At 51.4% G+C, this 63,268-nt stretch overlaps 1 protein-coding gene and 1 non-coding gene across 12 annotated transcripts; both read left to right on the top strand.

Annotated features, from left to right (window-relative positions):
- Positions 1-3,355: 3,355 nt before the first annotated feature.
- BRD1 (bromodomain containing 1) lies at positions 3,356-59,392 on the top strand. Of its 11 annotated transcripts, none has more exons than XM_070253563.1 (14): positions 3,356-3,614; positions 4,063-4,385; positions 6,518-7,898; positions 22,904-23,060; positions 30,211-30,342; positions 30,880-31,008; positions 31,476-31,788; positions 33,824-34,084; positions 40,124-40,621; positions 47,880-48,015; positions 48,467-48,594; positions 49,802-49,911; positions 50,234-50,388; positions 58,181-59,392. In XM_070253563.1, the coding sequence occupies exons 2-14, from the start codon at positions 4,307-4,309 to the stop codon at positions 58,362-58,364; spliced, it is 3,663 nt and encodes a 1,220-aa protein (XP_070109664.1). In that variant the 5' UTR covers positions 3,356-3,614; positions 4,063-4,306; the 3' UTR covers positions 58,365-59,392.
- Positions 19,886-19,998, top strand: MIR9021 (microRNA mir-9021). The gene has a single exon (NR_128034.1). It is a non-coding gene; the product is annotated as a microRNA mir-9021 (primary transcript).
- Positions 59,393-63,268: the final 3,876 nt, after the last annotated feature.

Genomic DNA, 63,268 nt, shown 5'->3' with positions numbered 1-63,268 from the left:
GCACTCATGTCTCACTCTTGAATTCACTTTTCATTTTGCTAGGGTATATCTCTTAGTAACTTTGTTGTTGTTGTTGAGGGAGATTCACCCAGAGCTAACATCTCTTGCCAATCTTCCTCTTTTTTTGCTGAGGAAGATTAGCCCTGAGCTAACATCTGTGCCAGTCTTCCTCTATTTTGTATGTGGGTTGCTGCCACAGCATGGCTGTGTGGTGTAGGTCCGCACCCGGGATCCAAACCTGTGAACCCCAGGCCGCTGAAGTGGAGCGTGCCGAATTTACTTACTATACCACAGGTCCCCTTTTGTTAACTTTTTAGAGACTGTGTCTGTGGTAAACTTGGATGTTTCTAGGCTGTGAAGATACTTTATTTTGCTGCCTCACTCCAATGCTAGTTTCACTGTGTATGGAATTCTAGGTTCAGCCCTTTTAGAGTTTTGACAACCACTCCTTTGCCAAGTGACACTCAGGTTCAGTCTGGTTAAAGATCCTTCCCCTCTGCAGGCTTTGAGCTAGTCTCTTTATCCTCGGAATTCCAGTGTCTCTCTGACTGCGTGTGTGGGTCTTTTCCCCTCACCCCTCCTGGGCATCACTTCCATCCTTTGAGAAGCCACTCTCCTTTTCTGCGAAGGGTTTCATGTCTTCCACCTTCTCTTCCACGAGGCTGTCTCTCACCTTTGCTCTGCGTTGTAGGAGATCCTCCAGCTCACTGGTTTGCATCTGGCTTGCCCAGGGTGCTGGCGAGAAAGGTGCGGGCCCGCTCTCTTGCCCTCCACTGCCGGCCGCTCAGCACATGTGGACTCGGTTAAGCAGACAGGAGTGGAGGAGACACTTGCAGCCCCTGGGACTGGTGCAGATGTGGTCGGGGCGCCCCTCCTTGGCCCAAGAATGTGTCTGGAGGGGGCACTAGCTTCGAGGTGGGACCTTGCTCAGGACGGAACACTGGGTGACCTTGGCTGCAGTCCTAACCTGCTCTCCAAGCCTTCACTTCCCAACCCGTATACTGGGTGCAGAGGGGGACAAGTACTGGTCAGCAAAAGGCCTGGGGCTCCAGCCCCTACCTAGGACACTTGGGTGGACAGGGCCAGCCCACTCCCAGTGAGGCGGTTGGTGGAGGGTCCTAGGCAGTGGACCCTGTCCCGCCTGCCCCTGTGGGGGAAGGTCTCCTGGCTCAGAAAGACTCAGCCTCTGCCCTGGGGGTGCCCCTCCTCTTCCTGAGGGGCTTCCCCTGCTGCCACAGCGGGGGGCCACCTGCCACCTCCTTTCCCTTGGGGCTGGGCTCCCCACACAGTTGGGGCTCCTTCATGGCCACCGCACTAAGCACAAATCCTCGAAAGAAACCAAGGAACCATCTAGGCTTCTCCCTTAAAACATTTTGGGATTTAATGTATGAATGAGAGTGTCATGAAATGACTGAATTTGAGTTTAAACAAAGGCCAAAGTGAAAGCAGCTAGTGGGAGAGTGGGACTCAGGTCCCTGAACCAGGCCCAGGGGCCCCTTCTTCTCCCCTCCGTGCCCCCTCCCAGCCCCACACACGCTGGGCGCCTCCTCCAGGCTACACGCTCCCCAGTGCCCTCTGCCACGGCCGCATCCCCTGCCAGTGCCCCCTTCCTCTCCACCACCAGCCCTGTCCAGTGACCCCCCTCCTGACCTCCCCTCAGGTCCCCTCTCAGTCCCCACCCGTCAGGCTCCCCCCAACCTCCTGACTGGCCCAGCCTGTCCCCCTCTGGTTCTCCTCACTCCATCTCTGGGGGTTCCCTTTCCCCCTAGCCCAGCGCTCCCCGAATGCCGCCTGGCCCGCCCCTGTCCAGTGTTCCCCTACGTCTCTCCAGCCCCCCGTGCATTATGTGCCCTCCCTGCCGGCCTCCCAACCGGCACACCTTCTGCCCTGCACCCCCTCAGGTCTGATGTCCACTCAGCCTGCCCACCCCTGTCTGGCCCCCCCTGTCAGGGATCCCATCAGCACCCCCCATAAATCCAGTGCCCCCTCAGGTCGCTCCCACTTAGTCGGGTCACCTCCCATCCCCTGAATCCAAGCCTCCCTTCAGGACCCCAGCCGCAGGGTCTGGTCCACCCCTCAGGTTCTCCTGTTCCCCTGCCCGACGCTCCCTCAGGCCCCCTGGGTCCCTGAGTCGGTCTTTTCCTCAGGCCCCTTCGGCCCCCCGGCCCACTCGCCCCTCAGGCGCCCTCGGCCCCCGGCCCGCTCGCCCCTCAGGCCCCCTCGGCCCCGGGGTCCGGTCTGCCCCTCAGGCCCCCTCGGCCCCTCAAGCCCGCTCGCCCCTCAGGTGCCCTCGGCCCCCGGCCCGCTCGCCCCTCAGGCCCCCTCGGCCCCGGGGTCCGGTCTGCCCCTCAGGCCCCCTCGGCCCCTCAAGCCCGCTCGCCCCTCAGGTGCCCTCGGCCCCCGGCCCGCTCGCCCCTCAGGCTCCCTCGGCCCCGGGGTCCGGTCTGCCCCTCAGGCCCCCTCGGCCCCTCAAGCCCGCTCGCCCCTCAGGTGCCCTCGGCCCCCGGCCCGCTCGCCCCTCAGGCGCCCTCGGCCCCAGGGTCCGGTCTGCCCCTCAGGCCCCGTCGTCCCCTCAAGCCCGCTCGCCCCTCAGGCCCCCTCGGCCCCGGGGTCCGGTCTGCCCCTCAGGCCCCCTCGGCCCCTCAAGCCCGCTCGCCCCTCAGGCGCCCTCGGCCCCCGGCCCGCTCGCCCCTCAGGCGCCCTCGGCCCCTCAAGCCCGCTCGCCCCTCAGGCCCCCTCGGCCCCAGGGTCCGGTCTGCCCCTCAGGCCCCGTCGTCCCCTCAAGCCCGCTCGCCCCTCAGGCGCCCTCGGCCCCCGGCCCGCTCGCCCCTCAGGCCCCCTCGGCCCCGGGGTCCGGTCTGCCCCTCAGGCCCCCTCGGCCCCTCAAGCCCGCTCGCCCCTCAGGGCCCCTCGGCCCCTCAAGCCCGCTCGCCCCTCAGGGCCCCTCGGCCCCGGGGTCCGGTCTGCCCCTCAGGCCCCCTCAGGCCCCCTCGTCCCCTCAAGCCCGCTCGCCCCTCAGGTGCCCTCGGCCCCCGGCCCGCTCGCCCCTCAGGCGCCCTCGGCCCCCGGCCCGCTCGCCCCTCAGGCCCGCTCGGCCCCTCGGCCCCGGGGTCCGGTCTGCCCCTCAGACCCCCTCGGCCCCCGGCCCGCTCGCCCCTCAGGCCCCCTCCCCCCGGCCGGCGGCGGCCCGCGCGTCATGGCGGCGGCGGGCGGGGCGCGTCTCGCACGCAGCGCGCCGGGCGGAGCGCTCGCCGCATTGTTTGCTTCGCTGGGGAGCGAGCGAGCGAGCCGGCCCGGGCGTCCGCGCCAGCCCCGCGCCCCGCGCTCCGCGCCCCGCGCTCGCTCCGCCGCCCGCCGGCCGGGCTCCGCGCCGGGCCTCCCCGCTGGGCCCCCGCCGCCCGCCGCCCGCTCGCCCGCCGCCCGCCGCGCGAGTCGCCGCCCGAGAGCCCGCGGCCGCCGAGCCGGGCCGGGCCGCCGCCGACAGGAGCCCGCGCCCGAGCGGCGGGCCGGGCCTGCGCGGCCGTTGGCGGAGGAGCCTGGGCGCCATTAGCGCCGCCTCGGCCGCGCCGGCCCCCGCGCCCGCCCGCCGGGCTCCCGCGGCCGCGGCCCCGAAGGTGAGTGGGCGGGGGCCGGGCCGGGGTCGCCGCCGCCGCCGCCGCCTCGCGGGCCGCCCGCCGCCGCCCGCCGGCCTCTCGGGTGGTGGTGCCGACGCCATGTTTGGCGGCCGCGGCGGCGGGCGCATTGTCCGCGGGCGGCGAGCGGCGCAGGGAGGCCGGGTGTCGGCGGGCGGGCGGGGGAGTCCGGGCGGGCGTGGGGCCGCGAGGGCGGCCGGGCTGTCGGGGAGGCGGGACGGGGAAGCCGGGAGGCCGGGGTTCGGGGCGGCCGGGCGGGGAGGCCGGGAGGCGGGACCGGGGAGCGGAGGAGGCCGGGCTGTCGGGCGGCCGGGCTCGTCTGGCGCCGTCCCCGCCCGGCCTGCGCGTGGGGTCGCGGCGGCCCCGGACGCGCTGCCTGTGGCGGCGCGGCGCGTTATGTAACAGACACGCTCGGGGTTTGGCCCGACAGGAAACTCCCGCGAGTGGGGCCGCGCCGGGAGCGCTCCCGACCGAGCCCGGGCGGCCCCGCGCGCCCTCGGCGGTTGGGGACAGGGACGGCGGGATCGCGCTGCCGGCTTCCGGGCGGGTTTGCAGTGAGCCCCCGAAGTGGACTTGCGCCCGGCTGCCCCGGGCCCGGCTGCGAGAAGCAACTTTGCCGAGGTGTAACTTGCGGACAGTACCGCTCCCGCGAGCGCGCAGTCGGGTCCTGGCCAATGTATACGCGCCCAGGAGGCCGCCCCCGTCGGAAGCATCCCCGCCGCCCCACAGAGTTCGCCCCGGCCCGGTCTCCAGGTAAAGCATGGTCTCCGGGAGGGGGGCTCGGTGCCGCGCGCGCGCAGGGGCGCAGGTGGGGCGGCGGCGGCCCGCCGCGCGAGTGGAGACCGGGAGCCGGCCGCCCGCTGCAGTCTCCCCTCGCGCCACCCAGCTTTCCGGGGTGCGTCCAGCAGGCTTGTTGTCCTTGTGATGCCCGCCCTGTGGACGCGCTTGTCCTGCACGGCGGCGCGAGCGGGGATGGAGCCGGGGGGCCGCGTGCGGAGCCCGTGGGGCGGCGGGTGGTCGCTCTGCTCGGCAGTGCTGCCGGAGGCCGCCGCGCCCGCACGGCCGCGTTCGGGTGGCGGAGCCACCGCGCCGTCGTGTCAGGCGGCGGCGTCCTCGGGAGGCTGGTGGTGAGGAGCCCCAGCGCCCGGGGCGCGGCCTCCGAGGGGCTGCTTGGCGCCTGGCTGGAGGGGGGAAAATTACACGTTTGGTGTCCGTCGGTGAGGAGCCCGCTGTTGCTGCCCCGCCTCCGTCGTGACGCGTGAAGCTGGCCGCGGGTCCCCTCCCCGGGCGCCGGTGCCGACACCCTGGGGCCGCCCAGGTCCCCTCAGAGGGCTGGCAGGCCGGGGCCCCCGCTGGGCCGGGAGTTGGGGTTCGGCTGCCGTGTTCCTGTGCTGCTCTGGGTAGGGAATTCCTGTCAAATTTCAACATGAAACGTGGGTTTCTACTTAACAGAAGGAAAGAAAACCGCATCCTGAGGGCCTTGTCTTAGAGAGTCCGTGAAGGTTTGCGGGGATTGCCTTTAGGGACTTGGAGAGCAAAGCCTGCTCTTTGAGGGCTTTTCCTGAAGACGGACTAGGCCTCGGTGCAGCTGCTGCGGGCTCCCGTGGGCGCCCTGACCGGCGGGCCACGTGCTGCACGGGCCCTGGGCTCCAGCTTGGGACGTTTGTTTGTGAGCCCATCTCTTGGAAATGGCTCTGCTTCCTGTCAGTAAGGTGGTGGTTGGAGGGAGGTGTCTGAGAGGTGTTGGGAAGTCTCCGCCGTCAGTTCCTAAGGTGACACCTGCTTGGCAGGCGGTGGTCCAGAGTCGGGAGTCTTCAGGAGAGGCGAATTGTGGAAGTAGACTCCGTGGAGTGTCGGGGACATGCGCGCAGAGAGTGGAGGTTAGAGGGGAGCGAATTCTCCTAGATCTCTCTGGCCAAGGTTTCCGGCATCTGAGCTAGTGCTGGTGATCCCATAGTCGGGGGCTCTGCAGGCAGTGTGGGGTTCTCAAGCGTGGCCCTTGCTGTGGGACAAGAGCCAAGGTGCCGTCTGTGGGCGTCTCTGGGGTGTACTTGAGAACGAGGAGGGCATGGCCCATCTCTGTGGTCAAGCCAAGAGGAGAGAAGTGCCCCTGAGGGGAAGGGGCAGGCTGACTGGCCCATAAGGGGTTTCTGTGGTGGTCACTGCTGAGGCTCTGCGGAAGCTGGGTTGCGTGCTCCCTTCTTGGGTCCTTGTGTGGCTAGTGGGCCTCCGCCTTAACACAGGTGTGAAGGGTGTGTTCATGGAGAGCACCCACTGGCCGTGATTGGACTGCTGAGGCTTTTGGCCCTCAGCAGGGTTGCTGCCAGGACCAGTGCACTGGGCTCCGGGGGGATCTTTCCAGGGCAGCAGCAGGGGAGGGGAAGAACGGGTCAGGGGCAGCGTTGGTCAGGAGCAGGGAGCCACTGAGCATGCCTGCTTTGCCGTCACAGCCTCTGTGCCTGCTGGAGTCCAGCTCTGTGCATGGGCTTCCCTGGGCTTCCCTACTCCTGAGGGATGCTGCAGTCGTCTTGGTGACCTGTTGGCTTTGTGTAAGAACGTGACTGGTGAGCAGTGGTAATCACTGAGAGACCTAGAGGAACTTGTTTGCTGTGCATGCCTCTCAAGGGCCACTCCTCACCGCCTGCCCTCTCTGGTCCTAGGAGTCCCTGGGGAGGGGTGGCCTGGTGGGGATGGGCTGTTGAAGGTTGCTGAAATATGATCATGAGTCCTGGGATGAGTGATTTTGGAAACCTCAGATACGTTAGCTTGGAGTTTCGTTTTGATTTAGCGTGAGTTGCTTAGTTAGCTCTGCCCAAGTATACTTGATGGTTTTCTCATCTTGTGTTCTCTGTATGGAGTTAACTTTATCTCTGCCTCTGTTTTAGGGAGTCAGTACCAAATGAGGAGGAAAGGACGATGTCATCGAGGCGCTGCAGCAAGGCACCCTTCCTCCCCGTGCAGTACTAAACACTCCCCCACGCGGGAGACCCTGACCTACGCACAAGCCCAGAGGATGGTTGAGATAGAGATTGAGGGTCGCTTGCATAGGATCAGTATTTTTGATCCGTTGGAGATCATATTAGAAGATGACCTCACTGCTCAAGAAATGAGTGAATGCAACAGCAATAAAGAAAATAGTGAGAGGCCCCCTGTGTGCCTAAGAACTAAGCGTCACAAAAACAACAGAGTGAAAAAGAAAAATGAAGCCCTTCCCAGTGCCCACGGTATGCCAGCCTCAGCCAGTGCGCTTCCTGAGCCCAAGGTGCGGATCGTGGAGTACAGCCCTCCCTCTGCCCCCAGGAGACCCCCTGTCTACTACAAGTTTATTGAGAAGTCGGCTGAGGAGTTGGACAACGAAGTGGAGTATGACATGGATGAGGAGGACTATGCTTGGCTGGAGATCGTCAATGAGAAGCGGAAGGGCGACTGTGTTTCAGCCGTGTCACAGAGTGTGTTTGAGTTCCTGATGGACCGCTTCGAGAAGGAGTCGTACTGTGAGAACCAGAAGCAGGGGGAGCAGCAGTCCCTAATCGACGAGGATGCTGTGTGCTGCATCTGCATGGACGGCGAGTGCCAGAACAGCAATGTGATTCTGTTTTGCGACATGTGCAACCTGGCCGTGCACCAGGAGTGTTATGGGGTGCCCTACATCCCCGAGGGCCAGTGGCTCTGCCGACACTGCCTGCAGTCCCGGGCCCGGCCTGCCGACTGTGTGCTGTGCCCAAATAAGGGAGGTGCCTTCAAAAAGACGGACGACGACCGCTGGGGCCACGTGGTGTGTGCCCTGTGGATCCCGGAGGTCGGCTTTGCCAACACGGTATTCATAGAGCCTATCGATGGCGTGAGGAACATCCCTCCAGCCCGGTGGAAACTGACGTGCTACCTCTGTAAGCAGAAGGGTGTGGGTGCCTGCATCCAGTGCCACAAGGCAAACTGCTACACAGCATTCCATGTGACATGTGCCCAGAAGGCTGGCCTCTACATGAAAATGGAGCCCGTGAAAGAACTGACTGGCGGTGCGACGACCTTCTCTGTTAGAAAGACCGCTTACTGTGATGTCCACACACCCCCGGGCTGCACCCGGAGGCCTCTGAACATTTATGGGGATGTCGAAATGAAAAATGGTGTTTGTCGAAAAGAGAGCTCAGTCAAAACGGTCAGGTCCGCTTCCAAGGTCAGGAAGAAAGCAAAGAAAGCGAAGAAGACAATGAGCGAGCCCTGTGCGGTGCTGCCGCCTGTGTGCGCTCCGTATATTCCCCCTCAGAGGTAAGTGTAAGCATGGTCGAGGGTGAGCTTAGAATGAGGGACACCAGGGAAGGGCACAGCAGGGCTGTGTTAGAGGATCATTGCGCTGTTTACCTAGCTCCCTAAAGGTCCTCTAAAACTTGGTCACGTTCATTCGCTATGTTGTGGGAGCATGCATGTTGCAAAAGACTTGAATCTGTGAGACCTGGAAAAATGTATAGATTCCTTAATGCACACAGGCCTACGGGGTAAGCCAGACACTGTCAGGCTGACTGCAGCTACACTGACTGCAGGGACCGGAGTCTGGGACCCCGTGGTACTCCACGTGTTGTCACCGTCTTTGACACAATAAAATACTATTCCTCGCCTTGCTCCCCCACTAAAATTTGGGAACCTTGTAGGATTTTTAAGAGAATTTGTTGGAAAGTGAAGCAGCATGGCTAAGACAGACACTGGAGTGGAGATGAGAGTGGAGCCGACGAGAGCCTCGTGGAGGGAGGTGCTGGCCTCCTTCCTGTCATGTGATAGCCTTTCTGGTTTTCCTGACTGTTTCCTTCATGGTGTGAACATTGCCTGGTCTGTGTAGGGCTCTCTAACCTAGAGCAGTCCACAGTGGTGAGGGTTGGGGCTCTGCTGGTGCCTGTTGCGGGCAAGCCCTGTCTTGCTCTTGCAAGGTGTCCTGGGGCCGATCCCCATCCACCTGTGTGCACTCCTGTCCCTGAACTTGTTTCCTCCTCTTTGCCTGCTCATCTTGTTACTGACTTGGTCTTTTTATTCTGTTATCTTTAAAAATGCTCTTTTTCAGAATACGAGGTAAGTGACTTGGTGAGTTTCACACCAGAGCCTGTGAGTGCCGTGTGAGTTTGGGAGAGCAGAAACCCCACTCGAACACTTCCTTGAGCTTTGAGGAAGTAACACGGTTTATAATAGGGCATGGGGCTTTAAAACGTTTGGTTAAGGAAGTAAAGCATCCAGATGATGAAGTAAGGATGCCAATGAACGTCTGCTCCAGAGAACAGTTTATGTGATATCTCTTGTTACCTGGACTGTCTTTTTATTTGGAAGTGAGTCACATATACATAAAATTATATTCATCTTCAAATTAAATGAATGACAAACTTTTAGGATATTTTTGTTATTAAAGAGTAAAAGTTATCTTCAACATACTGCATATTAGCTCCTTGTATTATTTTTCTGTATATCTGTGATATAAAATAATTCATGCCTACCAACACATTGTAATTAAATGATATAGTTTGATTTTCACGTGTCATGAATTTCATTAAGCTCACTAGTTACCTTCCAAGATGTAATGGGATCTGCCGCTTAGAATATTGGTTTTATCCTAAGAGGAGCAAACACCTTGTATTAAGAATTAGGAGTATGGCGTTTTTCCTTGAAATGAAATCTTTTTTCTTTTTACAGAGCAGTACATACTCATTATGGAATCAGTGAATAAGTGCTCGTATTCTCTCTCAACCACAGAAAACCACTGTCAAAACCAAGGTGTCTCTTTGTAAATCAGTCAACCTTTTAAAAGACAGTTTGACTTGGATTTCTACCTGTAAGTCAAAAAGTGTAGGATTTGTATCAAGAGTCCTAAAAATTTCAGCTTTACTGAAAATGAAGTAAAAAAACCAAAAAATATGATCTAACAAAGTGAAAAACGAGTAAAGTGCTTCCTTCTCTGCGTCCAGCACCATGTGATTACCTGCTCCAGGTGAGGGGTGCTGAACACCGGGCCTGTCCTGTGGGGCTGCAGGGGAAAGCACTCCTTTGAAAAATTTGAAAATTCAGGCACTTGAGGGTCTAAGATGACCAGTTCTGATCGAGAACAAAACTTGTGCTTTGGACCTAAATATTTCGAAGCAGGTGATGTAGCTAAACCATGTCCTATGTAGTCTGGCCCATGTTTATTTTTTTCTTCTCTTAATTTAGGAATAAACTGTTAGTTCAGTTTGGAGTAGAGACAAAGATGTGTCTGTATTAGTGTTCCAGGCCTCAGGCCTTGCCCTCTGCGTTGCTTAGAGTCTGTGAGAGACCCTGGTGTTTTGGGCTACCTTACCACCTGAGGAAGATCTCCCAGTTGCCCTTGGTCCATTGGTAACCTTATGTGGGACTACCCCATGGGTCATCAGGGTAGGTGCTGGAGGTGAAGGGAGGCCCAGGCTGGCCAGCAGCTGCTCTTATCCTGAAGCTGTGGCCTGAGGTGCGGCTGATCTGGCGGCCACATTCTTAGGACCGTGGTGTTAACCTTTGGTGTGTGCAGGAGGCCCCTGCAGAATGTAGATTGGGGTGAAGCCAGGCATGCCTTGTGCAGGGGGAAGCTGGGCAGTCTCTGCGGCCTTTGGTGCAGGACCTGTTGAGAGCTTCTGCTACAACAGTGTTCTGAGGCAAGCTTGGGAGCAGACCTGTGGTGCTGGAAGAGGGATATGGGATCCATCCACCCAGTTTCTTTGGAGATCTCAGCAGAAGAGGATCTGCCTTATTACCTGCAGAGAGAAGAGTCAGCTGCTATAAGGCTGGAGGGGGAGAAACAGGGACTGTAACTGCTTTTGTAATTTGGTTTAAAAATTAAGTTTTCAGATAAAAAAGATAACTGAGACCAACTAATTCTAAGTTACAGTCTGTTCTAAATGAGAGGAGGAGGATATGTTTGATTTTTTAAATATTTAGTATTTTTAAGCCACCAAGATTGCTTTTTACTTCTCTAAGTAAATAAGTTGTTACTTGATGATGATGCTCTGAAATAAAGACGGGGGTATTCTGAGACTTTGCTTACCCATTTAAGAACTAAGACAGTGGAATCAGGCTGCGGGGTCTAGGGTTGACCAGCCTGCCTGGCACGTTGGTGGAATGCCGTGCTCTGCCCTGGTGGGGCAGATCGGGTCTGGTTTGGTCATTGGCAGCCTTGGTCCTTCTGCCTGTGAGGGTCCCAGCCTTTAGTGTGGCCTGAAGCTGCAGAGATACTTTAAGTGACTCTTGAGGAGTTGTCCTAATGTCTTGGGGTTATGTGGGGTTGGTGTCTGTGTCTTCTCTCCCTCACCTACCTTCATTAAAGTAAAAATGGTTTTCCAGCAGAGAAACAACATGTTTAAGACTGGGGAAAATACAAAAAGTCAAGTCTAAAGAGAGGAAATTCCTCTTTCTCCCCCTTTTTTGCCTTCTCCTCCAAGAAAAATCAGCATTTTAGCAGGTGCTGTTACAGCTCTTTTTGTGTCCCGAGCAGTATCTTTTCCTGGTGTAGTCACTCTTCTAATTGGATTCTTCTCTGGTTCTTTATTCATCTCCTGCTGCTTTGCGGGAGGGAAGGGGTCAGTCGAGGAGGGCACTGGGGAAGGGGACAGGTCAGACAGAGGGACTGGAGTTGGAGCCTCCTGGTTCCCTTGGAGTAATTAACTGAGCTCCCTCAGAGCACCAGATGTAGTGACTCTCCTCTCTTTGGCTGCGCTTGGATGTCACTCCTCATCTGTGGGGAGGATGACCTGTAATGAACCAATAGGCTGAAGTGCTGTGTTGGTCTGGTCTCTGGCCTGGTCCTTTTGGCCACTCGGACCATTTACATGTATGTTATCCAGTGCAGATGTCTATGAGGTAAGTTGTTACTTGATGATGAGGATGAGGATCGGGTGCACAGCTCTCTTTTCTTGAGGGTGCTGCTGGTGGGTGCCCTCTTGCTGTCCAGATGCCAGATGAGGACAGAAATGGGAGGGTGGAGCCAGCCCTGTGGCCGGGTGGTTAAGTTCGCACGCTCCGCTTCAGCGGCCTGGAGTTTCGCCGGTTCAGATCCTGGGCGCGGACATGGCACCGCTCGTCAGGCCATGCTGAGGTGGCGTCCCACATGCCACAACTAGAAGGACCCACAACTAAAAATATACAACTATGTACCGGGGGGCTTTGGGGAGAAAAAGGAAAAATAAAGTCTTAAAAAAAAAAAGAAATGGGAGGATGAGCACTTAGTAGCCATTGGACAGAGGAATTTTATGCTTATTGGGTGTAATAGTAAAAAGTTAGGACTTGAGTTTTGTATGTCTTTTTTTTTTTTCATGTTTCTGGCAGTTAATTTTATTATATTTTATCAAAGTTCCAGTGTGCTGTGGATTGGAGAAATGAGAGAAGTGCTGGCTCGGCCCTTCCAGGTGGAAGCCCTACTCTGATCCCCACAGTGGCCAGCATGGGCCTGCGTGTTGAATCCTGAGGATGTGCTGCTGGAGGCAGGTCACAGAGCCCATGCTGGGCAAGCGTGGCAGCTCTCCCCGGGGTCCTCAGTGGAATGGCCTGTGTAGTGTCTAAAGCAGCAGCTACTCTGGAAAGGACTAAAAACCAAACCAAAAAGTGGAAACTGCAGGTTGTGAAATGCATGTTATGTGGAGAAGCAGGGCTGTGTTTACCTTGCTGCCAGATCTCTCCTTGTGGTCACTTAGCAGTGTGCCACGACTGAGTCGCCTCTACAGCTCTTGCCGTCTGAGGGGAGAATCCCTTGTGGTAGAGTATTTCCCTAGAGCTATTTTAAATATTCTAATTGTCGCCCTACTTAGACTTCATTGCTTTCCTTGGTTTTTTAATTCAGATGAGGGGTGGCTGGGTGTCTCATTGTGCAAGTCTGTCCTGGTCCAGGCTGTCAGCTTTTCCCTCTGTCTCCAGGCTCCCCAGCCTGCAAGGGTGTTCCTCCGGTGAGGCGGGATATGGTACATCTGGTGAGCAGATTTGTTTTGATCAAAAGAGCTGAAGTGAGTAAAAATAGTGCTGGGACAAAAATCTGCATGCTTAAAGGATGTGTCTTTCACCACTGTCAGGATGCTCTTCGGATGCATTGGACTCTTTCAGGAGATGCCTGTATTTATTGAACTAAAATTACTATCTCTGAGTGCAGTGCTGTGGGCCACACACCATGGTCACTGGAGCATTTAGACACCTCGGCTCACGCCCTGCCTCTCCCAAGCCACCATTGGGCCCCTCCTGGGGGCTCTGCTTGGTGGCCTCCTCTGCTGGGACTGCTCTGGTGTTGCCCACTCTCTGCCGGTTTGCTCTGCTCACTGCTCCAGCATCCTCACCATCCCACTGGGCCTGGGTCTCTTCCCCAGGCATCTGAGGTGTGCAGAGCAGGCTCTCAGTTCACGGGAAGAACCTGCCAGAGTACCGAAATTTTGCCATTTCTGTTCACGTTCACTGTATTTGCTTACTTTTGGGAGACAGAGAGTTGAAGATTTGACGTTTTCTTTAATACTGGTATTGGATAATTGCCACACACAATCTCACCATCATTCCAGCCTCAGGGTTACTTGGGCTGACACGTGGGAAATGTCATTTTTGATTGACAATTTGAGTCAGTACCCTTAGTCAGCAGTGGGATAGACAGACTAATAGTGTTTTGAATGTTACTGGAGACTTCCTCCATAGGCACACGCAGAGACTGGTATTGGGTCTTGGATAGTATCTTTATTTCAGTTTTTTATTTGGAAAAAACTCCAAATTTACAAAATATTGCAAAAATAAGGAGAACAAGGAACACTCAAATCCCCTTTCCCTGGAGTCTTCTCTTGTTAATGTTTTATCCCATTTGCCCTACACATGGAGCAGGCACACGTGTCCTTGCACCCTTCCGAAGGTGATTCCATGCGCCCCTCTGCTACAGTGCACATCACCTAAGACCAGGGCTGACCGTTGGGTGGGCACAGTGCGGGGTTCCTGTCATCTGACTGCAGTGAGGCGGGAAGGATCGAGCTGCCCTTGTAGCCGCCTCCACCTCCAGTCAGGACCAGTCCTGGTCAGGCTCCTTTGTTCTGGACATTTCCAAAGCATCTCAGGGTCTGCTGAGATGTACTGTTTGTGAAGACGACGCCTCTTCCCCCTTTAATAGAGTATTCTGGGTTCATACTCGACCCAAATGTTGTGCCTGTTGGTCATCTTCCCTGTGAGGGCTGGAAATGAGTGTCTACCTCAGTCCTCCCTCCAGTTTTCCCTTCTCATGTCACTGTGGTGCTGGTTTTCAGAGAGGTCCACCCCCGCAGGACCCGGCACTGATGTGGGCTCATGGGTGTGGCTGGCAAGATCAGGGCAGCTTTTCGGGGGCAAGCATCTGGTGGGATTTCTAATAAAATTGGGCTCTGCCCATCTGGCTGTCACTGTCGACCTGACCCCATGAATCTTGGCTCCTGGTGAGTTAGCCCAGAGGAGACCTCTGCTGCAGGCAGCCTCCTTGCAATGACCGTGGGTGGTGGCAAGGCCTGGCTGGAATGTGTGAGCGTGTGCACCCCGATGATCTCAGGGCTCTGTGACTGTCATCCATGCGTCTCGAGCCCCAGGGAGGGTGTAGATGGTCCTGACCGTTGCTACGCTGGGCAGGGGGTTCTCCCAGGAGCCATTGTGCACAGAACCACTTCCTTCCTGAGGCAAATTCTGGGTTTTTAAGGTCTAGAGGGTCAGATTTTACCTCTGTCTGACTTCTGAGCTGTTCTAAAAGTGAGTTGTGCCCATTATAAAGATGCAGAGAATTCAGAAAATATTAAAAAGGGAGGGCAGATCCCACTCTCCAGAGATGACTCCTGAGAACATCACAAGGGCCTTCTTCCAGTGTCTATGCACATTTGCAGGTAGGAATAATTTTTTAATGGCGTTTTTCCCTGTTCATGATTTTTGTATACAAAGTTTAAAAACAAAGAATAAACTAGAGACTAACATACTCATTTATCAAATGTAACAGGTTTTTTAAAGAATTTTTTTATTGAGTTAATGATAGGCTACAATTTTGTGAAATTTCAGTTGTACATTATTGTCTGTCAGTCGTGTTGTAGGTGCAACCCTTCACCCTTTTTGCCCACCCACCCCCCCCCCCCCCCTTTCCCCTGGTAGCCACTAATCTGATCTCTGTCCACATGTGTAAATTCCTCATACGAGTGGAGTCATACAGAGATTGTCCTTCTCTGTCTGGCTTATTTCACTTAACATAATTCCCTCAAGGTCCATCCATGTTGTTGCAAATGGGATGATTTTGTTCTTTTTTACGGCTGAGTGGTATTCCATTGTATATATATACCACATTTTTTTATCCAGATATCTGTTGATGGGCACTTTGGTTGCCTCCACGTCTTGGCTATTGTAAATAATGCTGCAATGAACTTTGGGGTGCATAGGACTTTTGGAATTGCTGACTTCAAGGTCTTTGGATAGATACCCCGTAGTGGGATAGCTGGATTGTATGGTAGTCCTATTTTTAATTTTTTGAGGAATCTCCATACTGTTTTCCATAGTGGCTGCACCAGTTTGCATTCCCACCAGCAGTGTATGAGGGCTCCTTTTTCTCCACAACCTCTCCAACATTTGTTACTATTTGTTTTAGTTAATTTTTGTCATTCTAATGGGTGTAAGGTGATATCTTAGTGTAGTTTTGATTTGCATTTCCCTGATGATCAGCAATGATGAACATCTTTTCATGTGCCTATTGGCCATCCGTGTGTCTTCTTTGGAGAAATGTCTGTTCATGTCTCCTGCCCATTTTTTGATCGGGTTGTTTGATTTTTTGTTGTTGAGTTGTGTGTTTGTAGCAGTTTTTTTAAAGAAACAACATTAAATGAACACTCCAAGTCCCTTTGGGATCTCTCCAGTCCTGTTAGCCTGCCCCTCCTCACAGCAGCCACTCACTGTAAATTGGTGGTGGGTTCCTCTAATCCATATTTTTCTGGCTTTTCTACACTTGTGTGCATGCAGTCTGGTGTAGGTTTACACATTGACATTGAACAGTGTTGTCACGTGTACATGTCATTTGGCGTTGCAGTGGGTCTGGTTCATTCTGACTCAAGTTTGTTAGTTCCCAATGCCCACTCCTTGCTAGTGGGCGGTGGTGTCACAGCCATCCATGCTGCTGATGCCAGAGCTTTCCCGCTTCACAGCGCAGTGTTTTTTGGTATTGGCATGATGCCCCCAGCATGACCTGGTGTGTGTCTTCCTTTTCATTGGACTGCGGGTTTTGTGTGTGTCCCTGGGGCCAGGTAGGCCTCTGCCTCAAGCCTGTGTGGTTAGTTGGTTAGGTTGTATTCTTTACGGATGTCTTCCCCTTGGCTTATCTCCTCATTTTTAATGATGTCTTTAAAAAAATCTTTCGAAATTTGAAAATCTAAGTGGGGAGAGCCTGCCTGTCTTGTGACCCAGCTTCAACAGTTGATGCACCTGCCCAGTCTCCCTTACCTGCTCCTTCCTTTCCATCATTTTGAGGCAGATCCCAGTCACATCATTTCATCCATAAATATGTCAGTGTAGATAGCGTTAGGATTCTTAAAAACATAACCATAATCTTACACTGTCTTGAACTGAAGTTTGTTAATTTCAGTGCCTTTTCCAGTGTATTGTTTGTGTCCTAAGAACTCTGTCCCTGCTGTGTTTCCTCCAGGAGTCTCTAGTCTTCCTGCAACCAATTGTCAGATGCAACAGGAGGGGTCTACTGTATGTCTTCCTGCACACACAGCCAGTCCTTCCTGGCTGGACCTGCTGGCTTCCAGCACTCATGGCCCTGTCCTTGCACCTCTGGCCCCCCTGTCTCAGAACCATACAGTGGCCTCGCCGAGCCCTGATCTGCGTAGGGCCAGCCCCCTCGTTCTTCCTCATCCTCTCAGCTTCTGGTTAGAGTCCCTGTGATGTTCGTGTTCCTTCAGGAAGCCCTAGCTCTGCGCCACTGGTTTTACTTGAATACGAAAGCGTGGCCTAGCCTCGATGCTCACTAGAACTTCTTTAATGTCTTCAAGAGAGTTCATAGTTTTCTCCATAAGAAATTTAATATTATAGTGTTTTTTAAAATTAGCATTTTTTGCTGATTGTATAGATTCAGGTTTTTTTAGATTGATGTAGTACATTGTAGTTTCTCTTAGATTATCTTTGGGGACAATATCTATGAAAATGACAGTTTGGGCTGGCTTTTCCCTCCTTCACTTTTTTGTCTTTATCCAAACTCAGCCCCGACCAGGACTGCCAGCCCAGAGCTGATTTGTCAGAGTGAGAGCAGACATCCTTGCCTTGGTTCTGGTGCTTTCCAAGGGATTGCCTTTTATTATTTTTTATATATTTTGACGTATTTTATTTTATGGCTAATGCTTATCATATCTTGTTTAAATAACCCTTCATTTCTCTGAGGGCCTCAAGATTTTCTTCTGAAAGCTTTCAAATGGCCTTTCCTGTCCCTTGTTGCCCTCCTCTGACTTTAGCGTGACCAGTTTTGCTCAAATGCCTTGATTTGTTGGGTGTGTCTTTGCTGCAGTGGTCAGCCTCCCTGTAGCATGACAGCCCCCAGAATGGGTCTTTGCTTTGCTCCCTGAAGTGTCCCGGGGCATCTATCCCTTGGAAGTGCTGGGTCACTTGTGGAATCAGCGCTTTCTTATGAGGTGAAAGTATGGTTTTATTTTTCAGTGTGGATGACCATTTGTTCTCTCATCACTTCCTGAGTCATTTCTCCTTTCCCTAGAGATCCGTCTGCACTTCCAGCTACTGGCCAGTGTCCCTGGGTGGGCGGGTCTGCTTCCATGGCTGCCTGCAGCTCTGGGAGGCGTCTCTGTCTCTGCTGGGGCAAGTTCATCAGACATGTGTGGTTCTTGTTCACCCGTGGGTCTTTCATGTAAGTTTTGGAGTCATCTTGTCAGCTTTCTTGACAGTTTAAACCCTCTTGGGAACTTGGAAATTCCATGGCATCTACAGACCAATTTGGAGAGGATTTGTTTATTTATGATATTTTTCTCTCTCGCTAGCGTCGTTTGTCATTGAGTGTCTCCACTTGTTTAGAGCATTTTTATTGTCATTCAGTTATGTTTTATATTTCTCCCTTTATAAAGATTGTGCACATCGGGTCCTTAAACCATTAAGTTTCCTCTCCTTCATGTTGGTGAGAATATCCCCTTTGGTTCTCGTAGGAGCAGGAGGGATGGTAGGCATCTTGGTCTTGGCCCCAATTTCGAGGAGCAGCTCCCAGTCTTCCCTGAGATAAGGCTCGCTCAGGTCTCAGGATGAACGTCTCCCAGCCATGCTCACAGGACCCTTGCTGCTTGGCACGTGTTGGGTGTTGCAGGTCAAGGTTGATTCATTGCTTTTCCAGATCTTTTAAGATGATCACGGTCTGCTCCCTTATCTGATGATATGCAAGTTGTTTGTAGGACTGCTAATTTCAAGACCACCCTTACCTTCCTGGGACAAACCCTCTTGTCCTTGCTTATGGTGTGAAGTGTTTTTTATACTCAAGTGGATTCGGTTTGGGTATTCTGTTTCAGTTTTTTTTTTTTGAGGAAGATTAGCCCTGAGCTAACATCTGCTGCCATTCCTCCTCTTTTTGCTGAGGAACACTGGCCCTGAGCTAACATCTTTGCCCATCCTCCTCTACTTTATCTGTGGCACGCCTACCACAGCATGGCTTTCCAAGTGGTGCCATGTCCGCACCCGGGATCCAAACTGGTGAACCCTGGGCCGCTGAAGCAGAAAGTGCGAACTTAACCTCTGCATCACCAGGCCGGCCGCTGTTTCAGTTTTGCATGCATGTTTGCAAGTGAGTTTGGCCTCTGACCTCTTTCCCCCAAGGCCCTTGTTTTGTACACTTACCTGGTCTGAGTTGGATGCCTCTCTTCTCTTTCTGGTTGGTGGGACAAGATTGGGCTGATCTGATCTTCTAATGATAAACCTCTTCTGGAAAATCATCTTTTCCTTTTCCTTTTCTTTTGGGAGTAGGAGGAACATTTAAAACTATTGATTCAGTTTCTAAAATAATTGTTATATGAATGTATTTAGGTTTTCTTTTTTTCACAAGTCCGTTTTGGGAGGTTACCTTTTCTTACAGGTTTGTTTTACATCTCGGTTTTCATGATACTCATTTTCAGTTGGATGTGTTTCCTTTGTCCTTATCCACTGCTAACATTGTTTTTGTCCTCTGTCTTTCGGTGGTTCAGTGGTTACGAAAGTTTGTTTAGTCTTTTCAAAGAACAGAGTTTTGGTTTTCATGAGACTTTCTCATGTGTTCTTGTTTCCTGTTCATTAATTTTTGCTCATTTGTCTTTTTTCCCCTGGTTTATAGAGAGATAATTGACATATGATATTGTCAGTTTAGGGTGTACAGTGTGATGATTTGATACACACGTGTATCCTGAATGTTTAGCCTGAGAAAGTTCGTTAACACAGCCTTCACCTCACGTAGTTGCTGTCATGGTGAGAACAGTAAAACTGCTCGTGTCAGCTTTTGAGGGCCATGTACCGTGTCATTAACAGTCACCAGCACGGTGCTGCGCCTCAGGTTCTGGGATGCATTCTTCTCTTTATTGTCTTTTACTTTGTTTTTTTCCTTCACCTCTTCAGTCAGACTCCTCACACGTGACAAATCAGCCTTTCTCCCTTCTAAGAGGCATTTTCGATATAACCCATCAAAGTAATTTTGAAAAGCAGTGTAGTACCTTGCACATTTTTTCAGCTGAAGTCCAGCATTTTTACCCCAAGGTCAAATAGTGGAAAGGTATGTTGAAAGTATGCATGTGTTAAAAGGCTCATCACTGTGAGAGTGAATTCAGTGGGATCTGGGTGGGCTGGCAGTTTGCCCCCGCGTCCCCCACCCAGTGCCGGCTGCTATCCAGCCGCCGTCCCTGTGTTGATCTGTATGTCACTCTCACTGGACTTCCAGGGTTGGGGTTTCTTCCAGATCAAGTTGTTGTTAGGATTGTCAGTACACACCTGAGCAAAACAAATGTACAACTTGAAGGTTCTTAACTGTAAGTGTCACGTAATGGGTGCATCTCTTAACAAGACGAGGCTTTAAAAGGATGAGTGAGCATTTCCATGGACGGATGTGCTGCTGTGCTGGGGCAGCTTCTCCCTTAATTCTAGTCTTGGATTTTGTTATTAGAGACGCAAGTGCTGGAAACCTTGATCACATAGGTAAGTAGATAGTATGAAAGCAGTTTTGTTGAGCAGTGTACTCAATTTTTAAAATTTCCTTCCATGTTATATGCCAGACTCACAAACTGATGTTTATCAACAGACCTTCAGTTGGGTCCTCCTTCAGTTTCTCCAGAAGCTGAGAGTGGGCAGCCCCTGGCCTGCAGAGGTTAGAGTAACCTGCTGCCGAGAGTTGTTCACTGTCTCCTTCTGACGTGTCCTCGAGACTGTCAGCAGAACTCACCATGTATCTGTCAGCTGTGCCTGTTTATCTTTCATTTGGAGGTAGCTTGTTGATGAGATATTCAGAAAGGCTTGAGAAAATAAACTTGGTCCTTTGAATATACTCTTGCCAAATATTGTATTTTTTAAAAAAATATTTGTAATACAGAATCAGAAAGTTACATAAAACAAATGCATAGTTTAATGAATTACTGTGGGGTAAACACTCTCATAACTACCATCCACTTGAGAACACGGGACCTGGCCAGCCTCCCAGCCCCCTTGGCGACCCCTTCCCATCCCCAAGACCACCTCTGTCCTCAACTGTGTGGGCCTTCCCTCCTAGCCCTCTTCCTCAGCAGGGTTTACTGTGCCTTTAAGGCTCTCCTCTTTTAAAGGTCCCTGTTGGTCTCTTTCTCTCTGGAGGTTAATTGTTGAGGGAGCCGGCTCCCTGTCCTGTCTTGGGTTTCCAGGTCCCTGTCCCTTGGCTGGGCGTGTGTCGACTGTGTTTCGGTGGTGTGGGTTAGCACATTCCTCTGCCTTCCACTTGCTGTGAATTGGTGGTTGGGGTAGGGGCTCGATGGGTGCAGGGTTGATGTGATGGATGTGTTCAGTGTTGGCACCTCTGCTTCCCGGGCGGCGCTGTGTGTCCTTCCAGGAGGCACGTGGTCAGTGTCTGTGCCGTTGCAGCCTCTGTGCTCAGCCCCAGCCCTGTTCCTTCTTCATGACTCTCTGGAGCTTGTGAGGTAGAATCAGTGCTCAGAATGCAGTTTTTCAGTAAACACTTTAGTATAGCTTTAAATATATTTTCATCAAAGGCTTTGTTGCTCACACCTGTGGACTGCTTATGGGTCAGAAATCCTGACTCTAGGGGAGATGGTGGCTTGTTTCATTAGGTTCAGAATCTTTATTTATAACATGTTGCCAAACAGCATTTCTTTGGACCTTGAAATTGTTAAAAAGTACTTTTATCTAGATTGCCTTGTTTGACCATTGAAATAACTGAGTATGTATATGTGTTAAAATCTCTCTCTGCATGTGTAGAGATCCATGGAACTGTATGCCTTAGAATTTATGCACTTCACTGCACTTGAGTTATGCCTCATTAAAAATGGTAAAAACAAGACCCTACCAAAAACGGCCCTTGTGTGGTGCCCAGCACCAGCCCAGCCCCATCCACAGACAAGGAGCTTTGTCCGTGGGGGCTGTGAGCAGTGCCTGCCTTCCTTGGTGTGCCTTCTGCGGGAGCCCTCAGGGGACATTGGAGCTGTGCTGGTTACTGCTGGTGGGCATCCTGTCTCTGCTTCCTGCTGAGGCTATATGACCAAGTGTCCTTGAGGGTGCAGACCAGCGTGCCCTGCGGTCCCGGTCAGGCAGTGGCCACACTTGAACTTGGGCTCTGCATTTGCCTGTGGAAGATCTGGGCGCCTTCTTCTTGGGGCTGGATTTGGCCCGAAGGCCACTCACAGGGCCACTCTTGCAAAGCCCCCAGCCTGTGTCTGGCATGGAGCTGCCCCCAAATTCAGTTCCTTGGTTGGTCCCTCTGCAGGACTGATGCTCAAGCTGTGTCCTGCCAGAAGAGGTGGCATTGGCTCACTGCGTGGTGTGTGGGTCTTGGTGGCCCCAGGAGGAGGGCAGCCACACATGGTGTGCATCCTTCAAATTCAGCACAGAGGCTGACCAGCAGCATGATTTGGAGCAATCTTGGAAATGAGCCGGAGCCGTTGTTTTTAAGAGAAGGAACATTGCGAGTCTGGACGTGACATGACTGGGAGTGTTGTGTCAGTTTTGTTCATTGATTATTTTGTAGAACTTCTGCTTTGCATTCTTTAGAAAATTTGGTCTTAAAATTCCTTGATTTATGTCCTGAAATTTTGATGTTTGGTGCACAATGAGGAATGTCTTCTTGTTGCATTTTGTATTTTTGTTCTGTTAAGTTTTTAGTTCATGATTGAATTTATGTTATCTTTCATGTCCTCGTGAGGTAAATTGATGAATCAGTCTTTGTTTCAGCAGGACAGCTAACAACAGGGACATGGAAGCTTTCTGTCTGGCCTTTAAGGGTTTTATTTTATTTTATTTTATTTTTTTTTTAAAGATTTTATTTTTTTCCTTTTTCTCCCCAAAGCCCCCTAGTACATAGTTGTATATTCTTCGTTGTGGGTCCTTCTAGTTGTGGCATGTGGGACGCTGCCTCAGCGTGGTTTGACGAGCAGTGCCATGTCCGCGCCCAGGATTCGAACCAACGAAACACTGGGCCGCCTGCAGCGGAGTGCGCGAACTCAACCACTCAGCCACGGGGCCAGCCCCTGGCCTTTAAGGGTTTTTAAATGATCATCATTTCCCCTCATGCAAGTGTCTTTTACAAACCCTTTGCATTTTATAGTCCCTAGAAGGATGAGGTCTCACAAGAACCTTCAAGATGCCTTTTGTCATTTTAGTGACTAATAGCTACTCTCTGTCTTCAGCCCTGACCCGTCAGCTGCTTCTACCTCAAGTTGTCTCACCTCTTTTCCTCTTTGAGATGACCAAGTGGGACCAGTGCCCCACACTTGCCCACCCTTCATGAGAGCACACAGTTCTTGAGGAATCTCTTCACACGTACACTGCAGCTGGCGAAGCTTCCACTGGACGCTGGTTAAGGTCAGCGTGCATGTGCACAGCATAACGTGAAGAATTAGAAACATTCAAAGCTTTGCTCAGCGTGTTTTCTTTTTAGATGTTTGATCTGAGAGACACTTGAGTGAATTAGATGTGAGTGAAACCTGCAGATGGTTGGAGGTCGTGGACTTTGTTTCAGCAGAACCAGAGACACAGGAGGCAGCAATTACATGTGCCATGGCTGAGAGGAAAATTGAAAATGTATTACTGTACTGCTTTAAAGCTAAACTCTGAGTTTTTCCATGTTTTAGGTTAAATAGGATTGCGAATCAGGTGGCCATTCAGCGGAAGAAGCAGTTTGTTGAGAGAGCCCACAGCTACTGGCTACTCAAAAGGCTGTCCAGAAATGGCGCCCCCCTGCTGCGGCGACTCCAGTCCAGCTTGCAGTCCCACAGAAACACGCAGCAGGTACGTGGCCCTCGCACACTTCTCAGTGTCTCTCTCTTGCCCCCTCACACAGTGAGCAGACACAGCAACTCTGAGGAGGGAGTGCCTGCTTCTGGCTGGATATGTTGCCAGCCTCGGGCCCCAGACTCCTTGTCTACAAACCCCGGTCTTGTCTAGTCCTACAAGCGAACAAGGACCCATGTGTGCCCTGAGCCTTGAGCTGTGAGTTGTGCAGGTTGCTCTCATCCAGCCACGTCGCCTGGTGTCCTGCAGTTTTGAGTTCTGCTTCCTTCTCCAATCCGCACACTCTGGGCATGCCTGGGAAGCCATTACCAGGCTGACAGCCTGGGTGGGGGCCCCGGGCAGGGAGCAGCAGGAGGTGAGGCACAAGTCTGTGTGGGGCAGGAGTTTGGGTTCCGGGAACGTTGTCCATGGGGTGATCTCTTTTTAGGGTTTTGCTCTGAAGGCTGGTTTAGCATTGACTGCAGTGGGAAGGGAAGGGGATGGGAGCTGAGATAAGGGAGAAGGGGCAGGGATTGTGCTGTTTAAAAGAATAAAACCATGTAGGCTCTAACATTTTAGTAGTTAATTTGGGTTTATAGAACCACTGATAATTGTAAAGCAGTTCTGGAAGAACGGATTTTGAAAGTAAGAAATTGGGTCTCTAAGATGTCTTAAAAATAAACTGAAAGCAAAAATGGTTCTTTTGCACGTTGCCCAAAATTCTTGACTGGCGTTGTCTCCTCACTTTATGCTGTGAGGAGTGGCCAGCTTTGTAGGAAGAGCTGTCTGTGCTTGGCCTCTGGGCTCAGCCACCTCCTTGGGCTGAGAGACGGGAGGACTCAGCAAAGAGTGGAGCCTGATCAGGGTCCCCTCACTGCCGTCCTGGTTGCGTACCAGAGCTGTTCTTCTGACAACTTTGTATCAGATCCCTGTGCGGCTGCCAGCACCACCATCTTACCAGCTCTGCTGCTCTCTCCCTTTCCATCCTGAGTCACCAGGCAGCTGAGCGAGGCCGAAGGGATGCTGTCAGACATGGCAGGACGTTGTGCCCCCTGGGTGGCTGGGGATAGGGCTCTCTGGATCCAGCAGGTTCCTGGTTTGTGGGGTTCTCTGCGGTGGAGTGTTCCTGGCCTACCACTCAACGTTGCTCCCTTCACTGTGTTCTGGGGTTGGGGCATGACTCCTTGGGAGGCTGCTTGGTTGTAAAGTTGGTCCTTTACTGAGTGAGAATCCCTGTCCCTCATGTTGCCACACTCCACAGTCCCTGGCACAGAACAGAGGCCTAGGTGAAAGTTTGTGATCGTTGAGTGAATCAACGTATTTTTCATTCCGTTATGTCTTTTTTTTTTAAGCTTGGCACCTGAGCTAACAACTGTTGCCAGTCTTCTTTTTTTTTTTTTCCAGCTTTTTCTCCCCAAGTACCCCCGGTACTTAGTTGTATATTTTTTTAGTTGTGGGTCCTTCTAGTTGTGGCATGTGGGACACCGCCTCAGTGTGGCCTGATGAGCTCTGCCATGTCCGCGCCCAGGATCTGAACCAGCGAAACTCTGGGCCGCCGAAGCAGAGTGCATGAACTCAACCACTTGGCCATGGGGCTGGCCCCCCATTATGTCTTGAGATGCCACTTTTTGTCTCTCTGCCATCCCTTCTTCTCAGTCCCAGCGTGACTCCCAGGCCGAATGTGTCCCTCCCCACCTCGTGCCCCCACTAGGACATTGATGTCATTCCTAGGGACCCCTCCTCTTAACTTTTGCTATTTCTACTATGGTGACAAACAGGTAATTTAAAGTATTTATATATTTAAATGCTTTTTTTTTAAATTTGGATTTTAATATCTTTTTTATACTTTTCGGAGACCACAGAGAAACTGTTAAGACTCGAGGTCTCATGGGGTGGGCCATACCCCTTGACCCTTTTCATCTCCAGGTAAATAGGTGCCTCAAGGGCTGCAGGTGCTTCTGGGACCCACTGCCCCTCTGAGGGGTGATGGTTGGGCCACTCCTTCACCTGGTGGCCCAGGGCTGGGTGTGGGTGTCTTGGTGCCCATAGTGCCCTGAGTCACATCCCATGAAACATGCAAGGACACTGTCTTAGATAGTGGTGTGGGACAGACCTCGAGATGGGCTCAGGCCTTTGTGCAGACCTGGTGTTGCCTCCCGTGCCTTAGGATGGTGAGGCTTGCTGGAGTCGGGGGCGGCGGATTGAATATTCCAGCTCACCGAAGGGGGCTCCTTCAATTTGAGTTCTCGGCTTCACTGGATGCCTGTGTGGATGAGGCTGGGCTGTGTGTGTGTCTCCAAGTGCTGCCGGCCCGCCAAATAGCCGCCCAGCGCCTGCCTGCCCGCTCCATGAGGTATTGGGACTGCTGACTGCCTTGGACATATCCCTCGTGTCTCATCATGTGTGCTGCTGACCCTGGGAGCCATGTGCGTCCTGCCCTCACTAAGTCAGAGTCCATCCGAAACCTATGTGTTCGACCTGTGGAGTCCATCCCAAAGCTATGTGTTGCTCCTGGGATCTTTGTGAGTGACGTCTCATTAGCTGATGTGCTGCAGACTTGTTGCTGCTCCTCTTTGGGAATGGAGTTTGGGTTCCCCCTCAGGGCTGTGCCAGGACTGGTGGGCAGGCAGGAGTGATTGGCCCGGAGCTGGTACGTTGTTGGGGCGTGCTGACCGCAGGGTGTGGGGGGTATCGAGGATGCTGCGCAGCAGGAAGAGTAGGGTGCGCGGCTTGCCTGGGGCCAGTCTTGGGAGCTCTTTGAAAGTTGGGCTGCGAAGTTGGGGCCAGAGTCTGCAAGGCATCCAGTGTGAGAGGCGGGGCGCTGAAGGGAGATTGTGACAGAGGTAGGACAGAGGCCTTAGTCTTCACTCCAGCAATGGCAGAGAAATGGAGGGAAGCAGAGAATGCAGACCCAGGATTCTCATCTTAGGGCTGGAGGGGATTCTCCTTTCATACAGCCCCTGGCGAGCCATGCTCTAAATGGCGGCTTGTTGCCTCTTGTGCACACAGGCCCGTTAGAAACTGGCGGAGGACATGCGGGGGCTCAGCTCAGGCTCAACTCGGCCTGTGTGGTCTGTGAGTGGGACTGGGGGCAGCAGGGGAATGGGGTTGGGGAAGCCAGGAGGGAGGAGCGCATTGGGAGGGAGGGAGATGGGTGTACTGCGCACTAAGAGGCGTGCTACCGAGGCTCTATCAGAAGAGGTGCTGACACATGGGTTTGAGATCAGTTGTTTTAGATTTCACATTCTGCCAGATAGAAAATGAATTCATCACAGGAAGATGGGGAATGGAAGTGTCAGCTCTCTTGGCAGAAGGAACTGGGAGGAACTGTGTAGAGTCTACACCACTCGAACTGGTTGGTGCTGAGAGCCTTTTAGTGCAGCTTGGTTCGACCAGGGTTCTGGCAGGAGAGCGTTATTGACACGGTTGTAGACAACTCGCTTGTGCGGCTTGCGGAGGCACCAGCCACAGACGTGGGTCGGCCCCGCCACCCCCGTGCTCCGGCGTGAGGTCCTGCTTCATGGGAAGGACAGGAGGTGGACAGGTGTTAGGGCTGCACCCAAACCATGCTTCCCCCCCCGCATCCTGTGAGGGTTGACATTTTTAGGGGGGGCATCCAAAATAGTAATGTTCCACATGGAACGTTTTAAGGCTTGGTGCAATTTTAAAGTTTTTTGAAACTTTAAAAATACCTGATGTTAGAGTTTAATTTGACTCATTTGTCTATGTTTTTGGGTGCCTGCCCTGATGCAGGTCCTGGAAGAGGTCAGGTACAGCCCTTCCCTCCCCTGGCTGATCTCTGGTGGAGGACGGAGACAGACAGATGGGACAAGCTGGTCTGCAGGCGAGGCGCCTCAGGCTGGGCCCTGCCGGGACCTTGCTGCTGTGCGTTGCAGTGCTTCAGGACCCCACTTCTTCTGCAGTGGTCTGTTGGGAGCCCACAGAAGCCTGGTCTGGCTGTGAGCACAGGGTCCCTGCGGCCTTGACTGGGTGGGAAGTGCAGGTACCTTCCCAGGGGGCCTTCATAGTGACCGTGTCTGGAGCCAGTCCGCCACCATCCTTCAGAGCCTCTTGGGAGTGGAGGTTTGCAGGCCTGCTGCGGGGTGAGGGTGGAAGCTCCTGTTCATCCTGTCCTGCTCTTGAGTGAGCACATCTGCCAGCTCACCATGATGCTCCCCTCTGACAGGAGGGCCTCTCCGTGTCCTCTGTGTCTCATGGCTTTAGGACAGCATGGTCATCGTGCTGTGCTGGGTGCAGGGGCATCACCATCCACCTTACTGCTGCTGGCATCAGGTTTAGCAGCAGAAGCTGGGCCCCTTCATGTGTGTCTCACTTTAGGGGCTAGGACTGCTGCCCCTTTAGGTCCTACACACTGGTAGTGTCCTGGGACTTGGGTGGATGTGCTGGGGCCCTCTCTCCGTGGACCTGGCCTGCCCCTCACTACTGGACAGTTGTGTCCCCCCAGCACAGGAAGTTTTGATCCGACCAAGCTGGTCCTCACTGGGGGATTCTTGCCATCTCCCCGACCCCAGTACTTGGGTCTCCTCCTTCCACTCAGTGGGTGTCCTCCTCTCATTCTTCTGGTGGAAGCTGGCTAGATTTCAAACATGGTCTTCTAAAATTCTCTTTCCCGATAGCCTTTTGGTAGTAGAAATAGCTTCACTTCTATCCCACTTTACAGAGACTGTCAGGGTTGGTTTTCACATAGGAAATAAAGACCACTCAAGAGCAGAGTCAGAAAACTCAGTCCCTTTTGAGCAGAGGAGGCCGTGCATGTCTCAGTCGGGTCTGGTCAGCAGGCCCCTTCCTTGTGGGGCTGTTGTGTGCAGGGAGAGTGGCCCTCAGGGCCTCAGGCAGGTCATCTTCCAGCCCAGGCAGTGAGCACACCGGTCAGTAGGGCAGATAACTGTAAGGGTTACAGTCAAGATTTCTGGTCCTGACCTGGCTAAACACCCTTTGGTTGATGTTGTCAGAGTGTCTATTTCAAACTAATGGACAAGATGAATTCTAGATGCCCTTGGGGAATTTGGTTTGTGAATCCACCTTTTTATGCATTTATTGGCCTTATTTATACAGCTGATATTGCTGTTAACTCCTATTTAATGCCTGAGAACTTTAAATAACGTGAAAATAAGCCCAGTGATTCACATCTAGTGGACACTGAGTCCACCTCCCAGTGGAGCCAGAGAAAGCCTGGTTGAACTTGGAGGCTCAGGTTCAGCCCTCTCCGTCCCCTGTGCCCCTGGCCAGTCTCATTGGCTGGAGTGCCTCTTCTGGTCTCATCCTCTCCTGTGTCCCTTCTTTGTCTGCCTTTGGCTGGCTGTAGTGTGAAGGTTCCTCGCAGTTCTCTGTGGTGACTGTTTGCCTTCAGATCCTAATATCCTTTAGAAAGCAGTGTGGGCTGTGGATAGCCCTGTGCATGTAGCCTTAGGGTTGAGTGCCAACAGTTTCCACTCTGCCCCTGGTGGTCAGACTGGGAGTAAGGTTGCAGCAAGGTGGGGGATACTGGGGGGTGGGGACACTCCCTCCCCACTGTGGGTATGGTTTCACTTTGCACAGGATGGGGTGAAAACATGAGGGACAGAGCCGTCCAGAGAGAGAAAAGGACCTGATAAGTGTGGAGTATGTTCTGGAAACTGATGAGCGACCTGCCCCCGGCTTAGGGTTGTGTGTGTCCTCAGGGGTGGTAAAGGAAAGCCGCCTGAGGTAGGGACCCTCCTTCAGTCCAGGGAGACGTGCGCATAAAGTTGGAACAGGATTGGGGTGTCATGGGCTGCTGGAATCAGAAGGGTCCCGGATGCCAATTGGAAGCCGTGATGGGGACAGGTTTGAGCATCTCAGTGGAGTGTGGTTTCGGGATGAGGTGAGGGAGTGCCCCGTCTGTGCTGGGTCCGCCTTGGGTCCACCTGGAGTAGAGCTGTGGTCAAGCAGAGGGTGGGCCTTCAGTGATATGGGGACACTAGCGGGCAGGGTTACCTCCGGGTGTGTGGACTCTGGTGCTGTGTCTCGGCAGCACACGGGTAGAAGGTGACCCGGAGCTGAGGACGGCAGCAGCTATAAGAGTGGATGGTGCCCGTGTTAGATGTATGTGAAGGCCTGGGCCAACCTTGGGGGACAGGAAAGGAAGTATGAGGAAGTGCAGGGGGGCAGTGGGCTGCTGTGAGGGAAGGGAGCCCCAAAAGGAGAGCGAGGGTGGACGAGATGCAGGGTGTCACAGCCGATGGGTCCGCAGGGCAGAGCAAGCCAGCGTGAGACGTGTCGTCAGGAACGTGGGAGTGTCTTGGTTATAACTTCCTGGGGTTTGAACGCAGGCCCCGCCCCGGGAAGGTCTCTCTGATTGCCTTGTCGGGGACTTGTGCGACGGCTGCCATACAAGTGTGTGTCTGCCAAGTTGCTTGTCTCCTGTTGTGGCCAGGGTAGCTCTTCCATGCTCCTTGGTCCAAGTGCTTTGAGGGGTCCTCCCTTGTCAGCCCTGATCTCTCCCACCACCTTGCGTTTCTTTGCTTTTTCAGTACAACATTTTTAGTTTTGAAAACACTAGAGTGGAAACAGGCTGGTTGTGGGCCGCGTTGAGGTCAGTGGCACGGGTGTCCCATCAAGGCAAGAAGAGGCACTGCAGTGGTGACCACGGAGCGCCGATTTCGGAGGCGCTGGATGCAGGCGCGTGGGGACGTGGACCCACTCGTGCTGGGCCTCCACAGTGACCCCAGTGGTGGGCAGTGGATGGAACTGAGAGAAATGGCATGTCCAGCGCACAGACCGTCCCGTAGTGGGCTCGGCCCTGGGGTTTTCTGTGTTTTGGTGTCTTCTTGGGTTGCTCCCTCCATTCCCAGTTTCCAGAAGGTGGGAGGCCCCAGTCCATGATGGCCTCGCCTGGTCACCGAGGCTCCTCCTGACTTGGGGTCAAGGCACGTGCCCACATCGCGGGTCCTTCAGTTCTTTGAGTCCTGTGAAGGCTCTTTGCCCCTCCTGCTCTTGGGGACCCTGTGGCTCCCTGCAGGGCAGAGGCTGTGCACTTCTGCCCTGACCGTCCTTGGCTCTGCTGGTCAGTGCCTGGGCTGGCTTTCAGCTTCACGTGCTGTCACTGGGCTTGTGCTCAGAGCTGGGTTCCCGCCACTGGCTCTCACCGTGAGGGTGTCTGAGGCCAACTTTGGATTGATTTTCTCAGAGAGAAGATGACGAGGAGATTCAAGCCGCCAAAGAGAAGCTGAAGTACTGGCAGCGGCTGCGGCATGACCTGGAGCGTGCGCGCCTGCTGATCGAGCTCCTGCGCAAGCGTGAGAAGCTCAAGCGGGAGCAGGTGAGGCTCCATGCGGGGCTCTCCCCCTTTGAGCATCCCCAGGGCGGTTCACAGACCCCAAGTGGGCTTCACAGGCCATGGACTGAAGACGCCCCAGAGCCAGTCCCAGGGGTTGGCCATGCAGCCTGCAGCGTTCTGGACCTGCAGCCCTTGCCGCCTGCCCTCCTAAACTGTCCTTCCTCAGGGTGCAGGCCAGGTGACTGCCAGCCCTGGATTGCAGGTGGCTTTATGGAGGGGGTAGCACGGGGGCAGTGTGGTATCCACTTCGGTGTGCTGTGACGGCATTGTGCCAGGGAAAGTGGGAGCCTGCTGGCACACGGTGGTGAGGAGGGGAGAGCTATGTGTGATGTACCTCGACATAGGCCGTGGGCAGTTTGCTGGGCAACGGCCAAGAAGAAATGTGTGACAGCGTTTCAAGTAGGAGCCTTTATTGGCTGTGGGACATGTGATGATGCCGAGCACTCGCGAGGCAGGAGGTGCAACTTCTCAGAGAGGGTTCCATGGCGAGTGTTGACACTAAGTCCTGTTGTCCTGCAGGTGAAAGTGGAGCAGATGGCCCTGGAGCTGCGGCTAACCCCGCTCACGGTGCTGCTGCGCTCCGTGCTGGACCAGCTGCAAGAGAAGGACCCGGCTCGCATATTTGCCCAGCCGGTGAGCCTGAAGGAGGTGGGTGTTCACGCGCTCCTGACCGGGTTTGCTCTGCTACTTAATTAATAAACGTTACCTAGAGTATACGTTTACTTGTATTCGTAATTTCTCAATTTTATTTAAGATTTTTTTTAAATCATAAAAGTGATACATTTCATTGTAAAATACTGGAAGTGAGAGAGGTGAGAGTTGTTCTGCAGAAAGAGACTCTTGGCAGTTGGCGGGTGTCTGCCCAGACCAGTGCACCGGTTATTGGATTTTTAATAAAGGAATTTGAGTCAGGCGGGTCCCTGGAAGGGTGTGAGTTTTAAGTTTGGTGTGTCTCAGTGCTGCTGCTTGTTACTGTGTGAGCATCATTTGTGCTGTGTGTGTACGTGTGTGTGCGTGCACATGTGGCTCTCATGTATAACGGGTGTATTGGTTATATAGAATGAATAAAAGTCCTTCTTTGTTTGTAAATGATGATTTTTCCTCCCTGAAATTAGGTACCAGATTATTTGGATCACATTAAACATCCCATGGACTTTGCCACAATGAGGAAACGGTTAGAAGCTCAAGGGTATAAAAACCTCACTGAGTTTGAGGAGGATTTTAATCTCATTGTAGATAACTGCATGAAGTACAATGCCAAGGACACGGTGTTTTATAGAGCCGCAGTGAGACTGCGTGATCAGGGCGGTGTTGTTCTGAGGCAGGCCAGGCGCCAGGTGGACAGCATCGGCTTCGAGGAGGCCTCGGGGATGCACCTGCCTGAGCGGCCTGCTGCAGCCCCTCGGCGGCCTTTCTCCTGGGACGACGGTAAGCACTGGGCCCTGCGTCCAGGAACAGATGGGAGAGTTCCTTTCCCGCAGACTCTGCACTGGCATGGCACAGTAGAAATACAGTGCAAACCACATAAGTAACTTCAAATTTTCTAGTAGCCTTGTGAAAAAAGGGGAAAAAAGAGGTGAAAATTTATTTTATTAATGTATCTTTAACCCAGTATATCTGAAATATCGTGATTTCAACGTGTAATAACGTACAAACTACTGAGGATATTTCTCATGTTTTTTAGTTTTCTCTTTGCCACCTGGTATGTATTTTACACTCATGGCATGTCTCTTTTCAGACCAGCCATGTTTCAAGTGTCCACTCGAGAGACATGTGGCCAGCGGCCCCGTCTCCGACAGCCCAGGTCTACCTGATACAGACCAGGCAGCAGTTTAGTTGGGGACTTGTCCCTCGGGGGGTCCTTTGATCGACTTCCTAGGGTGTCTTGTGGCTAGAGGGAGGTTGTTGGCTGAGTTTCACAGTGAATAAGACAAGCACAAGAACTCTGGCTGGCTTTCCCCCAGACCCTTTACTCCTGGTGTGCACACGTGGCAGAAAGGCCTCCAGACTTGGGGCTGTGCCTCCCCCTGAGCATGGGCATGTGCTTCTCAGAAACCCGGGGGCTGTCTGCCCACTTGTCTGCTCACTTGTTCTGATCCTTGGAAACTGAGGGCTCCCCTCACTGTGTCATGCTCTGGCCACCACTGAGCTCCCTGGAACGAGAAGGGGCTTGGGACTGCTCCGTGTCAGGCCTTTCAGAAAATGGCCTACAAGTTGCCTTGGCGTTGCCTGAGTAAACTTGAACATCCAGGTTTTCTCTAAGGCGAAAATTAAGGCTGAGAAGTCCTGATGTTTCCTTCCTCAGTATCTGGGAAGGGACATAGGTGAGCTAGTGGCCACATGTCCCATGCACTGGGTGCTCCTCTCCTTGCCCGTTAAGTACATGTGGGCACCAAGTGCCTCACGCTGAGCCGAGGCCCATGGTGCACACATGGCTGGTCCTCCTCTGCTTAAGGATCAACAAGATAGTCCAAGGTGTTTTCCTTTGGGGCTTCAAAGGACATGAGTTTTATTTATGTGAAGGTTTTTGAGGTGGTTCATCTATGAAGGTTTGTTGGAACAATGATTTATGACTACAAGCTGAGCTGTTGTGTTTTAGGCATTCTTATTGATTTCCGTGTTCTGACGTCTTGTTTACTTTGTAAAAAAGACAGTTGCTTTAATGACAGGCTGTTCCTGGAGGCTGGGGCTGCATGGGCTTCTGCCCAGTGAGGCTTTAGCTTCCTCTCTCTCTCTTGTTTGCTCTCACTTTTATTTCAGGTAGTTCTGAAGAGTAGTTTCTTTTGTTAGCCACTTCTCACTAATTTAAGGTAATTTGTGCTTTATAAACTATAGTGTTTTGCAGAAATTGAAATTGCTGGGGATTATTGTGGTAAATGTACCTAAAATTCAGAATTATCTGTGAGTTTAGCAGCCCAGTTTTAATGAAGCCACACGACCTACAGTCTGCAGACTTGAGCTCAGACATCAGTTGTGATGTACACGTGGCTCCAAGTTGGTGCACTTGCACGAGCCAGCACAGGTGCTCTTGTGCGTGTGGGCTCTTTTGGGTCTTTCTGTTGTGCCTTGCCTGGCACAGGCAGCTTGTCTTCATGAGAAGGTGTAGAGTGATGGTGAGCCAGGAGAGGCTGTGGGCATCACTTGGGCTGTGTCTCTGCTTCGGTGCCCTGTGCCCACCTGTCCCTCACCAGCCGTAGACATAGAGACTCCTCCAGGATTGTCCTGATAGCCACAGAGTGAAATGCGTGTCTCCCTGTTGCAGCGGCCTTTTGTGGGTTCAGGGCATGGGTGGAGGGGCCTTTGGGGCTCCCAGTGGGTGGGGCCTGTGCCTCTGCATCACAGGGCAGTGCTGGGGCCTCAGCTAAGGGTGATTTAAGGGGCAGTAGGGACGAGTAAGCTTTTCTTGTCTTAGAAGGCACTACCAGCATTTGATGGCTAATGGAAGTGTGTCCTTTGACTTCAGTGGACAGGTTGCTGAACCCGGCCAACAGGGCCCACATGGTCTTGGAGGAGCAGCTGAGAGAGCTGCTGGACAAATTGGACCTCACGTGCTCCATGAAGTCCAGCGGGTCAAGGAGCAAGCGGGCCAAGTTACTAAAAAAAGAAATCGCTCTTCTTCGAAACAAGCTGAGCCAGCAGCACAGCCAGCCCCCGCCTGCGGAATCAGGTATTGGAAGCTTTGAAGAGGAAGGTGCTCGGCTGGGGCAGGAGACTGGGGAGGAAGGTAAGCACACAGCTCAGTGTCAGTCTTAACTGAGTCTCAGGAGTCACCACTGACTTTGTGTCTTGAAATTCACAAAGCCCCCACCCACTGGTATTTTGTTTTCTTATGGTTCCTGCCATCTGTGCTTTATTTTGGCACTTGAATATTACAAAGCTTAAGGAATAGAATAAGAATTTTTTTCAGATTGGTTCTGAAAAACCATTTAAAAAGAGTGGTTTAGGTCTTACACAACCATCCAGAGTAAAAGTGGCTTGTGCGATTGGAGTAAGGATTATTTTTGTTGTGCTGTGTAAATAGAGGGAGAGCCATTTAATTATGCGCTAGGTTATCAAATGCAGCATTTTGAAAGGGCTGTTTTAAACTGTCCTCACTTATATGATCCTTCTGGTGTTTTGAAGGGTGGGAACGTAACACACCGGTCACTGGGGAGCAGGAAGCTGAACCAGAGCTGCCTGCTCTCAGGGCCGGCCGACCACATGGGCTGCCTGCAGGTCCCCCAGACATGGCCCCCTTCTCAGCAGCATTCTTGCACTTCGCTTGAATAGCCTTGAAAGATGAGAACTTACCTTAGTCATAGTTGGAGTGTATCTGGGAAAAGAGCTAGACATCAGGATGTTTTTATGGATAGAAAACACATAGAGAAGAAACCCATCTGCCCAGTAGGAAAACTAGAAACCCCCAGTGCACACGCGACCTTTGGTGGAGGTGGCTGCTTTGGCAGCCCTGTGTCCGATGAAGGGGACTTGAGGTGACAGCTTTCGACTGTGTTGTGTGAGCATATGGGACATGGTGGAATACTCTTCCCACTCTTTTTTGCTTTTCTTTTGTATTTTAGAGTCAACACATTTTAGTTACACAAAACAGAGGAATAAGACTCCTCCCACCACAACTGTTAGAAGTTTGGTTTATAATCTTTCTGAGTCTTTTTCGGCATGTCCAAATAAGAGTAGCAAAAACATTGAAACCAGACACATACAAAATTATTCTACAATTTGCTTTTGAAAAAAAACTTTGGTCTGCTGTGGACATCTGTATCAGCGGGTGCCACCCTGCCATATTCCTGTAATGACCACGCAGTGTCTCCTGTCTGGGGCACCACGATCCAGCCAGGCCTGGCCAGTAAGCCTGCCAGCTTCTGGCTGGTCCCTCTGAGGTGAGGCAGTGCCTGTGTGTCCGCCTTTAGCCTGTTGCTTGAGGCAGCGGGTGGAGGCAGAGCCAGAAGCCTTGAGTCTCCTTCCTCTGAGAAGACGGCTTCCTGTGCGCACAGCTGAGACCTGTTCACGCAGCCTTGCCTCGCTTCACACTGGGTTTGTTTCAGCGTTATGGCTCCTCTCGTTAGGTTACTGTATTGTCAGATGCAGACTCTGCAACTTCTCTTTAGGGTGATGTAAATGGTAGTTGGTCTGTAGAACAGAACAGCGTGGCCCTTCAATGTGGAAGCCTCTGCTGTGAGCACACGATGTCCCCCTGCCTTTGAGGCCCTGATGGGTTTTGTTCTGAGAGGCACTTGCTCACAGGGACCTTTGACAGCCAGACCTATCTAGGATCCTGGGCTGCCTCCCTTTTGTGCCCTGGCAGGTCCTTGGGAGTAGGATGGGGTCCGGTGTGGGGCATACGCCTTTCTCCTGGCCAGCCCGCCTCCCGCTGCCCAGCTCTCTGACCAAGGTGATGTGTTTCGCTTACTTAAGGAAACCCATCTTTGTGTATTATTTGCACTGAAAAGAGTGAGTTGAGGAAAAAGCTTGTCAACAAGTCAGTTCCCCATTGTCAGGATGGCTCCACTGAGTGCCTTCTCCTCCCCAGCAGCCTGGCCTTCTCACTACAGAGCACTGTGTGACCTCTCTCCTCCTCGCCACGGGCTTCCTCCTGGCATCGCGAGCCTCACCTGCCAGGCGAGAGTCCCCCAGTTAGGCCCCCTCACACCGGGCAGGAGCGAGCCTGTTCCCCTGGAAGGCCACCTTTACTGCTCTGTGGCCCTGGGTCCTTTTAAAGGAAGTGCACACAGAGTGAGCTCTGACAGTCACCTGCGGAGTGTTAGGCTTCTTGTTAAAAATGACTAAATACATGGAATGGGCATTTTCCTTTCAGGTGATGGGAAAGGTGGCTGAAGGGGTGGGGAAGGGAGGGAGGGAGTGCCCACTGTAAGTATTTATTTATGTTTAATTATATTTAATTGCATACATGTTGAAGACAGCCAAAAACATATTTGTGAGTTAGGACAGAAATGTGAACTCACGATACTTATCATGTGCCAAAACCGAAGAATCTTCTGAAAGACGAGGACTCATAACTATAATATTGTTTCATACCCAAAAAAGTAGTAATTCTTTAATATCAAACATAGTGTGTCACTTAATTGTAATTTAACATTTACGTGGTTTCCGTTTGAAGAAACTTGAACAGGGAAGTAATCGTTGGGTGTCAGGCCCGCTGAGACGCCCTTGTCTGAAGGAGGTCCCTCTGATTGGCCCCTGGAGTTGAGACCTGCAGGTGGCCGTGGCTGTGGGGTCAGCAGCAGGCCCAGTCCCCTTCCAGCACTCCTTGCAGTTGGGGGCAGTGCTCCAGCAGCTCTGCTGTTGCTGTTAACTCCTTGGCCATTGGGGTTTCAGTTTGGGGCTGTTCCCTATGTTGACTGTGGAGCTGTGAGGCTCAGTTCCAGCTGGAGGTGGAAGGGCGGGGCACAGGCCACTGTCCCCAGGTCGCTGAATGGAGCGTTCACTTCCAGTTGTTGGGGTTTTAGGTCATGAGTTGCGTTCTGTCTTCGCTGTGTCAAGACTGTGCCTTTCTCCTTTCTGAAGGCTCCAGAGAGTCTGCGTCAGTTCAAGGAGCTGAGCTTCTGTCCAGCCCGTGGGCTTGCAGTTTGGTGGGTCCTGCTTTATGCACACATCACGCTGTACCACACAAGGACCCTGCCGTGTTTGTAAAAGGACGTTTCACGTGGTGTGACACGTACATATGTGTCGTGTTCTCCTTTTAGGATTGTGAGGGGAGGGAGCACGAGGCAGGGATGGCGCTATGATGGTGTACAGTTGTGGGTCAGAAATGGCTAATTCATTCATTGTGATTGTCCCAAACTTTCTGTGGCTTTGATACGGGAGCACTGGGTTGTTGTAGTTGGTGCCAGGTGTGTAAAGTATTGTAGAACTGTTCTTGCAGAGTTAGCTGCATCTTCTAGTTTGCTGGAGTAGCTCTTATGTCGGTCGTCCTGAGTGGAAACCACTTTATGGGCACCCATTTGCTGTTTAGTATTGTAGTGAGTCCCGTTGAGTGGGATTTCAGTGCTCATTTCTGTGTTTGCAGACTCTGAGACCCTATGTTCAAGTCACAGAGTTTATTCTAGAAGTTAATTGAAGAAAAATTGAGTGTTTCTCACACACAGTTAAGTAACATATAGTTTGTTAGCAGCGAGTGACTTTCTAATAGAGTTTTCATACTTTTGTATTAACTTCCAGTAGAATTTCCACTCAGGGTCCTGATTGGGCACACCTGCTCTGTCGGCGGGCTGATGGGTGCGGTGGTACAGCCATGGGGTTCACCAGGCACAGGTTCTGTCTTCTCTCATCTTATGGATGAGGAAGCTGAGGCTCAGAGTGGTTCAGCGGCCTCTGTGGGTCCCACAACTGGTGGTGGAGGTGGTTTTTACCTGGTCACCTGAGCAGCCTCTGCTTTTGAGCACTGCCTGTCATCTGTCCACCCCGTTAATGCCACAGAAATGCTTCCTGTGAGCTGCCCAGGCAGACCCACAGAGCAAGGACAGTGGGCGCTCAGAGTGACCACGGGCAGGGTTGGTGGGTGAGCAGATGCTGCTGTGGCTCTGCCACCAGGGCCACCTTTGGGTACGAGGAGGCGTTGAGAGGCCCATCTGATGAGGGTGCAGGCTTCGCCTCTGGTGTAGCGCTCACGTGAGGGCAGGAGAAGCCCTGTGTGAGTGGCACATTGCGGGAGAAGGTATGGCCCGCAGTGGCTCAGGGCCTTGTGTGTGCAGCCAGGATGTCGGCACCTTGGCTGGCTCCTGCCCAGGCAGGAGTGGGCAGGCTCTAGGGGTTGAGCTGGAACAGGGGTCTGAGGTGCTTCTTAGCCAGCGTGCCAAGTGGGGCGTGGCCCCGGCCGTGGGATGGGACAGCCAGGGAGGCAGGAGGAGGCCGCAGAGAGGCCCACTGGGCCCAGACTGAGGCGGATGGCTGGCTGTGGCCCCGCAGGGCTTTCGGCAGGTACTTTTGGTGTAATGGTCAGGACAACAGCCTGACGTGGAGGCCTGAGGGAGAGGCCAGAGGGAGGAAAAGGAGGCAGGAAGCAAATGGAGGCATCTGCTTGAGAAGGGAGAGGGGAAGTGGCCTTGCAGCCCGTGCTCCTGAGATGCCGGCCAGCAGGGAAGACTGCAGGACGGATGCTTAAGCTTCTTCGCCTGCACGCACCGCATCGGGCGGGATGGCCGTTTACAGTTATTAACACAAGGCTTTTCAACAGTGATTCTTCATGTTCTCTAATTCCCATCTGGTCAGTATTCCTGTGTGTTTTGTCAATATTATTTTCTTAAACCTGTTGGTGACTAAACAGTGGGTGGGAAGAATTTCATCACCAGCCAACATGTCAGTGTGACTGATGGTTCAGTGTTTCCACTCTGTAGATGTCACAGTATCCCATGCCGGGTCATTTGTGTGCCCTTGGCGTCAGTTTCATGCACTGGATAAGTTTGTCTCTTCTGTCTAAAACTGACTTTTATCAGAGCCTTTGTTGAGGAAACACTCTCCCCTGGGTGTTTGAGTCGCCTGTGATGTGCTCTGACAGGCTTTGAGTGGCATCTGAAGGCGGAGGCACCTTTCAGGCAAGCTGCCGCCACAGCCCACCAAGGCCTGACCAAGGCTGTTTCTGAGAGAAGAGCGGAGCCCCTTGAAGGTCAGGTGCCACCCGCTCCCGGCGGTCTGAGCTTTGCTTGATTCTTCTCATGTTAGTTGGGGAGAATTCTCGAAATATTTTCTCTGAGTATCAGTGAGCCTTAGAAGTTGTGTAGCTTTTCATTTTCAAGATGACTTTGGAGTTAATATTTTTAACCTTACATATTTCAAATGGTTTTTGGGAAGTTTGCAGGTTTAATAGAATAAAAACTATACCTAGTGATGATATATACTTCTTAGGATCATTTAAATTGTTATTCTTGGTTTTATATCACTCGTCCTGTAGCCAGAATCAGTCTTCCTTGGAAGGAAACCACAGTGGCTTATCCCAGCTGGGTGTGACCTTGCTCACCAGCCCGCTTCCTCCCTGGAGGGCCTCCCCTCCAGGTGCTGGTGTCAGACAGACCAGCCTCCCAGGGCTGAGGGCTAAACGTCTGCTCCCTGTGGTTTTCAGACTTCTCATTATATTAGAAAATTTTGAAAGTCTTTTTTAAAGAGGTTAAGTAGTCTTCTTCCAAAGGCTGTTTTTTAAAGTCAGGTTTAAAAAGAAAGAACCTACATTATGGCCTTTCGGAATGTGGCATAGAAGTTAGTGTGTGCTGAGAACTGAGTGGGAAATCTTTCCTACTTTCCCTGGAGAAGTGTTCACAGCCACTCCCTACTCCCTGTTTTTGGCATCAACTTAGCAAACCCTGGTCAGAAATCAGATTTAAGTGTTTCCTTTTGTCTGCTAACCTTGTGGCCTGCGTCAGGACTGTGGGAATGCCCAGTTAGACCCCCTTAGTTACATGAAATGTCTTTTCTTCCTCAAGGTAAGTGAATTTTGATTGCAGAAATTGTCATGAACTCGAATGATGTATTTAATATTGGCGTATGCGAAGTGATCTTCTATGGTTGTTTATACACCTGGGCACTTGGACCTGGGTGCCACGCTCCCCAGTGTTTGGGGTTAGGGAAACGCACACAGTGTAGCCATGCCCCGGGGCCGGGCCACAGCGGCCCTCACTGCTTGCAGACAGTGTGTGTGATGCTTTGTTTCCTTAATTGAATTAGTATTTGGTGGACTTCACATTTATAGTAAGTTTTATAATAGATTTTTTTAATTATCAGTTTTCAAAAATCACTTTATTTATAATTTTTTCAGGAGATAAATCTCCCCCTAAACTTGAACCATCAGATGCATTACCTCTTCCTTCAAACTCGGAGACTAATTCAGAACCACCAACCCTCAAACCAGTAGAACTCAACCCAGAGCAGAGTAAACTATTCAAAAGAGTCACATTTGATAATGAATCACATAGCACTTGCACTCAGAGCGCACTGGTAATCGGACACCCTCCAGAGCCCACCCTCGCCAGTAGTGGCGATGCGCCGGCGGCGGCGGCCTCCGCAGTGGCGGAGCCATCAAGCGATGTAAACAGACGCACTTCTGTTCTCTTCTGCAAATCGAAAAGTGTAAGCCCCCCAAAGTCTGCCAAGAACACTGAAACCCAGCCAACTTCTCCTCAGCTAGGGACCAAAACCTTTTTGTCTGTAGTCCTTCCGAGGTTGGAGACTCTTCTGCAGCCAAGAAAAAGGTCGCGGAGCACCTGCGGCGACTCCGAGGTGGAGGAGGGGTCCCCGGGAAAGCGCCTGGACACAGGTAAATGCCACAGAGGCCTTGCCGCGCGTCCTCTTCTCCTGCAGGGGCTCCGGGCAGCGTTGTCGGGAGGTGCCACAGCTGCTTGTGCAGTTTACTGTCCAGAGTTCTCTTAATTTCAGGAAAGAAGACAGACAGTGCAGCTTTTCTTTGAAAAGTCCTAAAGCATAGGTCTGAGGTGGCGCCACTGGGGGTGGCTGTGGGCCAGGGTTGGCCTGGCATGGGTGCCTGAGCTCGACCCTTCCCTCTGGTCTTTTGGATACCAGGAGAGGCCTCAGAGCATAATTAGTACTTGGTCGTTTTTCACAGTGTGCATCCAGGTAAACTGGTGGTGTGTGAGAGGCTGCACCTGGTTTGTGGAACCCCCTGGTGGGGACATGCGCAGGAGTGACAGCATGGGGTTTGGGGGTGCCTCGGGGGGGGGGGGTCGGCTCTACTCTCCGCTGTGTCATGGGCCTCCCTTTCTGAAGATGGTGCCTGGGACCCTCTACAGGATTCTATCCTGGGGCCTTCTGAAGAGAGCACTTGGCCCAGTCGGTTAAAGATCCTTTTGACATTTTCTCACTGTTCCATGCAGCTTTGTTAGTACATATGTGACAAATTTTTATGGCCTGCTAAAACAACAGTGAAGGTGTCTCTCATTTACTACTAAGCTTTTATAACTTAAATTTAATTAATTTGCCAAGAAGTTCCCCATGCATGTGTTATATCAGTAGCATTTTCACGGAATTTCCTCTGTGCTAAGTTTGAAGGAAGCCGTGTGCTCTTTCACGGCCTCTGTTTATAACCTTTCAGATTAAAGCCGAGGAGGCTCTGAGCTGGTTGAATTAGCAGGACTGTTTGTCATCTGCGCCTGTTTGGTGATGGCCGTGCCTCTGAGAGGTGGTGGGGTTGCGTCTCTGACACGTCCTCTTGGGGGTGTATGTGAGTGGGTTTGTCCTATTGTGGCTCCGGGCCTGGCCGTCTGCTGGAGCTGGACAGAGAGCCGTACGTTTCTTCTTCCGGCCCTGCGAGCGTTAGGGCAGCTTCTCGTGCCTTTCAGGCGGGAGCACGTGGGTCTGGGGGGCCCTGGCCTTATCTTCTGGGGTGGCAGCGAGTGAATCCCTGTCCTGGAGCCCTGCCAGGACAGGGTCAGGTGGGTGGCTGGTGGTGGGGGTAGCCCCGCCCAGGGCCATCTGTTTCTCCCCTCCGCCCATTGAGTCTGAAGTGTCTCTGGAGGAGTTGGAGCTCCTGGAGGTCTTTACGCCCAGCTGTGTTTCTGCATGTCAGCAAACAGTTCATTCTTTTTGTTGCCAAAGTCGTTTCCCATAAATTTCATTTTAACGTGTAGGAAACTTTTGTGCATAGAATTAATTTTATAGAAATTCTCTACTTACGTATGTCTATTTTGATGGATTGATACCAGGTTGGAGTTTTTTAAATAATTTGTTGAAGCCTTTTTTGTTTCGTTTTCTAAAATAATACAAAGCGACTTCAGTGTTCCATAGGATATAGATAGAAATATAGATGGAGCTTATTTCAGTTCTTGAGAATTCCCCTTAATGACACCGTGGCCTTTCTTAGCCAAATTTAGTGGAAGACTCTTTCCACTTGTTTTTTAAGCGTACTGACAAGTCCCAGCAATTAGGAGTGGGCGGAAAGTCAGTGTGTGTTGTGCTCTGGGCCCCAGGGCCTATCTGGTTAGTGATAGCTCTGAGCGCCAGGCCCTGGCCAGTGCTCTCCCCTGTCTGGGGTGCCCACCCCACACCAGAGCTCTGACCACCCTGTCGGCAGCATGAGTGCGGGGCATGGTTGGTCCAGGGCCCCCCCCCGTGAAGTGGATGTCTGAGAATAATCTGCCAGGCCCCATGGTGGCCTTCACCTGACCAGTTGGTCCTGCTGGGACTGTGGCCACCTGTGGGCCTCCAGCTGTTGGTGAGGTTCCACTAGCCTGGCGGTCATGACTTTCAGGGGCCTCTTGGTCTTACTCACCAAACATAAAAATAAAGTGCCCCCTCCTTCCACTTTTCCCCTTCTGAGTGGAGGATTCTGCAGGCTTTTGGTGGCGGCGGTGAGTCTTACGTGGAGGTTTTACCGCAGGCCTCCAGTGAGTGGGTGTCTGGAGGAGCGCCTGCACCTTTGATCTTTTTGAAGTGGAGGCTTCTGCTTTCTTGTTCCAGAATGGCCCTAGACTCAGTGGATGCCTACTGAGTCCTAGCGTTCTCCTGTATGCCCGGAGCCTTAGTAGCATTAGGATCCACTTGGCGCTCAGGCACAGGGCTGGTGCCACCTGGCGTGTCCCTCCTGGCACCCCTTACTGGCCTTGATTTTGCCCGGGCCTCCCGGTGCTCTCTGCATGTTCCGGGTTTCTTGCTCTGAGCTGCAGTCTTCGCAGTCTGAGGATTTGAAGTATTCTGAACTTTGCTGTTTTCCCAGAGATTCATCTGTGTGCTCTGCCTTGTGGGGCATTCTCTGGTGTTCCACAGTGTGCTGTAGGGTTTCCAAGTTAGAGTGAAAACAGATTTGTTCATTCTGAGACGCCAGCCCCGCTGTGGGTCCTTCCTGCTCTCGCGGTATTGGAAGCACCCATGGGTGAAGTGTGCAGTGCTTCTTGCCCTCATGGAGGGTTAGCGCAACTACCCTGCTCGTCCTGTGGTCACATCTTGTAGAGCCTGCACTGTCTCCTGGCTTCCTTCTTCCATGACCACTGACTGACTTCCAATGATGAGTAAATCAGGCCAGAACTTCTGTGCTACTGGTCTCTTCTCTTGAGACTCCTCCGTGATTCCTGTTGTCACTGGCGGGGCCTGTGTGGGAGAGAGGGAGAGTCTTTTGTGTCCTTAGGCTGTTCAGGGAGGAGGCTGGTCTGTTGGTGCCTTTCAGTCAGACTAAATGGCTTTTTCGCTGTTTTCCAGGTTCTCATTTTAACTACTAACATGCTGGGTAGTTCACTCTTTGGATCCTAATTATTTTCTCTTACTCAACTTGGACTGGAGCTCTGCTAAGCGGTCATTTTGGAGCGCAGAGAGATCGCTGCATCCTTGCATTTCACGTAATTCTTGTGGATAACGTTGGAAGCATCAGTTCAGCCATCCTCCAAACAAACACAAACACCAACACTTGGAGGAGACCTGCCCCACCCCACCCACCCCTTCTGTAAGTCAGAGCCAGACGCCCACAGGAGGACCGCGCAGGTGCATGAGGACCGCCGGCACCCTCCTCGAGCTGGCAGGATGCTTCCTCGGCCCCTCCTGTGGATAGGTGTGACCGATGCAGAGGGAAGCCTTAGAGTCAAGTGCTCGGAGAGCCTGCTGCATCCACAGATGACTTACGTGGACAGAGATTCTGATCCTGCCCTTGGCCGGCACAGAACCGGGCCTGAGATGACCAGGGGATCTGGGTTGGGGCACCCGGGCTCAGGAAGGAACTCTGCACACTCCACACGGCCCGGCTGGAAGATCTCTCCCTCGGTTGTTAGCATCTTTGTTTCCCAGTTTCTCCCTGATCTCCCTTCTCTTTCCTTTATTGCCTCCTGGTCGTCCCCCGTGGATAATTGAGCAGCGGCAGCTCTGTCTCTCTGGTCACCATGCCCAGCGCCTGCCTCAGCGAGCAGAAGTCTTGTCCGTGGGACTGGAGGCGTCCCCTGCCAGGTGTCCTGTGTGAGCCTTCCCTGCCACTGCTGCATCTTCTTGGAGCTGGTCTAGGCAAAATCAGGGTGGTTGGGTTCTTCATATTTGCTGTGTTTTTGTGTTTTTATCGAAAGGTTGAAAAATGCACAAGAAATGCATTTATATTGCCAATAGTAAAAATAAAAACGTGTAACAAACTAATGGGCATGCCCCACCGCTCCGAGAGGCCGAGTGCAGTCATGGTGCCCGTGGCCTCTGACGCTGACCCCACATCTGTCCTGTGTCATCAGGGTCAGCAGGAGCCAAGTGGCAGCCTGGGTGGTGCTGGGAGCGCTTACGTCCACACCACGTGGCCCCGGGTGCACGGCGGCGGCGAGTGCGGCCGTCTCCTTACCTTACCTTACCTTGCCTTGCCTCTTGCCGAGCTGCCATCCAGAAGGTTCTTCAAGGCCCAGCAAGGGCGTGGTGGGTGTGGACCCTGGCCATCTGTCACACCTGTGGAAGCACTTGGGACTTCTTGCTGCCTGGTGGGTGTGAGCTATGCAGGGTGGAGGTCCCAGCCTTGGGAAGCCATTACTGATGGGTGTCTCGGGAAGGCCTGGAACGGCCTTGATGGTTGGGGAGTCAGGCCAGGATGCTCTTGGCTCTGTGGGTCGTGCCTTTAGGGGCAGAGAAGGAGCATTAGTGTTTGCTGCTGTCTCCTTACTAAGAAGTCCTCATGGTGCTACCTGTCACGGGGCTGGGCTGAGTCTTGAATGCCCTGTGTGGAGAGGCAGCTCTCGCGTTGGAGGGCATTGGCTTTTTCCTGATAGCCACCTTGTCTTGTAATTTGTTTTTCATTGTGTGCTAACTTTACTCTCAGTGTTTAAAAGACTACCTTGTGCTAAGATGGTTGCTGAGAGTACGCTCTGCTCTGTGCAGGGTTGTGGTGAGGGGTTCGGGCGCTGCATGGAAGCTTGCTGTTCGTGAATGGCCTGTGGGCTCCCCTCTGTGCAGACCTCCAGAACCTGCCTGCCTGCGTGTCATATCATGTCCTTGCAGGGTCTCCAGTGTGTGGCCTGGTGGGCTCCCTGAGCCACAGCTGGCAGGCAATGTTTGCATAGGGAGCCCATTGGGAGGGGCCAGTGAGGGAGCAGGGGGAGGTCACAGCAGGAGGGTCATGGCTGAGGGCTGGGCGGCCCCTCAGAGCCCGTTGCTGTTGTGGGGTCCTGCTCTGGCCATAGCGGCCTCATGCTGCTGGGCTTGTCTGTGGGCCTGCCACTTAGTAGGTGCTCAGTGACATTTCACAGGTAGCACGTGAGAAACCGTGTATGTGAATAACTCGTCACACTGGGTGTGTGTGTCCTCTACCTAAGTCCTTAGGACGGTGAGAGGGGGACGTGACCATTCTCTTTAATTTCTCAGATGGAAGATTTGCCCTGCATTTTAATCGTTTCCCCTTAGTGTCACTTGTGGAGCCTGGCTTCAGGTGGTGGTTGTCACCAAGCACATTGTGCAGATCACACCTCTTCCATTCTCCTAGTGGACATCTCGAGTGTGGCTGCGCTCCATGCTTTACTGCCAGGTCTCCTTTCTCCCCAGGTGCCAGGTGTGTCTGTAACGGGCACTGCCTGCTCTTCTCTTGCTTTTCCCAGCGGCCACCATCTGCTGCGGGATGGGGAGGAGCCAGTTGTGGATGCTGGACCCTGTTCATCCCTCAGTCAGGCTCTTCCCTGTCACAGGTGGTGAGACTCATCCATCACTTTTCTTGAAAGGCCTCCTTGTTTGGGAAGTCACAGGGGTGTTAGATGTGGGTGGCTTCGTGGTTCTGCCTCCTTTTCGCCTGGACTGTTGCCACAGCGTGTGTCTGGACCCGGCCCGGCGTTGGTGATGTCCTGGGGCTGCCCCCGAGGGTGCAGGTGTGGCCTTATAGCCTCGCTGGTCCTGGGCACCTGATGTGCACCTGCCTGACTGCACCCTTCTCTCACGCCCAGGTCCTGTGTCCTGGTTCTGTCCGTCTGGGTTGGGTGCGCTGTCTCTGACTTGCCTGACTCAGATTTGGGGGTCTCTCTGCTCTTGGGAGATCCCAGTGGGCCTGGATGGCACCTTCTGTGCCCTCCTGAGAATGGTCAGCCTCCGAGGACCCTGGGGGTTGAGATGCAGGGCCTTGTCCCTCACTCCCCGTTTTCCCCACCTGCTGTAAAGGGACTGCAGGTGGTTCATCTGTGTTCAAGGGTGATAGGAGCTTGCCAGGTCTCAGCCCTATGTTGTCAGCTCGACTGCTGGATTTTATGGGCCTGCTTTTTTCAAGACTGTTTGGTAAACTCTTATAACACCCCTGACTATCTGCAATTAGTTCTTGTAAGTATGAATTAGGTTTAAAATAAAAACACTAAGTTTTTCTTAAGGCCAGTGGTGTTACGTCCAACAGAAATGGAGCGGGCTGTCCAATGAATTTACTTAAAAATGCATAGCTTCGGTCTGTTCAGGGAGCAGCAAAACCCGTCCAGTTTCCACATTTTTATTTCTTAAGACGCTGCCATCAAAGTTTATTCACCTCCCTTATTTAAAAGTGAGTCATATTCATTGAGAAAATATGGAAAAGCATATAAAGCAGATCAAAAACCCCTGTAATCTGGCCACCCAGATTCAAGACAAATTCGAAGAAAGAAATTTAAAAATTTTTTAAGCAGAGGGAATGGGATTCATTTTTGGGGAAAAAAAATTATTCACAGCCCTCCAGCTGTGGCCCCTGGAGGGAGCAGGCTGGGCCCAGCGGCGTGGCACTCGCCTACAGCTCGCTGTGTCTCTGTGGGAGAGGTTTCTGCTTCGGGCGTCATCCTTGCCTACTGAGATGTCGGAGGGAGGGAGACCTGTGGCTTTTCAGGGGAAGATGCGTGGTTTGGCTTTGAGATCTGCTTTGATTAAGATGCTCCCACACTGAGATGGTGAGATTGTGTCTTATTCAGCTACTTAGAATGTTTGAAAACCAGTGATGTCTACCTTCCCGGTGCAGCGGTGCCGGCCCACCCCATGGGTGTGGTGCCTGTAGTTTTGGACCTTCCAGACATGGTGGCCTAGGTTAATGAGATGCTCATTTTTTGTTTTAAACTGTTTTTGAGGTTCATGTTAATACTTTTCTTTTGAAAGAAGATTTTTTCTTATACCGGCTGTTCCCACTGAAGCTCCTCTGCATGAATCCTCTCTTGGTGATGGTCTGACTCCTTAATGAGGTGGCCCCCATGTGGCCTAGACTTGGAGGGGCCTCATCCAGATGTGGCTCATTCCCCAGTGTGGACTAGATCAACAAGTGTGCAGAATCCATTGATTTAGGAAGGAATACCTGGATGCCCCTTTCTTTGTCTTGGGGGAACCTATTTAAAAATTTTTGCTTTTTTAAGGAGAACACCTTTAGACAAGTGTTCTCTGAACTAGTTGGATTTGAATTTATTATAATTTGCTATCTTTATTTCATTCCACAAGTGCTTCTCCATCTCCTGTGTTTTAAGCTCTCTGCTGGGTGCTGGGGGCTGTGGGGTGAAAAAAAAGATGCTGTCTGACCTGGTGTATGAATCGTCCTTGTACAGCCTATCCCAAGGTCAGAGAGGATGGTCGCGCTTGGAGCAGTGGCTCTGACAGAGCTGAGCTCAGGTGCCTGCGTGCCTGTGTTGCAGGTCTCACCAATGGCTTTGGGGGTGCGAGGAGCGAGCAGGAGCTGGGCGGCGCCCCGGGGAGGAAAGCAGCACCCCGACGACGCTGTGCCTCCGAGTCCAGCATCTCCTCCAGCAGCAGCCCGCTCTGTGACTCGAGGTGGGTACACAGTCCTCATGCCTCCCCCACGTGGCTCCCCTGCCCCACCACAGGCCCTGGCCTGGGGAGGGGTGTGTGTATTCTGACCTTTAGGGGCAGTTTCCTGTGTGTTATATATTAATCTTCTTTGTAGAATTTAACCAGGAATAGAAAACATTCTACATAAAAAATTAACAATTTTTGAATCTATAGTTACATTTATACTTTGTCTTTTCCTCCCAAAGCCTTGCCTTTATCAAAACGGCGGCAAGCACAGCCCTGCTCGTCTGCCCTGTGGAGGCCACTTTGTAGCTGGGGGTCCTGCGGCCCCAGGCTTGCTGGGCACAACCTGCTTCATGTGGGTTGCTGTGGGGCTCTTGGCTCAGCCCCCGCAGTGTCCGGCCCTGGGGCTGCAGATTGGGCAGTGAGGAAGGAGCCACTTTCTGACGCAGCTGTGCTTTTCCTCCTGAAGTCTTAGTGCGCCCAGGTGTGGCCGTGGCAAGCCTGCCCTGGTGCGTAGACACACGCTGGAGGACCGCAGCCAGCTCATCTCCTGCATCGAGAATGGGAACTACGCCAGGGCGGCCAGGATCGCAGCCGGTGAGTTCACACTCACGCCACTCTTCCAGAAGGCAGCACGTCAGGCCATCGGCGCCCATGTGGCCTCTGTGGTTATGTCCGCCTCAAAGCTGAGCTCTGCCCCTCCCCCTGGGGTTTCTCTGGTGTCAGTGGAGCTCCCTCTCGGAAGGGCACGGCTGCAGTCTGTGCACTGAGCTGGATGGGGCCTGCGGGCCGGAGTCCTTGTAGCCACTGCTGGGGGCTGTGAGAGGACAGTGACGATTTTGTCCTGCAGTTTATCGTTTTCTGTGCAGAAAACTCAGCTCTAAATGGTTGCTGGGCATCAGACACTGTCAAGGCCACCCAATGTTTGTTTAGGCTCATCTGTCATTTGCAACCAAGTGTGGGCCTCAGGGTGGTGGTTCCTCAAGTTTCAGCATTAGAGGCAGGTGAGGGAGGGCCCCACTAAGCTGGGCCGCTGGGGCTTGGGGTTGGTGGGAGCAGCTCTTGCTGCAGGCAGCACCTGTGCTGTGCGGGGGTGTTGGGGCAGAAGCACGAAGCAAGAAGGGCAGGGCCACGGCGAGGAGTGACACAGGAGAGTTCTGAGCAGAGAGAGGCCCATCAACATGGCCTTGAACTTTGTCCTTGCCTGAGTGGAGACTGGGCTGGGGGCCAGGCAAGACCTCCATCACTAGGACATCGATGTGGTAGGCTTCTGAGCGAGGTCTCCAAGTCAGGCGAGGCTCCGTGCTGGGTCAGGTGGGCAAGGCGGGTGGGGAGGGCACAGTAGGCGGTGGTTCTGTGGAGGGAGCCAGGGCTCTAGTTTTAAATTTGGGGTGTCGGTTGCAGAGATGTAGTGGGGGGCCCTTTCCTTGGAGATTGGCAGGGGGGACTAAGGAAGGGGAAGACACTGGGAATCTGGAGGTTGGAGGCCCTGGGGAGGGGTGTGAGGAAGCTCTCGAACTAGGCTATGGGTTATGCAGTGTTGCAGCAGCAGAGGGGTGTGGAGGCTCCAGACACCCACAGAAGGGCAGAGGGGCCGTCTCTCTGCCTCCCCCAGTCCTGTGTACCCTCAGGCTGGGGCCAGGTGCATCCGTGACCATCCTGCTACTTGGGAGGTGGCTGCAGGGGGACAACTTGCGTCTGGCTTGGGGTGGCCCCACATGTTCATGGCCATGTCGAGTTCTGGGGGTGGGGGAGCTCTGCCTGCCTTCTGATTACTCACTTTCTCTGCTCCTTCTTTCCCCAGAGGTTGGTCAGAACAGCATGTGGATTTCAACCGATGCTGCGGCCTCCGTTCTCGAGCCCCTGAAAGTTGTGTGGGCCAAGTGCAGCGGCTACCCCTCGTACCCAGCCCTGGTGAGCCATGGGACAAGCAGATCATGGGGCCGGGATCCCAGTTGGCACACCTCATGGAGGCTGTATCTCTGGGTCGGGCATGGGGTTGGTGCTGCTGCTCTGTGGGGAGCAGAGGCGCTGAGCAGCATGGCCCTGTGCTCCAAGCTCCAGAGACATCCTGCCATTGTTGTGGGGATGCGTGTCCTGAGAGACCTGCGTGTTGGAATGTCAGGGTGTCCGTAGGGTTCCTTCAAAACCCACCTCAGCTTGGGGCTGGAGACTTCCTTCAGGGGCATGGTGTACGAGTGCTCAGACATGACCCACGTGTGCTCTCCCTTGGCAGATTATTGACCCCAAGATGCCACGCGTGCCTGGCCACCACAATGGAGTCACCATCCCGGCCCCGCCGTTGGACGTGCTGAAGATCGGTGAGCACATGCAGACCAAGGCAGATGAGAAGCTCTTCCTCGTTCTCTTCTTCGATAATAAGAGGAGCTGGTGAGTGCAGGTGTCCAGGCTTGCAGGAATGGGCCCTGGGCTCCATGGCACGTGGGGCCTGGGCGTCTGTGCAGATGCTGCAGGATCAGTGTGTACTTGTGTTCTGACGTCTGCTGCCATGTCATCATAAACCTAAGCATGGAGAGGGGTGTGAGCAGCCGGGCCCTGCAGGTGCTTGCCGACATTTAAGGTGGGGGCTCTACTGCCAGCCCAGCCCCCTTGGGGACAGGGGGTGAGTGCTGAGCACCCAGCCAGATCTCTGTTCCTACAGCTCTTCTTCCTGCCTGGATCCCACTGGCCATGCCTCGTCTCTTCATTTCTTACCTGTGTGGGTCCATGTAGTACTTATAGGCTTCAGTGGGCTTCCTACCTAGTGCTCTGCTAGGGTTCCCTGCTTTGGGCCTCCCTTGCCCATAGTGCCTTGGGCCCCCGACATGCTGTGGTTCAGACCCTGACCCCCTTGAGTGTAGGCTGCATTTGGCTGTCTGTGCATGCAGAAGGAGCCGTCACCACAGCACCTCCAGCTCTGAAAACTCATGATGCTGGTGGCGGGGGCCCCAGGCGATTTTGACTTAGGTTCTCTGCCCCTCAGAACTGGGCGTTCTCTTCGCCTGAGGCTGTTTGGCAAGGAGTGGCTGCGTGGCCTGTCGGAGGGCAAAGGTGCTTCATTACACCTTGTGGAGCCAGCTGTGCGTGGCCTGTCTGAGGAGATGCATGCCCTGCCACCCTCTAGGGTGGGGCTGCCCCCTGGAACCCACCAGCATTGGCATGTGTGGTGGTATTAATAGCCGCGTCCCCATCTTTCTCCTCACGCTGACCTTCTCCTAGTCAGACCCAGACAGAGGTTCACGCCGGGCTTTGTCCAGTCTGATGGCCAGCAGCCCCACTGCTGGGTCCCCTGCTGCTCTCTTGGGGTCTCACTGTGTGAGTCTTGGTGTGCACATATATACTTGTGTGCACATATCTCTGCACACGTCTTGTGTGAGTGCGTGCCCATACGCACGTATACATGTGTGCATGTGTTGGTGTGTGCATATGTCTGTGAACATGTGTGAGTGTGTCTGCGTGCACATATATATGTCTGTGCATGTGTTGTATGTGTTGGTTTTCGCAGACATATACATGGGGGTGTCTACTGGCATGTTCCTTTGCTTGTCTTATGTGGCCCTTAGTGGTCACTCAGGAAAGGTGGATGACTGACAGGGTGTGCCTGCCTCCCACCGGCCTCCAGGACACAGTGGCCCCTTGGGAAGTCTTGGGGAGGAGAGGAGGTAACAACCTGGTTCTTGTACCTTCCCTGAACCCCTGTGCCCCAGAGGTGTGGCAGAAAAGTTGGGCAGGGGTTTTCCCAGAGCTTCTCTTCCCGCCCTTCGCCCCACAGTGCCTGATGTCATCTGGAGGGCCCTGTGTTGTTACATTACCCCATGAAGTGTGTGGAAGTTACCGAGCGGGCAGTTCTTATTGTTCCCATCTTTTTCCTTTTTTTTCCCTCACCCAGGATCTGAACCTGCAAACCCTGGGCCACCGAAGCGGGGCATGCAAGGGTTACTTTTATTTTTTATATCCTTAGCCCTAGTGCAGTGTTTGGCACAATATAGGCACTGGTTAAATAGTTATTGATTGAACTAGTGTTAGCGTTGTACCTTATATATAGTATAGGTGTATACTGAAGAGACTGATTTTAAAATCGGAGTTGTAAAGCCTTCAGAATTCCTTCTGAATTCTGTTTAAATATGTTACAAGTTTGAATTAGAAAATATTTTGAAAGTAAGTTTATCATCACTCAAATTGGTCTTTCAAAGTAAATATTCTGTGCCATAATAAATAACTCATTTGTAGTTTATTCGTTTGTATTACAATGATTAAAGCTTTAAGTGGCCTTAACCTTTTTTTTAACTTTTTATTGAGATTATGATAGTTTACAACCTTGTGAAATTTCAGTTGTACGTTATTGTCTGTCAGTCGTGTTGTAGGTGCACCCCTTCACCCTTTGTGCCCACCCACACCCCCCCTTTCCCCTGGTAGCCACTAATCTGTTCTCTTTGTCCACATGTTTAACTTCCTCATATGAGTGGAGTCATACAGAGATTGTCTTTCTCTATCTGGCTTATTTCACTTAACATAATTCCCTCAAGGTCCATCCATGTTGTTGTGAATGGGATGATTTTATTCTTTTCTATGGCTGAGTAGTATTCCATTGTATAAATATACCATATCTTCTTTTTCCAGTCATCAGTTGATGGGCACTTAGGTTGCTTCCACATCTTGGGTATTGTAAATAATGTTGCAGTGAACGTTGGGGTGCATGGGACTTTTGGAATTGCTGACTTCAAGTTCTTTGGATAGATACGCAGTAGTGGGATGGCTGGGTCATATGGTATTTCTACTTTTAATTTTTTGAGAAATCTCCATACTGTTTTCCATAGTGGCTGCACCAGTTTGCATTCCCACCAGCAGTGTATGAGGGTTCCTTTTTCTCCACAACCTCTCCAACATTGGTTACTTTTTGTTTTGGTTATTTTTGCCATTCTAATGGGTGTAAGGTGATATCTTAGTGTAGTTTTGATTTGCATTCCCCTGATGATCAGTGATGATGAACATCTTTTCATGTGCCTATTGGCCATCTGGATATCTTCTTTGGAGAAATATCTTTTCATGTCCCCTGCCCATTTTTTGATTGGGTTGTTTGATTTTTTGTTGTTGAGTTGTGTGAGTTCTTTATATATTATGGAGATTAACCCTTTGTCAGATACATGACTTGCAAATATTTTTTCCCAATTGGTGGGTGGTTTTTTTGTTTCAATCTTGTTTTCCCTTGCCTTGAAGAAGCTTTTTAGTCTGGTGAAGTACCATTTGTTTATTCTTTCTATTGTTTCCCTTGTCTGAGAAGACATGGTGTCCGAAAAGATCCTTTTAATACTGATGTCAAAGAGTGTACTGCCCAAATTTTCTTCTAGAAGCCTTACAGTTTCAGGTCTTACCTTTAGGTCTTTGATCCATTTTGAGTTTATTTTGGTGAATGGTGAAAAAGAATGGTCAATTTTCATTCTTTACATGTGGCTTTCCAGTTTTCCCAGCACCATTTGTTGAAGAGACTTTCTTTTCTCCATTGTAGGCCCTCAGCTCCTTTGTGGAAGATTAGCTGTCCGTAGATGTGCGGTTTTATTTCTGGGCTTTCAATTCTGTTCCATTGATCTGTGTGCCTGTTTTTGTACTAGTACCATGCTGGTTTGATCACTATGGCTTTGTAGTATGTTTTGAAGTCAGGGGTTGTGATGCCTCCAGCTTTGTTCTTTTTTCTCAGGATTGCTTTAGCAATTCGGGGTCTTTTGTTGCCCCATATGAATTTTAGGATTCTTTGTTCTATTTCTGTAAAGAATGTCATTGGGATTCTGATTGGGATTGCGTTGAATCTGTCAATTGCTTTAGGTAGTATGAACATTTTAACTATGTTTATTCTTCCAATCCATGTGCATGGAACGTCTTTCCATCTCTTTATGTCATCATCAATTTCTTTCAGGAAAGTCTTGTAGTTTTCGTTGTATAGGTCTTTCACTTCCTTAGTTAAATTCACCCCAATGTATTTTATTCTTTTTGTTGCGATTGTGAATGGTATTGTGTTCTTGAGTTCTTTTTCTGTTAGTTCGTTATTAGAGTTTAGAAATGCTACTGATTTACGTAAGTTGATTTTATACCCTGCAACTTTGCTGTAGTTGTTGATTATTTCTGATAGTTTTCCAATGGATTCTTTGGGGTTTTCTATATATAAGATCACGTCGTCTACAAAGAGTGAGAGTTTCACTTCTTCCCTCCCTATTTGGATTCCTTTTATTCCTTTCTCTTGCCTAATTGCTCTTGTCAAAACGTCCAGTACTATGTTGAATAAGAGTGGTGATAGTGGGCATCCTTGTCTCGTTCCTGTTTTCAGGGGGATGGCCCTCAGTTTTTGCTCATTGAGTATGATATTGGCTGTGGCTTTTTCATATATGGCCTTTATTATGTTGAGGTAATTTCCTTCTATCTCCATTTTGGCAAGAGTTTTTATCATAAATGGCTGTTGGATCTTGTCAAATGCTTTCTCTGCATCTATTGAGATGATCATGTGGTTTTTATTCCTCAGTTTGTTGATGTGGTGTATCCGTTGATTGATTTGCGGATGTTGAACCATCTCTGTGTCCCTGGTATGAATCCCACTTAGTTATGATGTATGATCCTTTTGATGTATTGCTGAATTCAAGTTGCCAAAATTTTGTTGGAAATTTTTGCGTCTATATTCATCAGCGATATTGGCCTGTAGTTCTCCTTTTTTGTATCATCCTTGTCAGGCTTTGGTATCAGCGTGATGTTGACCTCGTAGAATGTGTTAGGAAGTGTCCATCCTCCCTAATTTTTTGGAATAGCTTGAAAAGTATAGGTATTAAATCCTCTCTGAAAGTTTAATAGAATTCCCCAGGAAAGCCATCTGGTCCTGGGCTTTTATTCTTTGGGATGCTTTTGATTGCTGTTTCAATCTCTTTCCTTGTGATTGGTCTGTTCAAATTGTCTGCTTCTTCTTGACTAAGCTTTGGGAGATTGTAGGAGTCCAAGAATTTATCCATTACCTCTAGGTTATCCATTTTGTGGCATATAGTTTTTCGTAGTATTCTCTTAGAATCTGTTGTGTTTCTGCGGTATCCATTGTTTCTCCTCTTTCATTTCTAATTTTGTTTGTCTGAGCTGTGTCTTTTTTTCTTTGTAAGTCTGGCTAGGGGTTAGTCAATTTTATTTATCTTCTCAAAGAACCAGCTCTTTGTTTCGTTGATCCCTTCTACTGCCTTTTTCGTTTCAATAGCATTTATTTCTGCTCTAATTTTTATTATTTCTCTCCTTCTGCTGACTTTGGCCTTTGTTTGTTCCTCTTTCTCTAATTCAGTTAGGTTCAATTTGAGGTTGCTTATTTGGGATTTTTCTTGTTTGTTAAGGTGTACCTGTATTGCGATCAATTTCCCTCTTAATATAGCTTTTGCTGTATCCCGTATGAGTTGGTATGGCATGTTATCATTTACATTTGTCTCCAGATGTTTTTTGATTGCTTCTTTAATTTCTTCAATGATCCATTGCTTGTTCAATAGCATGTTGTTTAGTCTCCCTATCTTTGTCCCTTTCTCAGCTTTTTTCTTTTAATTAATTTCTAGCTTTATGGCATCATGATCGGAGAAGATGCTTGTTACTATTTCAATTTTTTTAAATTTATAGAGGCTTGCCTTGTTTCCCAACATATGGTCTATCCTTGAGAATGTTCCGTGCGCAGTTGAGAAGAATGTGTATTCTGCTGTTTTTGGATGGAGTGTTCTATATATGTCTATTAAGTCCAACTGTTTTAGCTTTTTGTTTAATTCCACTGTTTCCTTGTTGATTTTCTGTCTATCTTCTTTTAGGTTTGTTAATAGTTGCTTTATGAACTTTGGTGCTCCTGTGTTGGGTGCATAGATATTTATAAGCGTTGTTTCTTCTTGATGGATTGTCCCTTTGATCACTATATATTGCTCATCTGTGTCTCTCTTTACCTGCCTTATCTTGAAATCTACTTTGTCTGATATAAGTATTGCGACACCTGTTTTCTTTTGTTTGCCGTTAGCTTGTAGTATCGTCTTCCATCCCTTCACTCTGAGCCTGTATTTGTCATTGGAGCTGAGATGTGTTTCCTGGAGGCAACAAATTGTTGGATCTTGTTCTTTAATCCATCTTGCCACTCTGTGTCTTTTTATTGGAGAGTTCAATCCGTTTACATTGAGGGTGATTATTGATGCATGAGGGCTTAATGCTGCCATTCTGTCGCTCGTTTTCTGGTTTTCCTGCATTTCCTTTGTTTCTCGTCCTGTGTGATTTGGTCTACCCATTGACTTCTGTAGTTTCTTATGCTGTGTTTCTTAGTTTTTTCCTTATTTATTTTTTGTGTCTCTGTTCTGCTGTTTAGTTTAGTCGCTACCCTGAAGTTTGTATTCAGAATCTCGTGCATAACATAGTCCATTTTCTCATGGCCTCTTATTTCTGTAGTCTAAACTGACTCAGTCCCTTTCCTCCTCCCCTCCTAAGTTACTATTTTCATATCTTCTTCCAACGTGTGTGGTGAGTTTGTGGTTAAAGTGACAAGATTGTCTTTGTTTTTGGTGTTTTCCTTCCCTTTAGCCTAATGCTGTAGTTGAAGATTTGCTATCCTATTCTGATTCTGTTTGTCTCCTTACCTTGTGTTTTGTGACCCCTTTCTCCCTTTTTTTCTTTTTTCAGGTATGAAGGCCTTCTTGAGGATTTTGCGGGGGGGGTGGGTGGTCTTGTGGCTGCGAAGTCCCTTAGCCTCTGTTTGTCTGGGAAAGATTTAATTTCTCCCTCACATCTGAAGGATGTTTTTGCTGGGTAGAGTATTCTTGGCTGAAGATTTTTATCTTTTAAAATTTTGAATATGTCATTCCATTCCTTCCCAGCTTGTAAGGTTTCTGCAGAGAAATCTTCTGAAAGTCTGATAGGGGTTCCTTCGTAGGTTATTTTCTTCTGCCTTGCTGCCCTGAGAATTCTTTCTTTGTCATTCATTTTTGCCAGTTTTACTACTAGATGCCTTGCAGTAGGTCTTTTTACATTGACAAATCTAGGAGATCTGAAAGCGTCCTCCACACGCATTTCCCTTTCATTCCCTAGATTTGGGAAGTTCTCTGCTGTTATTTCTGTGAGCACGCTTTCTGCTCCATTCTCCTTCTCTTCACCTTCTTGGATATGTATAATTGTTTTGTTGCATTTCCTCATTGAGTCAGATAGTTCTCGGAGATTTTCTTCATTTCTTTTTAGTCTCAGTTCTCTCTCCTCCTCTGTCTGGAGCAATTCAACTTGTCTATCTTCTTTTATGCTGATTTGCTCCTCTATGGGGTCCACACGAGCATTCAGGGAATCCATGTTTTGTTTTATCTCTTCCATTATGTCTTTCATCCCTAGTATTTCTCATTGATTCTCCTTTGCAGTTTCAATCTCTTTTGTGAAGTAGCTCCTGAACTCGTTGAATTGTTTCTCTATATTCTCTTTTACCTCATTGAGTTTTTTGACGATAGCTATTCTGAATTCATTGTCATTTAGTTTACTTATTTCTGAGCCTCAGGACAGAATTCTGGGTATTTATTGTTTTCTCTCTGGTCTGGAGTTTTGATGAACTCCCTGATGCTGGAAGAATGGGGTTTTACCATTGTGATATTATTCGGTTGCAGTTACAGCCTGTCGCCACTGGATGGGGGTCAGGAGCTGCGTATTCTGAGCCCTCCACCCTCAGCCGAGATGGCGCAGCACAACGTGGGTGGGGGGTGGGGAGCTTTCTCTTGTGCACAGACCCAGGTTTCCCAATCAGCTCTCACTGTCTCATCTCCTAGGGTCCTAGTTTGATAAGGTCACCCCACTCGGAAGCTTTCACCTCCATTAGAGGGCTTCCCTCTAGGCTGCAAGGGCGCTAGGGAGTCCTGGGCGATCCCGTGGATGTGTGACCCCTCCCTCGCTCATTCCCTCCTGGCACCTCCTGCAGCAGTGATCCCAGTCTCTAGGGGAGAGAGTGGAGATCTCTCTTACTCTGTTCCAGCTCCTCCGTGGGGGGCTCCAGCCTCTCTGCCCTCTGTCATGTGGCTGCTGTGACTCTCCAAGGATTCCTGTGCTATTAGGATATTTTCTGGTGGAATATGGTTTCTCCTTTTTGTTGTATGTTGAAGGGGAGAGAGTCACAGGTAAGCTCACTCTGCTATGATGCTGACGTCACTCCTCCATCTTTTTTTCTTTTAAAAAGGCAATGGCTCCCCAAGTCCAAAATGGTTCCCCTTGGTATTGACGAGACAATAGACAAGTTAAAAATGATGGAAGGGAGGAACTCCAGCATCCGAAAGGCCGTCAGGATCGCCTTCGACCGTGCCATGAACCACCTGAGCCGTGTGCATGGGGAGCCAGCCAGCGACCTCAGTGACATTGACTGACGTCACCTCTGCGGCCTTGTCCATAGTGTTGATAAGTGTACATATTTGTATATTGTTCAAAACTTAACTTATTCTGATTTTTAGGCGTAGTTCTTTAATTCTTTTGCCCTGGGGAGGTGGGGGAGGTTTTATTTCCAAGTTTTCTATGAAACCATCCCCGTCTGGGCACTCTGTGAATGGCGTGGGCGCGTCTTCCAAGCGCGACTCTGTGCCCATCACAGGTCACACCGGAGGGTGCTGCTTATGTCACTTTCTTTGATCTGTAGCTTTTTTTTGAAAGACTTTTGAATGTTTAATAATTTTGTAAATCATACTCTTTACACAGAGTACCACTTATTTAATAAGACGGGATGTAAATTTACAATGACAAATGTGTATTTTAAGAAAGAAAATGACGTTATTTTGAAGGTACTTTGTGGAAAGAGGTGAAGAATAAATTTATGCCGTGTACATCATTTGCAAATCACCAAAAACACTCCGCCGCCCCCGTGAGGGCCGGGCGGGCGCTTCCTCTGGGTGTTGCCATCCTCCTTCCCTCCCTCTTCCGCTGCCTCCTCCTCTTCCTCCTTGTCCACCCGCCAGCCTCTGCCCGTCCACCCCAGCCTCCCATGGGTGTGCCTCCCAGCGGATTATTTATTGTAGAAAGTGTATTCATTTGCTTTATAATGAAAGATAAATTTGCAAAAATATATTGATATGCATTTTTATACAGGCACATAAAAATTCAGCTTGCTTTGGGAGCAGGATGTGTTGGTTGTTGTATAAATGACTGGCTGTGTGTTCTTTGATTTTGTAACTTGTAATCTTTTGTTTACAATGAGGGGCTTTCTGTAACTTGTTTTAATTTAGAACTCTTTGGTAGCAATAGAAACTTTGGATACATTTTTGTATGGTACATGTGATGTATATAGAATTAGTACTTTATTTTTATTTTTAAGAGGTAAAGCATTATGTTAGGGGAAAAGGTAGGGTGGGTTTCCAAAATTTCATTTTTTATATTAAAAAATAAAGTGAAGATTTGGACAGTGTGGCCATTTTATTCCTGTATGAGCGGAACGCTTGGCGGGGGTGTGCCTGGAGGCTGGGAGAGGGCGAGGATCCCCGTGGCCTGTCCCCAGCCAGCTCATCGAGGCGTGTGACATGCCTTCATCTTAAGATTTTCATGGGATGGCATTATTTATTATTTTACCTAATCATATTTTTATTTCAAAGTAATAGTTTAAAGTCTTTAAATGTTTCCTTTTCAGTCTCCGTTGTTTGTAATATCTCCATAGAAACTTGGAAATAAAACATCTGCCTTTGCTAGTTTGGTCCTGTGTCTGAAAGACGCTTTCTCTCTGCTGTGGTTCTCTGGGACCACTGACCCTCGAGGGCAAGTCTGGAGGAAGCATTGCTGTGGATGTGGCTCTGGCTGTGGTCAGACCAGGGTTGAGGGCCTCACTCCAGGTTCATGCCCGGAACTCCTGCTGGAGCTGTCACAGCCCATCCTGACCCTGGAGCTGTGAGGGCTGAGCCCCTTCCTCTGGCTCTGCGGACCTCACTGCTCAGCACTGACCGCCGGCCCACCCTGGGCATAGCTGCACAGGGGCTCCGTGAGGGGGCAGTGGCCCTGCTGTCCAGGGCGGAGGGCACCCTCTGCCCTTAGCAGGACCTCCTGGGCCCCACTGCTGGCTTCCATCAAGCACCAGGGGGCCCTGGGGCTCATGCCTATGGTTTCTTTTTTCTTTCTTGAGCTGTTTTACAATGTAGGAGAAATACGTCAAAAAAGTCAAGTTTTCTAGGATCTGAGACTCCAGTCTCTCCCTCTCCTTCCTACTCATTCTTCTTGAGTTTGTAAGAATGGGGACCATGGTGCCCACACTATGCTCAGCTGCTTATTAAATTACCTGTTTCAGGCAAATGCAAAACTGCACTGATGGGAACATGCAGCAATGTGCCGAGCGTGCTGTTAGTGTGCTGCCAGCCGCAGGCTGTCCCTCTGGGTGCTTCCAGGGCCTTGCCCTATGCACAAGGGGAGGTTGCCTTATCCTCTCAGACCCACTTTTCAGGTTGATTCCAGGCATTTCAAGACTATTCTGGATTTCTGTCCCCTTGCAGGGTGGTTTCAGGTGGGGACACTTGTGGTTGGCCTCTCCTTTGGCTCTGGGTCATGTGGGGTGTCCAGGTCCTGCGGTCTCTGGGTGGGTCTGGGCAGGGGGTGCGCTGTGGGCTGCCTCTCACTGCTGTTTCAGGGTGGGCGGGGTCCTGGAGGACCTCTGGGTGGGTGGGCTGAAGGAGCCACTTGGAGGCAGCGGTCCCCTGGGGCAGCTGCGTGGGTGAGGGCCCCCAGAGGCGTTGGGCCTCCTCAAAGCTGGTGCCTGGCAGCCTGGGGTGGGAGTGGCACCCACCTTCCGACTGACTGCCAGGGCCCTGACCCTGCAGACTCGAGGCTGCCGGCAGACGCTGGGGCCTGAGCCCAGAGGCCCCACTCCACCGATCTGCATGGCCTTGGCGGGGCACTGCTCCAAGCTTGAAGGCGTTTTGCGTCCTGGCCAGTGTAGACAGTGTGCATCATGTGGCTCACGGCTCTTGGGTCCTCGCCTCTGTCCCCCCAGGCCTGAGTCTGCCACGTGGTGCCACCCCTTCCCCAGCCCTGTGGGCTGGTCTCAGGGTCTCCCCGCAGCAGCCAGGGGTCCCCTTGGGTGTGTGTCCAAGCTTCCTGGGTCAGGAAAGAGCAGGGCCCCGCTTCACCTTTTCCCTGGAAGCCAGCACCTGCAGCACGTCGCTGAGGCCGCACTAGCGCACCCTACGGACCCCAGGCTGGGGAGATTGTCCACGTGGCACACCCCACACACTTGCGGGAACAGGTCTCGCTGGCCACATCTGCAGTCGCAGGACCCCTGGAGGAGCTCCCAGGGGGTGGGCAGCTCAGGCCCCAAGCGTGACCCTTGGGCCTCCCGTGTCCAGAACCCAGATTCCTGGTGGGTGGGAGCGGCTGCCCCACTACAGGACTCCAGGGCAGTGGGCGTGGCCGAGGCTCCGATTGACACCCTACCCCCCATTCTGTTTTCTTGGTGATGAAGCCTTTTGGAATAGTAACTACAACTCCCAGGCTCCCTTGCAGCCAGGTGAGGCCAGGAGACCAGACCAGTGGGAAGTAATTGGGAGGGTCACTTCCAGGAAATGTTCTCTGAGCCGGGAGGAGTGCTTTTCCTTACTCTTTCTTCCTTTCTGCTGGCTGGAATGTAGACGGGGATGGAGCTGGAGCAGTCATTTTGGACTATGTGGAGAATGGTAGGAGCAAGATAGACAAAGCCTGGGTCTCCGATGCCTACACAGAGCTTTCTTACCAGTCCTGAACAATTATTTATGTGATAGAAACACACATTTATACTCTTTTAAAGCCATAATTATTTTTCTTTACAGCAGGTAAATTTCAAATGGGTCAAAAATGAAATAATTAAAATTCCAGAACAAAATCATGAAGTGGTTATTTATAACCATGGAGTGGGGATGATCTTTTAAAATATGACTCAACCTCCAGAAACCATAAAAGAAAATATTAATATATTTAACAGTGTAAAATTTAAAAATCTGTGCATGCATGGCCAAAAAACATCTCTCACAATGTCAAAAGACCAATTAAGAAGAATATTTGCAACTCACACCCCAGAAAAAGGGCTCATTTCCTTACAATATAAAAGTTCTACAAGTCTTTTTTTTTTTTTTTTGGTGAGGAAGATTGTCACTGAGCTAACATCTGTGCCAATCTTCCTCTATTTCATGTGGGACGCCACAGCATGGCTAGATGAGTGGTGTGTAGGTCCGCGCCTGGGATCCAAACCCACGATGCTAGGCCGTTGAAGCAGAGCATGGCAACTTAACTACTGTGCCACCAGGCTGGCCCCCCATGAGTCTTTTTCTTTTAGGCAGATTAGCCCTGAGCTAACATCTGCCACCAATCCTCTTTTTGCTGAGGAAGACTGGCCCTAAGCTAACATCTGTGCCCATCTTCCTCTATTTTTTATGTGGGACACCTGCCACAGCATGGCTTGACGAGTGGTGTGTAGGTCCATGCCTGGATTCGAACTGGTGAACCCCGGGCCACAGAAGTGGAGGGTGAGAACTTAATTAACCGCTGTGCGACTGGGCCAGCCCCCAACGAGTCAGTTTTGAAAAGACCACCGATAGGACAGAAAAAAGGGAGAACTGTGGACTCATACAGAAAAGTAAATACAAAGGGCTGTAAACATTAAAAAATGCTCAGCCTCGCTTGTAGTAATGGAAATGCAAGTTAAAACCGCACCGAGAGGCCGTGTTTAAACTGTAGGGCAAGCAAAGAAACGAAAGCATGGGAGGCATTCAAGCGAGGGCAGGGGAGCCTCTGGACATGATGGCGGGCGTGTGCTGAAAGGCTCCCTCTGCGAGGACCAGCACCTGCATCTGTCAAGCACCATTTGATCCAGTAATTCGACTCCTGGGCATTTATCCTACAGATTGATTGTCATCAATGCGAAATGATTCTGTGTAAGGCTGCAGCATTTGGTAAAAGTGACGGAAACAATCTAAATGTTCATCCAAAGGGGACTGCTAACTAATCAAGGCACACCCACACGATGGGTCCCTAGGCAGCTGTTGAAAACAGTGAGGAAGCACTTTATACACTGAGGTGGAAAGGTCTTCAAAATCAAGTGTAAAAAAGCATAGAAGAGTGGGTGCTGTGTGCTGCCATTTGTGTGAAAAAGGGGACTTGATTGTGTTTGCAACCAGTATTTCAGGAAGGGTGCGCAGAAAATGTGTAACTACGGTTGTCCGTGAGGAGGGGAGCAGGATGCTGGGGTGCTGCACGCCCTTTTATACGTTTCGCATTTTCAGTCGTGTGAATGTCACACCTTCCCCAGTTCTGCCAGGAATGCCTTACGGCT

This window comes from Equus caballus, chromosome 28 (assembly GCF_041296265.1).
Source record: "Equus caballus isolate H_3958 breed thoroughbred chromosome 28, TB-T2T, whole genome shotgun sequence".
NCBI classification, from domain to species: Eukaryota; Metazoa; Chordata; class Mammalia; order Perissodactyla; family Equidae; genus Equus; species Equus caballus.
This window is presented reverse-complemented; position numbering and strand designations above follow the sequence as displayed.

Coding starts and splice junctions, on each gene's coding strand:
- BRD1 (XM_070253563.1), top strand. CDS start 4,307: ATGTATACGCGCCCAGGAGGCCGCCCCCGTCGGAAGCATCCCCGCCGC. Junction 40,622..47,879: donor GGGAAAGCGCCTGGACACAG/GTAAATGCCACA, acceptor CCTGTGTTGCAG/GTCTCACCAATGGCTTTGGG. Junction 49,912..50,233: donor ACCCCTCGTACCCAGCCCTG/GTGAGCCATGGG, acceptor CTCCCTTGGCAG/ATTATTGACCCCAAGATGCC.